Here is a 72,089-nt window from a genome sequence, read left to right as displayed (position 1 = left end):
TACAAGTCAGTCCCTATAAAAACATCAACCCTCAAATAATCTTTAAGGAATCCCTCTACCATAGCCCTAGGGATACTAGTGAAGACAACCCTCCCCCCTATTGATTCCAACACCTCATAGATCTGAAGGGTGAGATTCTCAAGAAAAAACTTGGGCAAAACTGTTCTTCCAACACTTTCCATGTCCTTCAACTTAAGCCCAAAAAAGGTGATGAATACCACAATCATCAAATTTTATGGTCTAAACTTCAAAATATGAGACAAGATAAAAACAACAAAAAGGCTCTGAAAATGCTACCATCTTCAAAAGCAACCAACATGAAATAAGAAAACAAATATTGTACCCTTAATAAGGTACCATTAATGTCACATACAAAAATATTAAACCCTTGCACTTCAAACTACATTTACTAACATTAGGAAAGAAAGAAGCTTGTGATATCTATTGAGGAGAATCCCAACCATTCTTTGATTGATGATACCTTTTCTCTTCAATATTTCGTTGAACAGTTGGATTTGTTTGAAATGCTTCATCATGCCAAGAATGTCAAATATTTTAATGCAAGCTCCGGATTTAGGAGAATAACTACCAATTTCTCATTTTCTTGAAACCTAATTAAAGAATAAGAAAGTGGGTTCCAGCTAGAATGATGTGGAGAACCTTTAGAACTAAATCATTTGTTAGAGACAACCCACACCCATATATGGCCCGTTTAAGTTCCTAGTAGAGCTATTCCCATGAAACTTGAGATTTTTTACCTTGCAAACATCTTTGTCCACAATTGATCTGCCAAGATTCGTTACTACTACTAACTAGGGGTGCAATTTGGTCCGATTCAAACCGAGAATTGAATCAAACTGATAGTTTTAGGGTGGTTTGATTCGGTTTGATTCCAGATTATAAAAATGGAGAATCGATCAATTTGATTCGTTTCTCGGATCAAGCTTGTATAGAATTGAACCCCTATGCAATAAATAAATAAATATATATGTATATAATAATTATTATAAATTATTTTAGGAGTTAGGTCATAGATTAGTCATCTTTTATGAATAAACTAATGAATTTTTATGGATAGATTTGGGATGTATTGTATGATATTTTATGTTTGCTTTTTCATTGAAAAATATTACTTCCAATTTATAGAATATTGGCAATCCATAGAACCGAACCAAACCAAACCGACTTTAATTTGGTTTGGTTCCAATCAAATTTAGTTCGGTTCTAGTTCTTATTTAGTGGAATCGACCTATGTCGGTTCAGCTCCAATTTGACCTCAAACAGAAGCAAACCGAACCAAGTTGCACCCTTACTACCAGCAAAGATGCCCATTTATGAAAAAAAATCCATACCCAAACCTACAACTCTCTAAACCACTAAGGAAGGATAATTAATTTGGAAAAAACTAGGTTTTCAAAATCCCAAATTTCACCTTTCTCATCAATCCCACCAACATTAACCCTTTTCTTCTTTCTTCTCCAGAAACTTCTCAAACCTCCACAAAACCTCCAAACCGAATTCTCTTAACATCAACAGAGTTGCTATTGCACATTTGGAGAATATTGGAATCTGATTTGTATTCATAGTGTGGTTGTATTAGAATTTTTTTATTTCTTCTTTATCGTTCTTGATGTAGAATATCATATTCAAAACTCTTGAAATTGAATAAAATCAATTCAATTTAATTATAGAAAAAGTTCCACAAAATCCTTGCAAGGATAACATTTAAGAATAGGGCCTTAAATGGTAAATATTTTTACAAGTGGGGACCTATTAGTTTGTGTTTTACAAAGTGGTTTTAAGCACAACTTTAAAAATCATCAAGTTGACTCGAAACTCAATTGATTCGACTCAAATCAATTTGATTTCAAGGTGTATTGGTTTTAAAACTCGAAATAATCAACTTATCGAGTTAAATTGAAAATTCAAGAGAGTCGAGTTCAATGCACCAAGTTAAAAGCTGAAAATGCATTTCAAAAAATCCTTATTTTCCCCCACAAAAATCCATCTAAAGCCTTATTTGTCTCCCAAGAATCAATCATCTCGAAGCTTTTTAGTGTATTCAACTTCATCTTCAATTTGTCAATTTCAAACTCTTGAAGAAAACCCTTGATTATACAAGTTCTTTAACTCATTCAACTTGGCTTTCAATCCATAAACTTCATCCTATACAATAAAACCCTTGAATATTCTAATAGAAAAGTCATTGTCATCAAGTTCTTTAATCCAATTAACTTTGTCTTTAATATCTTGAAGAAAACCCTTTTAAACTCAAAATATCCATTGTTTCCTACTTCCTTAATAATCCTATCTTGTTTCTAAGTTAGAAAGGATGAATGAAATATATCTAAAGCTTAAAGAGGAAAGATATAGCTCAAGTTTGAAGAGGAGAAAGAGACACTAAAATGACAACAGGTTTTAAGAGAAAAGATCAAAGGGATTTTTCTTGAAATAGAAGATAAGGGTATTTTTAAGTCATTAAATATTTTAATTTGACTCGGTCCAGTTGAGTCCTGAGTTTTTGACTTGATTTCACTTTATCATGCTTCAATTTTTCATTGAATATAAAATTTAAATTATGATATAGCACGGCATGTGATGCCCCAAGGAGAATCAATATGCATACATCCATTCCACAAATTCTACTAACATGTACAAATGTAAGATATCTCTTTTATCCGGGAATCATTTTTTGAATGGATGTTGGAGTCAAGTGTAGTTTTCAAATTTTAATATTATGGTTTTAAGAGTCATTTTCTCTATTAGAAGTCATGATGAATGCACATGGTAAACCATACGCAATCTGTGCGCAGTTGACGTGACAAGGGCACATAATCATAGATATTTTTCTTTAGGATACACAAAGAAAAAAAATTTGCAGTTCAATGCTCTTGCCACATTAGTTGCGTATGTTTTTACCGTGTGCATTCCTCATGTTGTGTGGAAGCATAACAAGATTAAAGAAAATAATAAAACAAACACACAAGATTTACGTGGTTCGACAAATTGCCTACGTCCACGAAGGAAAAGGAGAAGATCCATTATTAATGATAAACATTACAGACCCTCTGTCCACAGTTGCAAAGAAACTCACATAGCAAAAACACATTAGAAACCCTACTTGAAAATATAATATATACAAAAAAAAAACAAAAAAACAAAACAAAACATTGAGATATTATTTTGCCTCTTGAAGTCCAAGTCCAATAAGAATATTAGACATCTCACAACACATTGTTATTCAAAACTAGAATGACCTTGATTATATTAAATTTAATTGTAAAGGTTGGGGGTATTTGTGGGATCCAAAATTCGATGGTTGACCACTCCAATTCCGCCTTCTCTCATTATAATAGTAAAGATTTAGTGGATTAACGACTTAATATTTTTCAAGAAAACCTCATTTATTAAACAAAAACACTTTCCCTACAATCTTAATAAGGAAACAACATCATACTAATATGGTTTTAAAACTCAGTTTCGTGTCTTGTCTCATCCATGCTTAATACCATTTTATCTCGAACAAGTTTTTTTGTCAAAAATGAAAAAAATGAACGTAAGGCTTTAAATCTCGTCTGATACATGAACTTGTCCATCCATCTCGTCCATGCATGATACCGAGAGAACTCGGGCGAATTTTGAAACCATGCTTACTAAGGCTTGTAGGTACCAAAATTTCGAAGAGGCCTTTACAAATTTACAAATAAAAAAATCCCTAATTTTATAATGGGCTTCAAATCCAAAGTGAGTCCATTAAATGGGAACGTACCCCCCTACAAGTTTGGATTTTGGGCTTTCGCAGATAAAGCTCATGATCCTATAAATTCAAGTGATCCACATTAAATATTGGGCCTTATACCCAAATAAATAAATTTGGCCCAATAATAATCCATAGAATCCTTAAATGGGATTTGGACAAATTTAGCCTTTTAAATAAATCAATTAAACCTTTTCAAGTTGGGGGTATAATTGGAAAGCTAAATTACCTTTAAGTCTATAAATACAAGAGCCTCTCTCATGGAGAGGGGATCTAGATCACTTTCTCTCAGAAGACAGAAGCTCTCCCTCTAGAGAAGAAGAAACTCTCAAGCCCTTCTCCAGAGACAAAAGCAAGGTTCTTCAGAGATCCGGACTCCGACTAAAGAGAAGATCAAGCATAAAGCCCTTCTCCGAAATCCAAGCAACCTTCTCAGCCTATAAAGCGCGAAGCCCGGAGAGAAGAAGATCTACAGAAGCCTCTACAGAAGATCAAGCACAAAGCAAAGCCACCGTTCAAGCAACCTTCTCAGCCGATAAAGCGCGAAGCACCGAGAGAAGAAAAGCTACATACGTCATCACTATTTTTGTATTTGACTGTTAATCAGAGGAAACACTGAGATCTGTATCCACTTTTCATCAAAAAATCAATAAAATCATTTGCGATCTTATTTCACGAATCTCGAGGTAGATCCGTAGAAATTTATTGTCGACAAATTTCTGGCACGCCCGGTGGGACCATCTCAACCTCTCATCTTTCAGTCAACTGCAAGAACATCACCTAAAGCATCAATGGCATCTCGCAACGTCAACGCTATCGCATCTGCCACTACTGAGAAAGGTAAGAAAACCCTTTCTTCCAATCTTGAATCTGATCAAGTTACTAGTCGCGATCATCATGTGACACGAACAAAGACAAAGACTGGTGGAATCAAGCTAATGGAGCCTCTCCAGCATCACTCCAAGAAACGTGCCACAAAAACGGCACTTACCACGAAAGAATCGTGGGCGGACGTGGTAGAAGACGACTCGTCAGATTCTGGATCTGATTCGAAGTCAAGCGAGGGATCATCTAGATCTTTATCGATCACTTCTCCGTCACAAACTCACACATCCATCAGAGCAGTAATGACAGCTGGCGCACTAACGATGGAGGAACAAGTTGCTCAGATGGCAGACACCATCAACAAGTTAACAAAAGCAATGGAAGAAAAAAATATTCAAATTGCAACTCTCGCCAGCCGTTTGGAGCAGAAAGACAAAGACAATGAGTCGAGTGCTGGACCATCACATCCTCCAGGATTCACCCCTGAAGCATACATGGCTCCGCACGAAGAGGAACAACGAGCAGACTATTCTGGTTCACGAAAAGCTACTCGAGATCCACCACAGGGGTCTGTTGCTTCGCTTTCTGTTCAACAACTGCAAGCAATGATTACTGACACCATTCGTGCTCAGTATGGGGGCATGCCACAGTCCTCATTGGTTTACTCCAAACCTTACACTCAACGTATCGAACAAATGCGTCTTCCAGCGGGATATCAACCACCAAAATTCCAACAGTTCGAAGGAAAAGGCAATCCAAAGCAACATATTGCCCACTTCATCGAAACTTGCAACAATGCCGGTACATTCGGAGACTTCATGGTGAAACAATTTGTTCGTTCCCTCCGCGACAATGCGTTTGATTGGTACACTGACTTGGAACCCAACTCAATAGACAGTTGGGATCAACTTGAGAGGGTGTTCCTCGGCCGCTTCTACAGCACTAGAAGAACAGTAAGTATGGTGGAGCTCGCCGCTATCAAACAAAGAAAGGATGAACCAGTCATCGAGTACATAGAGCGATGGAGAAATCTTTCCCTCAACTGTATGGATCGACTCTCGCAATCTTCTGCTATCGAGATGTGTGTTCAAGGGATGCACTGGCAACTCCTTTACATCTTGAAAGGAATCAAGTCACACACTTTCGAAGAGCTTGCTACTCGAGCCCACGACATGGAGCAGAGTATAGCTGTGCATCAGACTCCACGACCAAGTGAGCCTCGAAGGCAAGAAAAGAAGGATGGCAAGTCCTTCAAAACTAAAGAAGTCTTATCCACCACTATCAGCAGACCTGTCAAAATCACAGGTAAAAGAAGAGAAGATCAGCCACAAGCTGATTCAACACAAGAAAAAGAAAAAGCTTGGAAGACTCTGAAAGAGCTTGAAGTAAAAGAGTACCCTTTTCCTGATGCTGATGTCTTGGGCATGTTTGAAGAGTTGCTGAAATTAAAGCTCATTGAACTTCCAGTGCCCAAACGACCCGAGGAAGCAGGTCGCGACAATGATCCGAAATATTGTCGCTATCACAGGGTGATCAGTCATCCGATTGAAAAATGCTTCGTCTTTAAGGAGAAGATTATGGATTTGGCACGTCAAGGGAAAATTGAACTTGACTGTGTCGAAAATGTTGCTACTTCCAACATGACCTCTGTCACTTTTGGATCTTTTGATCCAATACTCTTGACAAGTCAGTATGCTACGCAGATTCCATCTCCTCAGATCACCAAAATTTTACCTAAACCATCACAACTCATGTCCGTACATTTTGATGTTGAAAAGGCCTATCCCACGCTGGGGGCAAGGCCACATCAAAGAAAAATCATCACCTTTCCCACTTCACTTCAAGAAGGACCACAATCTCATTCGGCTTCAAAATCAAAGTCAGACATCTCAGAGTCTGCTTCAGTTGATGATGAAGGGTGGACAGTTGTCACTCGTCGAAAAAGACGTCCTACATATGTGTCGACTCCTTCTATTTCGAAGCCAAAGAGAAAGAGAAGAAAGTCAAAACCAAGTACAGGGTCAAAGAAACGAAAGAGAGCAACAAAGAAGAAGGCTTTCCGAGTTCCGCCCGCAGACCCTGAAGACATCTTTCAACAACCTCCCCGTGTGCCGGTTACTCTTTTAGAATTCTTACCAAGGAAGCTCTTGAAGGAAGCCTGCACGGTTTCATGTCACCAAGTGGAAGCGGAGGTGCTTGAAGATAATATCGATAGTAGATCAGAAGAACATCCTGGATCTTCCTTTGATGGAGACCAGAAACTGGAGAAAGACAATAACACCTCGAAAACAGAAGATTCGCAGGTCGACTTGGATTTGTCCAGAGAATTTCAAAAAGTTCAGCTTACTTCAACGCAAAGCTCAACTGAATCAAAGCAAGAAATTCAACCCAACATAGATCTACCAGAAGATGGTCTGTGCATGGCCACAATCACCTTTACTGACGAGGATCTCCAATTGGGGTCTCGACCTCACAATAGGCCGCTTTATGTTACAGGTTATGTGAGGGAAACTAAAATTCAAAGAATCCTCCTGGATTGTGGTTCTGCGGTCAATATCATGCCAATTCGTACTATGAAACAAGTTGGCATCTCATCGGATCAACTTGCTCGCAGTAAGTTGATGATTCAGGGCTTCAACCTGGGTGGTCAAAGAGCTATCGGCATGATAAGAGTCAAGCTTTCAATTGCAGATTTGGAGTCAACAGCACTCTTCCACGTGATTGATTGTAAAACTTCATATCACTTGCTTCTCGGTCGACCGTGGTTGCATGAAACTGGAGTAGTACCATCCACATTACATCAATGCTTCAAGTATTACCAAGATGGTGTGCAAAAGCGTGTAATAGCCGAAGATCAACCGTTTGACAAGGCAGAAACGTATTTTGCAGATGCGAAATTCTATTTTGAAGGGGATGTCATTCAAGAAGCACTTCCAGTTTCGGTACCTCCTTCGAGTAAACAAAAACCTGACAAAGGAAAGCATGCTATGAATGACGCCGATAAGATTTCTCCTAGTCCTCCGCTTCAAAAAGAACGAAGTAAGAAGCAAGAACCAGAAACTCGACAGATGAAAGTGGGCCAATCAATGGTGGACGCATCATCCACAGTTGTATCGCCAACCCCAATGCTTCGTTACGTGCCACAATCGAGACGAAAGCCGGGACAATCACCTTTCGAAGAGATTTCTTCAAAGACTAAACTTCCTGTCTCTAAAATCGAATTGGAGACGTTGAAAGAAGAGTTGACATTCCCGGTTACACCTCTCCAAAAATCTTACATAGTAAGGACACCCGTGGAAAACATTATCTCAACTACGTCAATTGTGAAGAACCATAAAGACAACCTCGCAAAAGTAGAGTCCAAAAGTTGGTTCGGTCCTAAAACTTCAAAGTTATTCGCAATTGCTGGTTACGAAAAAGGTGAACCCGTACGATTGGGCGAACTACTACCAACTGATCAAATTCATGGTTTAACTTCAACACAAGTCAAACTCGTTCGAGCTGGAGAAAAGGTTTCATTCACACGAGCGGGGCTAGGGTATACGTCAGATGCTCCAATCAAAATTTCTAAGATGAAGACGGCTGCTTCGCAACATACTACAGTAGAAATCATTGATGAGTCTGAAGAAACACCAGTTCCACGAACATCGGTCTTTGATCGAATTGGTGGCCATATCTCGACCACGTCGGTATTTGACCGATTAGGTGCTTTAGATGATCATCATGATGTACAGATTCATAAACCTCGTGCGTCTGCTATATCTAGACTTGGTCAGAATGTTGGGGTAAAAATACGAAAAGAATCGCGACGTCGACCTAAGCCAATGAATAAACATGTGGAGCATAAAGATAGTAGTGGCTTGCATAGCACTATTCCATCTCGCATGAAACGACAAACGACTTTAGAAGTCTCGATATCAGATGCATTGGTTGTGAAACGACGCACCATCATCCTCACAAACCAAACGAGCAACAACAGAACTTCAACTGTTGAAATTGACAATTCCGAAGATGTCGTTTCGGTAAATCATATTACCATTGAAGAATTCCCTGAAGAAGATTCTACGTCGTCAGATGAAGAACTCGAAGATGCTCCACCAGTTTTTGAAGAAGGCGGACAAGCCACGGTAGACGACTTGAAAGAAATAAATCTTGGGACAATTGAAGAGCCGCGACCTACGTTCGTTAGCACTCTTCTAAACCAGCATGAAGAAGCCGAGTACCTCAAGTTGCTACAAGAGTACCGAGATGTATTTGCTTGGACTTACAAAGAAATGCCAGGACTTGACCCGAAGATCGCTGTTCATCAGCTCTCAGTTAAACACGGAGTTCGCCCAATAAAACAGGCACAACGTCGTTTTCGGCCAGAGTTGATACCACAGATTGAGACAGAGGTCAACAAGTTGATAGAAGCTAGCTTCATCCGAGAAGTAAAGTATCCAACCTGGATTTCCAACATAGTTCCAGTAAGAAAGAAGAATGGACAAATTCGAGTATGTGTCGATTTTCGCGACTTGAATAATGCATGTCCAAAAGACGATTTTCCGCTCCCAATCATAGAACTTATGGTTGATGCAACCACAGGACATGAAGCTTTGTCTTTCATGGATGGATCTTCTGGTTACAATCAAATTCGAATGTCGCCAAAAGACGAGGAGCTTACAGCCTTTCGTACCCCAAAAGGTATATATTGTTACAAAGTTATGCCTTTTGGACTTAAAAATGCTGGTGCCACTTACCAGCGAGCTATGCAAAAGATCTTTGATGACATGCTACATGATAGAGTCGAATGTTATGTTGACGACCTAGTAGTAAAGTCCAAAAAAAGGGAAGATCACTTACAACATCTACGTGATACCTTCGACCGATTACGGCGGTATCAGCTCAAGATGAATCCATTAAAATGTGCTTTTGGAGTTACCTCGGGCAAATTTTTGGGATTCGTGGTTCGGCATCGCGGTATTGAAATCGACCGAAATAAAATTGAAGCCATTCAAAAAATGCCGGCACCAAAGAACATTCATGAACTCAAAAGTTTACAAGGTCGACTTGCATACATTCGTAGGTTCATCTCAAACTTAGCTGGGCGTTGTCATCCCTTCAGTCGATTGATGAAGAAAGATACATCATTTGAATGGGATGAAGCTTGTGAGAATGCTCTGAAAAGCATCAAGGAGTATCTTCTCAAGCCTCCTGTTCTTTCTGCACCAATTCCTGAAAGGCCACTGATTCTCTATATTAGTGCACAAGAAATGTCACTAGGAGCATTGCTAGCTCAAGAAAATGATGAAGGAAAAGAAGGTGCACTCTACTACTTGAGTCGAACTCTTGTTGGAGCAGAAGTAAATTATTCACCCATTGAGAAGACATGTTTAGCGCTCATCTTTGCCACAAAGAAACTCCGGCACTACATGTTGTCGCACACAATCCGACTCACTGCGCGAGCTGATCCACTCAAGTACATCATGACAAGGCCAGTCTTGTCGGGAAGACTAGCTAAATGGGCCCTTCTCTTATCAGAATTTGAAATTATTTACATCCCTCAAAAGGCTGTAAAAGGGCAGGCGTTAGCCGATTTTCTTGCTGATCATCCTATTCCGGCTGAATGGGAATTGTCTCACGACTTGCCCGACGAAGAAGTATTCTCTATTGATGTGCTTCCAGCTTGGAGAATGTTCTTTGATGGCGCAGCTAGAAGAGATGGAGCGGGGGCAGGTGTAATTTTTATCACCCCACAAAATGAAGTATTGCCATTCTCGTTTGTCTTGACGAAGTTATGTTCAAACAATGTTGCAGAATACCAATCTCTGATCATTGGTTTAGAACTCGGGCTAGAGATGAAGTTACACCAACTCTACGTGTATGGGGACTCACAACTCGTCATTAACCAACTCTCGACAGAGTATGACGTTCGAAAGCATGAGTTAGTGCCTTATCACTGCTATGCTGTACAACTGGTAAGACAATTCGAAGACGTCATCATTAGGCATATACCAAGAGCTGAAAACAAGCAGGCTGACGCTTTAGCTAGTCTTGCTGCAAGTTTGGCTATGCCAGAAGGAGAGACAATGAGTATCCCTATCTGCCATCGGTGGGTATTACCTCCTTTGATAGATGAAAATTGTGAGTCTCACGAAGCAAACGTTGTTGAAATAGCCGAAGTCAAAGATTGGAGACAGCCACTTATCGACTATCTACAGCATGGGAAGCTGCCAGATGACCTAAAGCATAAAATCGAAATACGTCGTAGGGCGCCTCGATTTTTATATTTCAATGATAAGTTATATCGTCGCTCTTTCGACGATATCTTAATGAGATGTCTTGGAGATGATGAAATCCGAGATGCTTTAGAAGAAGCACACTCTGGAGTGTGCGGTTCACATCAGTCAGGACCAAAACTCCATCACAGTCTGAAGAGGATGGGATTTTACTGGCCTACTATGGTGAAAGATTCTCTAAACCATGCAAAGAGGTGTAAAGCTTGCCAATTTCATGGAGATTACATTCGTCAACCACCAGAGCCATTGCATCCTACAATCGCATCTTGGCCCTTTGACGGGTGGGGACTTGATGTCGTTGGACCACTCCCAAAATCTTCAAGGCAACATCTCTATATCCTCGCCGCAACAGATTACTTTTCTAAGTGGGCGGAAGCAGTTCCCCTTCGAGAGGTCAAGAAAGAAACGGTAGTCGACTTCATCAAAAGTAATATCGTCTTCCGTTACGGCATTCCACGATATATCATGACAGATAATGGTAAATCTTTTAGCAATACGCTGATGGATCAATTCTGCATGAAATTTAACATTAAACAGAGATGTTCTACAATGTACAACGCTGCAGCAAATGGACTCGCCGAAGCCTTCAACAAAACTCTCTGCAAGCTTCTTGAGAAGGTTGTTTCAAAATCGAAAAAAGATTGGCATGAACGAATTGGAGAAGCATTATGGGCATACAGAACCTCATACCGCACCTCCACACAAGCCACACCTTACTCATTGGTTTATGGAGTTGAAGCTGTTCTCCCATTGGAACGGCAAATACCTTCCTTAAGGATTGCGATTCAAGAAGGTTTGACCTGCGATGAGAATGCTAAGTTACGTCTAGCTGAACTTGAAGCATTGGACGAAAAAAGATTGGAAGCACAACAACAGTTAGAATGTTACCAAGCCCGTCTGTCACGTGCATTCAATAAGAAAGTTCGACCACGTTCTTTTCAAGTTGGCGATTTAGTTCTCGCTGTACAACGACCAATCATCCTCTCACACCATTCCGGAAAGAAGTTTGATCCAAAATGGGATGGGCCTCATGTAGTGAAAGAAGTATACACTAATGGTGCATATCTCCTTGTAACACCAGAAAGATTACGTCTTGGTCCAATCAACGGGAAATTTCTCAAACGATACTATGCTTGAAAGAATCTTGCTCCCCAGCACGAGCCTAAACTGTTTGACAATGCTCCCCAGCACGAGCCTAAACTGTTTGATAACGCTCCCCAGCACGAGCCTAAACTGTTTGACAACGCTCCCCAGCACGAGCCTAAACTCTTTGACAACGCTCCCCAGCACGAGCCTAAACTGTTTGACAACGCTCCCCAGCACGAGCCTAAACTGTTTGATAACGCTCCCCAGCACGAGCCTAAACTGTTTGACAACGCTCCCCAGCACGAGCCTAAACTGTTTGACAACGCTCCCCAGCACGAGCCTAAACTGTTTGACAATGCTCCTCGGCACGAGCCTAAACTGTTTAGCAATGCTCATTATTGTACGAGTTTAAACTACATGATACTCCTTACCCGCATGAGTTAAAACTGTGAACGGTTCAAAAAAAAAAATTGAGCTCGCTAGATTGAAAGCCCGAGAGGGCAGTCTAGGCAAAACTTAGAGCATCCATCTGAACTACGTTATGGTTTGATCCCGTTTTTGGGTACATAGGCAGCCTGTAAAGTTACTTCAGGTTCAACCACATAAAAAAAAAATAATATACTCGTATAAGGAAAAGGGGGAATTTTATTAATATCAAATGAAGTGAACAATGTTATAATTTCCTAAGTCCTATACAGTAAAAATAATAATAATAATAATAATAATAATAAAAATAAAACTTAATATAAAGAAGTAAGATTCCAAAACTTCTTCTTCAAAGACTCTCTCTCGGCTTCGCAAGCAGCTATTTCATCATCATCAATGATTAGAGCATTAGATAAGCGAGTACACTCCGCTTCAACAGTAAGTAGAGCCTCCTCCTCTTCTTGAACTTGAGTATTAAGAGATTCTTTAGAAGCAGTGACTTGTGGTAGCATTTCTCTATCTGAGTCAACTCGTTTTCTACCTCAACTTCTCGTTTAGTCAGTACAGCTTCTTTATCTTTAACTTCAGTCAGTTGCATACGTAAACTATCCACTGATTGACGTTTTAGTTGAGCTTCATGATCTAAGACAGATAGCTGAAGATCCCTATCATCTGCTGACAAAGATGATAAAGCCTTCTCTCGTCTTGAAAGATACGATTCTACTCCAGTTATAAGCGATTCGAAGAAGTTAGCAAAAGGCATAGGATCAGTTCTGAAAGCATTCTTGAGAGAAGAGATGATGGCAGGCATATGAAGTGATTGCCATTCTCTTAGGTTGGAAAAGCCAATATTGAGCATCAACTCAACTCTAGATCGAAGAAATTCATCACGAGCTCTATGTAATGCTTGTTGAACGCATAAGTCAATGTCACTATCATGTAAAGAAGCTTGTCGAGTTTGGGTAGAAACCGTAAGCATTCCACGTGACTTCGGAACAATCACAGATGAATCAATCAACTTATTAGAAGTAGGTAAAGCCAATGCGGTAGGAGCCGTATGTGTAGTTGAAGTTGATGGAATGCCATGGGAATTTTGACGAGGACATGAAGAAACCTCGTCCCCATCACTCTTTGAGGGGTCTTCAGTATCAATCAATTTAGAAAGCCCTCTACTAAGATGACTGACATTCAAAACATCTCCCATACCCGAGAAGGCAGGGAGGATTGGAAAATTTTCTGAGGCGAACAAATCGGCAATGGAATGTATATTGGTTGATGATTCTGCGAGATCAATTAAATCACAAAAGATTATACATTTAAAAAAAAACATGAAATTTCTAAGAAAGAAAAAAAAAGTGTGTAAAATTACCTTTCCTAGGAGACACATCATTCTCAGTTTCAGCTTCTTGCCTATCCGGAGTCACACTCGTATCTTTAGGCTCAGTCTGAACAACAGGCTTCAAAGAACCAACGGGACTTGACTTATGAACAAATTGTTCTACATCTACCCCAAGAATGTTGGTCTGTTCTGTTCGAGTAGTCGTTGGAGTCGGCAGTATTTTTTTGAAACGCAATTTCAATCTAGGTTCTGCAATGACATTTTGCGTATCATCAATGCAAGGGTGTTCTATTCTTCTTTTTCGAGAAGGTTTTTGCGTGACAAGCAAAGCACGACGTGCCTCACGATCTTCAAATCCTTTTCTTTCATCAAAATTAAAGTTCGAAACGGAGACGCTATCTTCAAGAAGACGAAAATCAAGGGCATCCAAATGAGGTAGTACATCTTGAACCCACCAATCCCTATAACTCTTATCAAATTGCCGGTTCATGTCTTGCACTTTTGGAGGAATAAAAAAATTTACTCGACTTTTGGTCTGAGTCAAAGACAACCATAAACTGTATAACTCTATCCCATCCACATATCTTGTGAAAGGAATCGGAGTTCCAGGGATACGTTGACGAAAGCCTTGTTGACGAGCAAACCTGTGAGGGCTATACATTTCCACATCGCAAACATCACCATATCGAAACATGACAAATCCAGGACGACAACTTATCATGAAAGCTTGAACTTCAGAAGGATCATTACCATCATCAGTTCGCATCCTTCTATGACCTTTTGGTGGCCAAATCTCCTCAGGATGCCATTTAAAATCATTAGAATCCATGGTGCTGATCAGATTCCTCGCATCTTTAGCATTATCTTCCCAATAAAAGTATGAGTTGGAAACACCAGCTGTGCGAACCAGATACGGAGGTCCAAAGTCAGCATCAATGCTACCAAATACTCCTCGAGGAAAATGAAGTCCAACCCACCCAAACAAGTAATGAAGGGGACAATAACTCGCGGAGGCACCTACAACTTTCTGTGTTTTCATACCCCAATAGGTCTGAGTTAGACCTTTGTATAAACAACACAGAAGTGGAGGTACCAAGCTGAACGTAGTACCTCGGGCCATCAATGCTGCTACCTTGAAAGTGCCTGGACGAATAAGATCACCATTCTCACAGAGGAGAACGAAACGACACAACCACAAGGAGAGGTATGCAGCTGTCATGGCTTCATCTTAAACATTCTGATTTGCGGGAAAACCGAGCCTGATAAATGGATTTTCTCCCTCTTTACGACCTCCTTTAGCCAAAGTAACTCGAGAAGAAAAAGGTCTTCGTAATTTTTTTTTGGGATGCTGACGGCCACTAAGATCAAAGTAAAATGATTTTGCTCTCTCCTTATACTCTACTGTCAGACGAGGATTAGAAATCCGTTCAGCTTTAGTGTACCAGAAATCAAGCCATTCACTGTGGCTAACACAGTCACTCCCCTTTTCAAAAATCAGTAAAGCGTACGCTTTAAATAGATACTGGCAAGAAAGAGGAAGACCTGGAACACCGTTGCAACCCATGAGTTCATCAAAACTAGGCACCACCTCTTCATAATACTCACCCGTGATAGAAAGCCCAGAAATCTTCTGCATTTCCCATAAAGAAATGCCAACTTCCCCACGACCCGTAACAAAAGTGTTAGTTTCGGGACACCAAAACTCACATAAAGCTCGATACATGCCATTAGGACGACTGTACTCCTTACTAGCTGCAAATATAGCTTCACTAAGGAAAGTTGTCGACTTTCGACTTTGTAGTTTATGGCTCACATCCAAGCTCCAGTCCCAAAAACCACTAAGATATCGAATGTCGCCTCGAGGTTCAATATCTGAACCCCATCGAGTGAAACGTTGCATGATTTTATGTGCCAAAACAGCTTGTGGACAATTACGAGTTTGGCCATGATGTGGAGGATGACATAAAGATGGCTGACGCTCTGTATCAATCTCATCTCCAGGGAGTAAGTCAGCTGTTGGAGGATACTCACTTAAAACTGTCATATCAAGTGATGTGTCCCGTTTTGTATCTTGTGCTTTCAAAGGACCAGTCATCGGTGTGTGCACAACAAGCTTTAGCTCCACAGATGAAATGTCCCCTCTTCTTGAACGATCGGTTATCATAACATGGGAAAAACAAAGCCATTTTCCCTTTTGAGAAGGATCTGCAGGATCATCTACCCAACCTTCACGCGGTAAGTTCCGTTTGAAATGGTTCTTATTCTTTAAACCTTTGGAAATAATGTCTCTAGCCATTTCTGAAAAAAAAAAAGGGAGGGGAGACCAAATACATTTATTAAAAAAAAAAAAGTGATATGTCTCATTAAGTATTAGGGTCACATTGGTTAGAGATATATAAGAGTATGAGTAAAAAAAATCATCATGCTCAATAATGCTCTGATTTTCAAGATTAGCCAACCGACTGGACAAATGAATCGTCGCATGGTTTTTCTAACCAGTTAACGTTTGTCAGCCAATTGACGTTGTGATGCTGCTAACCAGTTGACGTTTGTCAGCTAATTGACGTCATCCACTCTTAAGCGTTACTGATAAACAGTTGCTTTAGAGGTTAGTCAACCGGCTGGACAAATAATTCGTCGCATGGATCTTCTACGTGCATAAAACTTGCGTACCGCGATTCTTTTAGCCAGTTGACGTCATCCACTCCTAAGCATTACTGATAAACAATTGCTTTAGAGGTCAGCCAACTAGCTGGACAAATGGGTCGTCGCATGGATCTTCTACATTCATAAAGCTTGCGTACCGCGTTTCTCTTAGCCAGTTGACGTTTGTCAGCCAGTTGACGTCATCCACTCCTAAGCGTTACTGATAAACAATTGCTTTAGAGGTTAGTCAACTAGCTGGACAAATGGTTCGTCGCATGGATCTTCTACGTGCATAAATCTTGTGTCCCATAATTCTGCAAGCCAGTTGACGTTTGTCAGCCAGTTGACGTCATCCCCTCCTAAGCATTATTGATAAACAGTTGCTTTAGAGGTCAGCCAACTAGCTGGACAAATGGGTCGTCGCATGGATCTTCTACATTCATAAAACTTGCGTACCGCGTTTCTCTTAACCAGTTGACGTTTGTCAGCCAGTTGACGTCATCCACTCTTAAGCGTTACTGATAAACAGTTACTTTAGAGGTTAGTCAGCTAGCTGGACAAATGGTTCGTCGCATGGATCTTCTACGTGCATAAATCTTGTGTCCCATAATTCTGCAAGCCAGTTGACGTTTGTCAGCCGGTTGACGTCATTCCCTCCTAAGCATTACTGATAAACAGTTGCTTTAGAGGTCAGCCAACTAGCTGGACAAATGGGTCGTCGCATGGATCTTCTACATTCATAAAACTTGCGTACCGCGTTTCTCTTAACCAGTTGACGTTTGTCAGCTAGTTGACGTCATCCACTCCTAAGCGTTACTGATAAACAGTTGCTTTAGAGGTTAGTCAGCTAGCTGGACAAATGGTTCGTCGCATGGATCTTCTACGTGCATAAATCTTGTGTCCCATAATTCTGCAAGCCAGTTGACGTTTGTCAGCCAGTTGACGTCATTCCCTCCTAAGCATTACTGGTAAACAGTTGCTTTAGAGGTCAGCCAACTAGCTGGACAAATGGGTCGTCGCATGGTATTCCATCTAGTGTACACCAATCAATAATTCATCTCCGGGACGAATCAGATTCGAGATTGGATCTAAAACTCCTTGGTTCGGCTGGAAGAGAATGAAATCAAAATAAACTTGTTTTTGATTCACCTTGTATGGCAAGTACGGATAGGTATTAAGCTACACAATCATGGAGGTTCAAATATATATAAACAATACACATGGTTCTTCAAATCAATATATATATATAATACTTATCTGTAGACTACAAGTCCTGTGTTTAGGAATAAACCAGCAAAAGGATTAATAAAAAAAATAAAAAATAAATAAATAAATAAATAAAAGGAAAAGGAGAAGAGGAAACGAAGCATACCTGTGGTAATTCTCTTCAAAACAGAAACGATGTGTTACAATATCTAGTTGCAAACCCGCGACAGCCGATGCTTTATTTTTTAAAAGAAGTGGTAGAAGCCATTATTGAACACGTTGTTGTAGAATCAAATCTGTTATTCGTATTTGTTGTTGGAGTAAACAGAGTAAGAGAGATGGACTGTACGATGATTCTTTTGTGGGTGGAAGTCGCAGCCCCTGTTTTGCTTAAAAAAAAGGAAGAGAGAGTTCTTTCACGGCGTGGTGGCGGACTACTATGTTGCTGATTTTTTTTTTTTTTATAAAAGAAAGAAGATGAACTTACCTGCTTGTAAAAGAAATAAGAACTAAAGCTGGCTGCTTCGGTACCTCTTTGTTCCCACAAAGAAAAAAAGAAAAACAGTATTGCTGAGCATAGTGGAGACGTGAAAAAATGTATTAGTAAGGCTAAGCTTACTAACTTAGTAAGAGGCCAATCTTACTAAGGGACGTTGACTCACTTAGAAGCATTCATGACCTGGAGCCATATGCTGGTAAAGGACAAATTTCAGATTGTTTTAAAAAAAAAACAATGTGTTTGGGTTTGATCCCATGCACCTAGTGTGTATCAAGTTATGGGTCTAAGTATTTGGGTCCAATGGACCTTTATAATTCTTATCCAAACCCAACAACTAGCATGGTTCAGCCCGTAATGACTTCACAACCAACACAAGGCCATCTGTTTGTGCGGAAAAAGGAAAATTTAAGAAAGCGTTTGTAAGAAAAATCCAATTTTCTTATACCATTTTGGGGTTATATGTAAACTCCCATCGATCTCAAATTGGATGATTTGCACTAGGCTTTAGTAGATTGACAGACAAAGACATTAAATGGTAAAAGAAGACTCTAAAGTTCATCTCAACATCAAGATGGAAGCAACAAAAATGCTCATTTTAGTCAAATGTTTGTGCTCTTGTCAACATGATCAAGAATGCATCGCCTTTAGCCACACAACCGGCAATGTATCCTTGAGGGGGCATTTGTAGGTACCAAAATTTCGAAGAGGCCTTTACAAATTTACAAATAAAAAAATCCCTAATTTTATAATGGGCTTCAAATCCAAAGTGAGTCCATTAAATGGGAACGTACCCCCCTACAAGTTTGGATTTTGGGCTTTCGCAGATAAAGCTCATGATCCTATAAATTCAAGTGATCCACATTAAATATTGGGCCTTATACCCAAATAAATAAATTTGGCCCAATAATAATCCATAGAATCCTTAAATGGGATTTGGACAAATTTAGCCTTTTAAATAAATCAATTAAACCTTTTCAAGTTGGGGGTATAATTGGAAAGCTAAATTACCTTTAAGTCTATAAATACAAGAGCCTCTCTCATGGAGAGGGGATCTGGATCACTTTCTCTCAGAAGACAGAAGCTCTCCCTCTAGAGAAGAAGAAACTCTCAAGCCCTTCTCCAGAGACAAAAGCAAGGTTCTTCAGAGATCCGGACTCCAACTAAAGAGAAGATCAAGCATAAAGCCCTTCTCCGGAATCCAAACAACCTTCTCAGCTGATAAAGCGCGAAGCCCGGAGAGAAGAAGATCTACAGAAGCCTCTACAGAAGATCAAGCACAAAGCAAAGTCACCGTTCAAGCAACCTTCTCAGCCGATAAAGCGCGAAGCACGGAAAGAAGAAAAGCTACATACGTCATCACTATTTTTGTATTTGACTGTTAATCAGAGGAAACACTGAGATCTGTATCCACTTTTCATCAAAAAATCAATAAAATCATTTGCGATCTTATTTCACGAATCTCGAGGTCGATCCGTAGAAATTTATTGTCGACAAGGCTCATCTACCGTCAAAATAAAACCACTGAGATTTGTTATGAATCTAGACGATGGTGGATGAGCTTTGTTGGGCCTTTTCCTTCCTTACTAAAAAGTAAGGCTAGTCGACCTAGATGAAATCAGTGAGGCACTACTAAAAAGTAGTTTTTCTAATTTCAAACGAAGTTTGACGTAGTAAGTCAAACGTACGGGTGACATAGATATCCAGGGTCAAAATCGTATTTTGCAGAATAACTGTAAAAGAATCTCGAAAATATCTTCCATCCTTGGTATTTTCCCAATCGACTTTCAACCTTTCAATTGTAATCATCTAACAAAAATATCCCACAAAACATAACAATTGAGGAGAAAAAAAATATATTTCGAAAGATCGGGAGTAAAATCAAGGAAGAAAATAAAAGAACAGAAGAACGAGAGTGGAGAGAGATGGCTAGAGCAATCCCAACGCAATCGCATCTCCTCTTCTCCACATCTCCTTCTTCAATTTCAATCTCTCGTCTCTATAATTTGGTCTCCTCCCACAATACTAAGATTCCCCAAAGAAACGGACGACACAGAGGTTGCGATTCTGGAATCTACTGTAAAGCTACTTCTGAAGTCAAGATCAACACTAGAAAGGTCAGTACTACTATTGGAGGAGGATTCGCGATAGAAAACCTAACGAATTGGCTGTTGAATCAAGAGAGAGAAGGGAACATTGATGCAGAGTTGACAATCGTTCTGTCCAGCATTTCCTTGGCTTGTAAGCAGATCGGTTCTCTCTTACAGAGAGCCAACATTTCTAAGCTTACTGGATCTCAAGGCACCATTAATGTCCAAGGTGAAGACCAACAGAAGCTTGACGTTATCTCCAACCAGGTCGCTTCTTCTTACTCCTTCGTTCTAACGTGCGCTGTCGGTGTTGTTTTAGGACTTTACTTAAACAATCAAGAAAGAAGGGTCCCGTTCAGCACCAAATATTTTGGCCAACATTTTAGCCAACCATTTTTGTCCTACATGGGTTAGAAGTTTTGGAATGGGCTGAAAGTTGGTGAGGATGGTCTCTACGGTGAGGAGATCATCATCATCAAAAATCAGCCCATTCCAAAACTTCTAGTCCATCCAATCCAAAACTTCTAGCCCGTCAAAATGGACGGACAAGAAATTTTGAAATGGGCTGATTTTTTCTGAGGATGATCTCTACACTGTAGAGATCATCCTCACCAAAAATTAGCCAATTCCAAAACTTCTAACCCATGTTTTTGCAGAGATCATCCTCACAAAAAATCAGCCAATTCCAAAACTTCTAACCCATGTTTTGAAAAATGTTTTGCCAAAATGTTTGGTGCTGAACATTTCCCAATAAAGAAACCCGTCCGATGGTCTAATTTTCAAGAAGAATTAATGATTTTCTGACATACTCCCCCAATACTCTCCTTACGTGTCATGTCCTAGAACCATAGATTTTGTCCTCTAGATACACAACACTATATTTACCGGACTGGATTGAAATCGGTTTACCGGATTTCAGTCCGGTTTGGGTGTGAACCGCAACCTAGATCTAACTGAACAGTTCCAGATTCAACCCGGACCGGTGGCCTGAAGATGAATCTGAACCCCACCCGAAACCCATGAGATTGGATTTAAACCTGTCCGATTCTGGTTCCCATCTGAGTTTTACTTGAAATCCATAAATAAATATAAAAAAATTAAAAGTAGTCTCTTTTTTTATTTTTTCATTGTAAAAATTCAAATAAATACCGTTTGTATTGTACTTCCACAATCAAGCCTTGCAGTGCCTCTTCCATCCTCTTTGTCTTTGTCCTAGTCATTGGACTGTCAATTCCTTGCAATGGTTCTTGAGAAAACTTGGAAACATCAACTTGAGTTATTGGGTCAACAACTTGATCTCCATTATCTCATGGCACATGCAACGCTGCACATTACACGCATTAGGTAAGTGAGGGTGCACTCTCGCGAGTGGCTCCAGAGGAATTAATGTTCATATTGGGCATTGAACTCATGACCTACAGGCATTGACCGCTTATTGGTCTGAAATTGCTATTGAGCCAACCCCCTTGGGGTTATAACAAATTTATAATTATTTGATCAAAATGGTGTTGTAGAATGAAACTTAATATAATTGATCATCGAGCTTACTCAAAATGGTTAAATCACAATGTACAGGTGTTCTGTAATTGCCTGAGATCCAGTGGACGGACTGGAATTATAGCATCCGAAGAAGAGGACGTACCAATTGCAGTGGAGGAAACTTTATCTGGAAATTACATTGTCGTCTTCGACCCTGTCGATGGATCTGCCAACATTGACACCTCCTTAACCACCGGTTCCATCTTTGGAATATACAACTCCCACGACCAGTGCCTTGTCGACATTGATGATGACTCCACAGTAATTTACTCTACTCTACTTTTTTAAATCCCCCCACCAAAACGAAATTTACAGAATGACCCAACATTTTTCATAAAAAGAAAAATTAGATTGCTACTACCAATTGAATTGAAGTTCCTAATACCAAATGATCCTGTTGCATTGAGTTTCAACATGAATTTGGTGAAGATATTTTTTGTTACAAACACCTTGAGATCCATTGCAATGTCAACCTTCTTGAAATTATTTTCCTTGAGTAAGGATTTGGTGTCTATCAAAGAAATTCGGATGCTTAAGTCAGATTCACAATCTAGTGTTGCTGAAACTCAACTAAAGAAACTCTTGGAAGATCCCTTTTCTCTATATATAAGTATACCATTTTCTTAGAACATAACCTCTTTTTTTTTTTTTTTTTTTTTAACTTCGTAAGCAAGCTGGTTGGTGATTTTTAAAACTTAAGTGAAGGCAGGTTTTGAATCCAGGTTGTGGCATCAACACTCGCTGATTTTACCAATTTAACAAGCTTTGTGATTGTGTTCACTATTTCTATGATTCTAAACGTTAGTTACGGACACGATTTTAACATTTGTTTCTTTTAATACCATTCCGTTCCGTCATACATGCTAGGAAAATTGTAGTTATGTTTCCTCCTTTCACACATAGAGATTTTCCTTTAGAGTCACGATCCAAAACGGTGTCCCATTCCTATAGCAGCATACAGTGTCTACGTGGCACATTTTGGTTGGATTGCACGGCTTGTCAAAACTTGCCATGTAGACACCGTTCCTATTCTATAGGAACGGGACACCGTTATGGATCCTGATTCTTTCCTTTATCAATGTCCATAACTGAAATAAATCCCATAGTGAATGTCGGGAGAGTGGATACTCCCTTACAATCCCTATGCGTTTCATTTGATGGTTTGGGTGCACTCTCGTTTCATGCTCACGCATTATACCCCTCTTACAATTACATAAGCTAGCTCCCTGTTATGGGGATTAAGAAATGCGTTAGTTCAGCTCTAAAACACCCTGATTATTCGAATACATGGCTGAATTTGAATTTGTTCATTGTGTATGAAAAACTGTGCTAAGCTGATGAATCAATGACATGATGCGACATGTACACATAACCCTAAACTTATTATTCAACGCAGATCAGCGAAGCAGAACAGAAGTGTATCATCAGCGTGTGTCAACCTGGCAGAAATTTATTGGCCGCTGGCTACTGCTTGTACTCAAGCTCGACAGTCTTTGTGCTCTCAATAGGGAACGGCGTGTTCTCATTCACCTTGGATCCCTCATATGGGGAGTTCGTATTGACACAAAAAAACATCCAGATACCAAAGTCAGGTAAAATCTACTCATTTAACGAAGCCAATTACCAGTTGTGGGACGATAAGCTAAAGAAGTATATCGATGAACTCAAGGACGAAAGTGCCAATGGAGGGAAGCGCTACTCTGCACGTTACATTGGTTGCCTAGTTGGTGAAATCCATCGAACACTGCTGTACGGTGGAATTTACGGGAACCCAAGCAACACTAAAAGCAAGAAGGGGAATCTGAGGCTCTTGTACGAGTGCGCACCCATGAGCTATTTAGTTGAACAAGCTGGCGGGAAAGGTTCAGATGGACATCAAAGAATACTTGATGTGCAGCCAGATGAGGTAAGAACAAAAATGATCTTGCATATACATGTTAAAAATCATCCAAGGCGAGTCATCTTGGTATCATTCATGAACAAGATGAGATGCTTAAATCACGATTTGCTTCTTCATCTTATTTTTTCTGGCTTATAAATCTGAAAAAATAAAAATAAAAATAAAAATAAAAACCCCTTAAAAACCATCTGAAACTAAGATGACTTGCCCAAGACATCTCAATGTCATTAATGAACAAGATGAGATGTGAAACCGGGATTTAAAACCATGATATACGATCTTAGTTCTAATAGGATAGCTTATGTTGACATGGAAGTTCATAATTAATTGATCTAATTGACAACATTTAATTGCCAAAGTACCATCTTTCAAATCTCATAACATAAAGCATCATCAAAGCCTAATCCCGAAAATTTTGTGCCGACTGAAAAAATCTTGTTCATCCATTTATGAACTTCCATGTCTATAAAAAATTCACTCTTACCAGATCAATCTATATTTTTTCTATCTTCTTCTAATTCCTTCAAAACCTGAGACAGATCAATCTTTATTACATGACAGCCATCTCAATCACTTTTCGTTAATTTATCAGTTATGTGCAAATATAATTAACATTATTTTGATGCAAAAAAGGCATATACCTAATTTTGATATGCCCTAACTTGCACCAACTAATCATATGGGGAATATAAGACCTATTAATGATTTTTTTTTTTTTTTTTTGTTGAGAATTATGGAATTTTCTACTGGTACAAACTCTTAACTTTAAAGGAATGCTTTTCAAGAACTTCAATCTTAGATGGGTACTTGTTTTTAAGAATGGCTCTAAGTTTGTTTCGTTCTTCTTTCTTCGTATTTGTATTCAGTAGCTCTTTTCTGGTGCTTATCTCTCTTAACATTAGTTTTTTTATCCATAAAAAAAAAGTTTTTGATTGGGTTAGGCAGACTCTTACCTTACTTTTGTAGCATAAATTATATAACGCAATAAGCTAATGATCATGTTTCTTTCACAGATTCATCAACGCGTTCCTCTATTCATTGGAAGCCCAGACGATGTTGAGAAATTGGAGAAGTACTTGGCTTGAAAACTCCTAAACCCAAGAGATCTTGACTTTTGTCTGTAGAGTGTCCATGGATTTCCTCAAGAAATATTCAGAATTCAATTTCACACGACACTTGGAAGAGACCCAAATGGAGCCATCCATGTCTAATTACTCTCTTCCCTTTTGTTAGTGTTGTTGTGCACCAGCTGAGTACACTAAACAATTGATGTAAGCATGGAATGCTTAAGTTGTTCTTATCTCAAGATCATGATTCATTGTGTTTAACACTCTTACCTAGTATATGGGATTCTCCCAGACCTTCAAATTAAGCATGTTAACATGCTTAAGTTGTAATTAGAAAAATTAAAGGTACAAAGATGAATATGAAAAGGGGAGGAGAAAAACATGGTCAAAATTATTCTTGACACTACACCAAGACCAACATTGCATGGTCTAGAAAACTCGTAGATTTTGCCTTCACCTCTATTGACCACTAAAACTTGCTTGCTTAGTCGTCAAAAAAAAAAAAAAAGATAAGATAAGAAGTCTTGTTGTTTAGGTGCAGTAGATGATATCATTAGAAGAATAATAGTTAAGTCTTAATCTGGGAGCTTGGTAAGAATTTATAATAATAATAGAGTTAAAGATAAAATTGTCCTTACAAAGAAGAAATAAATAAAAGTTATTATTAAAATAATAACTAAGACTAAAATAACAATTAGACAACTAGATTATTTTCAATACTCCCCTTCAAGCTGGGGTAAATATATCAAGTAAACCCAACTTGACAGGGTAAAATTAATGATAGAAGGACCAACAGACTTTATAAGCATATTGGCAAGTTTATCTAAAGAAGGTACTAAGCTGTCTGAAGATCATTAGATAGAACTTTCTCTCTGAGAAAGTGAATATCAATCTCAATATGCTTAGTTATTTCGAGAAGAATTGAATCAGAAGCAAGCATGATAGCAGACTTATTATCACAGAACAAAGTAGAAGAACCAAAAACAGGAAATCCCAACTCTGTCAACAAAAATCAAAGTCAAATTAGCTCACATGTGTCAAGGGTCATAGTACGATACTCAACTTCAGTAGAAAAACGAGAAATCACATCCTATTTCTTAATTTTTCATGAGATAAGGTTATCAGCATAAAAAGTATTGATCGCAAAGGATAAGTCTAGTCTAGTGTTAGTCAGATAAATCAAACAACTTACAAGTCTCTGATAAGAATAAGGATTCAATAAAAGATCACCAGAGTCAGCATGAAAACGATGATTCTGATCCATAGGGAATGAAGTAGGACGACAACCAAGCATCCCACTGTCCTGAAGAAGATCCAAAATGTATTTATGCTGAGATAACAAAATACCATAGCCAGAGCGAATCACTTCTATCTCCAAGAAGTATTTAAGTGGACCCAAGTCCTTAACCTCAAAAATACGACATAGTAACACCTTAACTCTATCAATCCATTGTCCATCATCTCCAATCACAATAATATCATTAACATAAACTAAGACAATGATGCAATGACCATCCAGTCCTCGACAAAAAAAGTAAGTATGATCTAAGTGGCATCTAAAAAATTTCATAGACAAAATAACATTAGAAAAAACACTGAAACCAAGCTCGTGGGGACTATTTCAAGTCATACGGGGATTTAAAAAGGCGACATACCTTCCTAGAATACCCCCCTTGAAGACAAAACCTAAGAAGAAGAGAGTTTATATAAATAACCTTAGTCAAATCACTATTTAGAAAGATGTTCTTCAAATCAAGTTGGTGAAGTGGCCAGGAATTACACACAGCTAACGAGATAAGAATTTGAATAGTGGAGAATTTGACAACAGGAGTAAACGTGATACCAAAATCTTTTCTTAGAGTTTGTGTAAACCCTTTAGCAACTAGGCGGGCCTTATACTGATCAATAGTGCCATTGGCAAGATATTTCACAATGAAAACCCATTTACAATCAACAATCCGCTCCCTAGATGGGAGAGTAACTAGCTCTCAAGTATTATTTTTTGTAAAGCATTTATCTCAATAGTCATAGCTTTAGTCCACTGAGGGTCTCGTGAAGCCTTTGATATAGACCGAAGAACTCTAATAGAATTAGTAATTGCAAGGTAAGCCTGATAAAAGGAAGAAAGATCCTGATAGAAAACAAACTGGACAATAATATAATCAGTAACATACCCCCACTTACCTTTGCAAGGGGTAATAGGTAAGTGAGAGTCATAAAAAGAAAGGATAAGAGCATTTATATGTATAGAGGTAGGAAATGATATACCTGAATCAAAAGAGGAGGCTGACAAGGGTGTAGAGGAGTGAGGGCAACGAGTATAGACCTTAAGTGTCAGCGAAGATGAAATAAAATTTGGAGATTATAGCACTATAAGAAATGGTTCCTACAAAGTGGGAGAATCCTGCAAAGTAGATATGGGATAAAAGCATGGAACTTTTTCAAAGAAAGTAACATCAAGAAAGTGTATGACACGGTGAGAAATGGTATCATAACACCGATACCCCTTTGACATAGAGGAGTAACCTAAGAAAACGCATCAAATAGCTTTGACATCTAGTTTTATGTGATGAGGAATCCTATCCTAAACAAAGCACGTACACCAAAGACTTGAGGTGTAATAGAGAAGAGAAGGCTATCAGGTTGAAGGACATGAAGAGGCACATGTCCCTCTAATGTGCGACTCGGAATACAATTAAGAATAAAAACCATAATGAGAACTGTCATATTCCAATATATCTTAAGAACATGCACTCCGCAAAGAAGGCAACAGACAATATTCATGAGATGACGATTCTTGCATTCTGCCACCCCGCTTTGCTTATAAGTATAAGGACATATCAACTGGTCATGAAGATAGGAACGAATCTAATCAGATATATATTCCCATCTATTTTCAGACCTAAGGGATTTAATAATGATATTATACTTAGTTTGAATCATTTTAAGAAAGTTAATAAAAATATGGAGCACCTCAGAACAAAAACGAATCAGATAAATCCAAGTTCAACAAGAATAGTCATTTATAAATGTAACATAATATCTATAACCATTAAAAGCAGTAATAGGAGAAGGCCCCCACAAATCAGAATGAACTAAATCAAATATTGCAGTAATGCGATTCATACGAGGAATATAAAAAGTGTATGTATGTTTAGAAAGTTCACACACAGAGCATTAAAATTTGTGTCAACTACAAGTAGTTTTTAAAGTAAAAAAAATAAAGAACATAAGTGTTGAAAATTGACATGTCTTAAGCGAGCATGTCATAAATTAAGAGTCTGAGATGAAAACGTATGGCTTCTAGAGGATGGAAGTATAAAAGTCGAAACAACAGTAGGTTGAGATCCAAATAAGTACAACCCATCCCTCTCATACCCCTTGCAAAAAATCATCTTCAAAATCTTCAAAGTCAAGTCTTGAAAAATACAATGAGTAAGAAAAAAAGTAACTAAGCAATTTTGAGACTTAGTAATACTACTCACGGACAAAATATTAAGAGATAGCTGAGAGACATGAAACACAAAATCTAAGAAAATCTCAAAGGATAAGGGGGTGATACCCTTGCTGTGGATAGGGATAAGAAATCTATTAGCAAGGCGAACCACTCGATGGGTTGTAAAAAAAAATAGAAGAAGTGAAATGACTAGACTCACCGATCATGTGATCAGAGACACCAGAATCAATAACCCATGTCAAAGGAGTAAAATCAGACTGAGTAGCATGAAAATCAAAAGATGTACCTGGAAGTGTAGTAACTGAGGCCACAATCGGAGATGAATGAGTGTTAATATGAATCTGATCGTGAATAATAGTGACAATCTGAGTCTATAGATATTGCAAATCAATAGTGTCTAGTGAAGACGGAGGATCAATGAAAGGAGCAAATTGTCCGAAAGATGAAGTGGTAGGAGATTGCAATAGATGTGGATAAAGTTGAAAGTAGCGGGCCTTTTCATGGCCATCATTCCCACAATGACTGTAAGTAAGGCCACTCCCTTTGCCACGACCACAGTTATCATGGTCACTATTCACAGTTCCCGGGGGTACAAGTGTTGGGAAAATTCGAGTTAGCTGCTAGAGCCATCAGATTTGTAGTGGAAACAGAAAAAATGTAAGAGACCTGAGCTTGAGAAGGAACAATACAACGATAATGTTTATCATTGTCAATAGTCGCAAATATTTCAAATAGAGGAGGTAAAGAGTAGTATTAAGGATTTAGGTCTGAAGTACCTCAAACTCAGGTCATAAACCCATGAGAAACTGGTATGTCTATTGTCAACCAATCCTCTTAACCACAAACCTACTTCTATAGATAACTCAACCATAGACTCATAATAAGAAAGCTCCTCCTAATAAAATTGAAGAAATCCAAAATAATCAACTACACTATGTGTTCCTTGGGTAATGTCTCGGTAAAGTTCATAAACCCACGAGTTTTCCTAGTGTGAGCATATGTCTGAGTTTGGGCTGACCACAAAGATGAAACAGTTTCGTGATACATAAACATGGTATAGATCCACTATTCCATTGAGTTAAATAGTCATCCAAGAATAGTGCAGTTATCGATCTCTCATTGATCAAATTTAATATCAGTGAGTAGTGGTTTAGTGACGTTATCCAAAAGCCATCCTGATTTACCTCTACTACCCAAATAAAGTCGCAAAGACCGAGACTAGGATTGAAAATTCCGACCATCTAGTCAGGCATTGGTATACACGAAATTGAGGAATTTTCCCCAAGGGTTGTGGTAGAATCCTTAGTCTCTTGAGTTGTCGTCATTGTGCATTATGAACAATAAGAAACTTTGGGTCAAAGGGAGATCTCTCGTAATAGTACTGTCGAAGGACAGTAACAAAAACCTCTGTTACTATCGTATACAACCACTACTATTATGACAAGGTAGGAAAATTACTCTTGATTGCTATCGACAACACTGAATTGTTAATAATCATTGTCAACAGCACCAAAACAGACACTGTTGATGTCGTAAGGCACCAAACACTGACTTAGTTGCTATCGTATACACCTAAGCAGCCATTGCTGTTGTCGTAGGGTAGAAAAATGGCTAATAGTTGATGTCGTATCACCCAGAACAACCATTGTTGTTGTTGTAGGCAAAAATGATGCTATTAGAGGTTGTCGCAGCACCCAAAACGACAACTATTATTGTCTTAGGACACCAAGCACTAGCATAGTTGCTGTCGTATACACCTAAGCAGTCATTGTTACTATTGTAAGGCCGAAACAATGCTAATAATTGTTGTCGCACACCCTAAAAATAGATGTTCAAGCTGTAGTTATGAATCAATAAGAATAATAGAACAAAAATATAAAAACATTGGCAAGCAAGGGTCGTTCCACAAAGACAACGCTATCAAATTATCTTTCTAACTTAAAACTAATTAAAGACTACGAGTAACCAATTAAAAATTAATTTAAGAATATTTAATTAAACTAATGAAATATAGAAACTATAATAATAAAAAATATTAAATCAATCAAATCCATCCTAACAAATATAATAAATAAAATAAGTTCGAATCATTTTTATCTCAATCTACTCAGACAAAGTTAATGCCTATAGATCAAAAAGTGAATCTGATTTAGCACACACAATAATTAAAAACGATGATTCCTTTTTAAATGAATAAATATAAACATCTAAAATCAATTACCAGAACTAAGCATAATTTAACTTGACCTTATCTAAGTAACCATTAATATTTTCGATAATTTAAAATAGACATTCAATACTTATAAACAAAAAGTAAATCAATTAAGAACATTAAAACATGATAGATTTAGAACAAGTTCATTTATTATATTTTGCTTTAGCTTCATTGACCTCTTTAATTGAGGTTTAGCCAAGAAACATTATAAAATCAATCAAAAAATAAAATAAAAAGGGAGAAATGAGAAAAGAAGAATTTATCTTTATTGATTTTGAAACTGAATTTAGCAAAGTTTCCTTACAAAATCAAACTTAAGAAAAGAACAAAAAAATAAAAACCCAATTCTAAACTATTCACAGATTTTTCTATCTTTCTCTACATCTTCCTATCCTCTCTATTGAGATCTAGTTTGGTCCCTTATTTATAGACACTAAATTAGGATTTTTTGAGGTTTTGAATAACTTTTTAAATTCACACGATTCTATAACATGATTTTAATCAAAATATTTTTTCGTCGCTAATATACTGTACGAATCTTGAGGAGAGTCATGCATTATTCATCACATCGCCCTACCCAACCTAGGCACCATGGTCCATGAGGTCACATTGGGTCTGGGTCTTGGTTTGTTGACTTTATTCGGATCCGTGATCGTAATGAATCCTTCGACTTTTATCTGATTCGTCTCCAGAAATTTGTGATTTTTTCCTGTTACACGAAAATAATTGTAATTAGTTTCAAAATACATTATTTAATTAAAATTAATAATTATTATAGGCTAACAATGAATTATATCTAATTAGAGGATTTACTGTAGATTTTATCCATAAAGTTTATGAAATTAGGAAATATTGTCCTCAATATGCAAATAATAAGGAAATAGAGATAAATGTTATATCACACCTGAAATGGATTGAGCATTAATGTACAAAATATTGTTACGGCTGATTTGAAAAGATTTAGACATAAAATGATAATGTTCGAAATAGTTTTGCATTAAATAAATCCTACCTAAAATAGAAAAACAACCTAACTATTCCTAATATAAGAAATAAAGTTTCCTCAATTGGTTAGTTCAGATTGAGAGAAAGAAGGAAAACTAAGGTTCTACATAGAAGTATAAACAAAGAAATCCTAACTATACTACTCATCCTAAAAAAAATAAAAACATAGGGTTGGCTCCCAAAAACATTAAGTTTAACGTCTTCATTCAGGCCTATCAAAAGGTTTAATTCCTAGATATTTTCCTAACATTTAATTTGATAGATATCTTGATCGACTTCCTACCTCTAATGATAATCAAACAAATTTGTATCGTCTTAAAAACATGCAGAGTATTTTGCAAAATGATCAACATCTTATGTATGTCCTCAGTCATCACCTTGTTGTAACAGTTCTCAACCATCGTGTTCCCTAAAAAAATAAAGATTGTAAGACAAACTAGGTCTTTGCAATCTTGTAGAACTATAGACTAGATGGGATACGAAGTTTGATTTTCCGTACTGACCTTTAAAGAAGTTTCGCACTTGGTAATGGTCAGATTTTCATAATTTTTCCCTGATTCCTCTTGGACAACATTCTCCTCTGATGGTGGATCAGTTTCCTTAGCCATACTTGTACAATCATTGGGAATTTGAAACACAAGTTGGCTCTCGAGGGTTATCTCATTTGAAAATTGATCATTCTCTCTTTGTTTTAAGATTAGCTGGCTTAGTTGGAATTCAACAATTACTATGGTTGGATCTGAAATCTCATTGATTTGTGTTTGGACTTCAATTGATAAGGGTTTATCAATCATTGATAGACAATCATCAAATTCCTCAGAATGGAACTGGTTGCTAATGGTATTTTGAAATAATGGTGGATTTTTTGAGATTGAGGTATCCTCAATTTCGAATTAATCAATTTTTCCTTCTTCTAAAAATAGTGCTAGATGACTCAACTGAGTTCCCAAGCTGACTAAGGCTAGACCAATGTCCTGTTGTTGTTGATTTAACAATTCAGTCATAAAGGACTCTAAGGACAAATAAGAGTGATTGACTTTGACTCTGGTTCTATAACTTTATATTCGAAGAATTGTTAAAAATTATAGGATTGTTGGAGAATTATGGTTGGATTCAACATCGAGGTGTCATGTATATATAAATCCTCATGGTTACCAAAGTGACTACCTTGGGTGAACTCGTTCTGTCCAGATATGGTATTCAAGGAAAATCAATTATCTATGTGGTATGGTTGGTTAAACGAAGTAGGTATCGGCATCCAATAAGAATTTTGAGAATTACGCATATTAGCCTACATAGACTCCATGACGATGATTCTCTCTTAAACTCGATGACGATGTAAATCTACTTGAGGTTCTATAACTATTTTAACATACAATACGGACCCGCACAGAAAACAAGAATAAATTCACACAATGCTTTATGGGTTCTATAGACTAGACAACCCCTAAGTGTTTCAAAGGAATACTCTGAGCTTCCAACCTAGTTCTATGAAATCAGAGTTAGGCAATTTAACCCCCAGATGAGTGGCGGTGCACAATACGAAGTAAGGGCACTCTTAAATCACATCTTCGTCTAGAATAGAGGTAGTCTATCCCCCTAATACAGTAGGGTACAACGGGGAAATATCTTGCTTAGGCACTGACCTTGATCAAGAAATGCAATTGGGGCAACTCAAACTAGCTTTATCTATTGAGCTCGATGAGACCTAAAGTCAAGTCTAACCAAATTTTAATTAATTTTTTGTTGTGAATTCAATTCTCCCTAAAAAGACAAGAAATCGATGATGAAATCTAATTCTTATCTTATAATGTCATCCTCGTAAGGGTGCCCTTTTTACTAGGTGTAAATCCAAGTATGCAAGAATAATCAAATAAAAGCAGTACAGAAACCCATTAACTGAAATTTCGTGGGAGGAACAAGTCTTACCTCTTGTTCTAGACGGGGGATGTACTAGTTGAGTTGACTCGGGCCACCGACATCAATTTCAGTGTACGAACCCGAAAGGCCGAGACAGTTACATCCCACTATCATCCTTCCCTAAATTTATTACACTCCGAGCCTTCTCGGATTAATAAAATAAAATTTAAACTTTTAACTTTGAACTTTGTAAAAGTAAAACCTACTACAAGTTTAATCTAAAAGGAAAAAAGAAAAGTTGTTTTTTTGTCAAAGAAACAGATCCGGATGGTAATAAATTCTCCAACCACGTCATTTCTCGTCAAATCCTTCGACTAAAAACAGAAGACAAATCATAGTCAAAAATCCATAAAACCTACTATTTCATTCAATTCTTGGAATCTACAAAATTTCACTGTAAAAAATCCGAGATGTGAAACTCGAGGTTTGATCGCACCGCTCAGGTTGACCAAGGCACCGCAGTGAAATTCTGACAAAAAAAAGAAAAAATTTAGGATTTTGCTCGCGTGTGATTCAAAAATCCAACAAATTTTTTTTCTAATTTTTCTACAAAATAAAACTTCGATTTGTAGAAATCTTAATCGGAATTTTATTTAAAATGTATTAGATCAAACCGTTGTCCCCGACAGTGGTCACCAATTTGTTCAAGTTATAGTTATGAATCAATAAGAATAATATAATAAAAATATAAAAACCTTAACAAGCAAGGGTCGATCCCTAGAAACAACCCTATCCAATTATCCTTCTAACTTAAAATCAATTAAAGACTACGAGTAACCAATAAAAACTAGTTTTTGAATAAATAATTAAACTAATGAAATATAAGAACTAAAAAAAAAAGGTTAGATCAGTCAAATCCACCCTAAAAAAATATAATAAATAAAACAAGTTCGAATCGTTTTTATCTCAATCTACTCAGACAAAGCTAATGCCCATAGATTGGAAATTGAATCTGGTTTAACACACACAATAATTTAAAAGTATGATTCCTTTTTAAATAAATAAATATAGACGTCTAAAATCAATTACAGTAACTAAGCATGATTTAACTTGACCTTATCTAAGATTAAACCATCAGAATTCTCGATAATTTAAAATAGACGTTCAATACTTATAAATAAAAAATAAATCAATTAAGAACATTAAAGCATGATAGATTCAGAACAAGTTCATTCATTATATTTTGCTTTGGCTTCATTGAACTCTCTAACGGAGGTTTAGCTAAGAAACATTATAAAATCAATTAAAGAAAAAAAAAAAAAGGGAAAGATGAGAAAAGAAGAATTTATCTTGATCAATTTTGGAATCGAATTTGGCAAAGTCTCTTTACAAAATTGAACTTAAGAAAGGAATAGAAAAATAAAAATCTAATTTTAAATTATTCAGAGATTTTTCTATCTTTCTCTCCACCTCCTTAAGTTTTGGTCTGAATTCGTACGATGCTGTAACTTGATTTCAATCAAAACTCTTTTCCGCCACCAACATATTGTACGAATCTCGATGAGAGTTACACTATTCACTGTACCGCCCTACTCAACATGAGCACTGCAGTCCATGAAGGCCCATTGGGTCTGGGTTTTGGTCTGTTGACTTTGTTCGGATCCATGATTGCGATGAATGCTTCGGCTTTTTCTGATTCATCTCCAGAAATTTACGATTTTTCCTTATTACACGAAAATAACTGTAATTAGTTCCAAAATACATTATTTTATTAAAATCAATAATTATTATGGACTAAAAATGAATAATATCTAATTAGATGATTTACTATAAATTTTATCCATAATGTCTATGAAATCAGGGTTTTAAAAATCTTTTTCTAGATCCTGATTGACAGTTACTACTATTATCGTAGGGATTTTTTGTTTTTAATTTGGATAAACAAACCCTAACGTAGGGTAGAAACACAACGTAGAAAGATTATCGCAGAATGTGAATAAATCTTTATCACAACCTACGATAAAAGGGAAAAAAAGAAAATTAAAAAACCCCCAAAAGGAAAAAATCGAATGAGATTGCTTTAGGTTAAGATTTAGTTAATAAAGAGGAGAGGAACCAAGGGGGAGGGCAAAATTCCTTGTCTTTGATACTAAATTTTTTTTGAGAAGAATGATAGTCAGGTCTCAATCTAAGAGCTTGACAAGAATTTATAATAATAATAGAGTCAAAAGACAAAACTACCCTTCTAAATAAGAAATAAATAAAAAAAATTACTAAAATAATAACTAAGACTAAAACAACAACTAGACAACTAGATTATTTCCAATACCCTTAACCAACAAAGTGTTAGGCGTAATGGCAAGAGGATCTTGAATTCAGTCCCCCATTGGCTGCCCACACGTGGATTTACCCTGACTTAAATGGTATGTGTGGTTTGTGGGAGTATTGGATGTACCCAAGGGATTTGAGCAAGTTATGGTGCTCTAAGAGGCCAGTTGCCTCGCCCCTACTAAAGGGGCCCACAGATCACAATACTTACCGCGTCAAGAAATAAATAAATAAAAAGATACCATGTGCACCCAAAGAATCAGATTTGTTAAACTAGTCAATATCTCGATGATAGATTTCTCATTACACAACAAATCAATTGCATTTGAAATGTTTTCGAACGCAGATTGGTGACCCAAGGAAATCTTCTATAAAAGCATTTTTTGTTTTGTACTAGACTGATTTCTTGCATTACAAATGATACCCGGAGACCAAGTTAGTGGAAGAATCGAAGGCCAGCTAACAAGGAAATACAACTCCTTCAGCCTAAGTTTATATCAACTGAACGTAAAGAGGGACTGTCAAAGAGATACTTGGTGTGAGAAAACATCTTGTTTCATAGGGCAGTGAGAGCATCTTCAAAAGACTACTTTTCACAATCATGTGAGAATCAAGCAACCAATAAGAATGTGCTCATTTTCATATAATAATCAATCAATAAGAACAATCTCCTTCACAATTACATATAAGATATGATATTAATTAATTTCAGTCCACAATCAAATATATTACATAAAACACAAACTACCCATTACTCCGTGAAGGTTCAAATCAGTGATCCAACTTTCAGACCTAACTTACACACCTTAATCTGAATAACTTGCAAATCGTTCTCTAGAGAGGTTTTCAACACCCTCGACCTGAAACAGTTAATATAAGCTCAATTCTTAAAATGGAATTAAAAACTATAAGTAAATAAAAACGTAGTAAAGGTTAATAGGAAAAAATGTACCGTCTTTTTTTTTTTCATAAGTATAGGCCAAAATAAACCATCAAATGACAGCATTAGAAAGGGACATTGTTGAGGGAATCAACCCCTGAGAAACTGATGAGGGTATCTCTTACTTTGTTAGATCTATTGTTCAAGAAGACCCATCTATTCTTGCAGGCTTGAAGCACGAACCATATTCACCTCATCTCTGCAACAATTCAGTAGGCACAAGGGGCACCAACCAACCAGCTTTGATCAATATCTCCACTACTTTCCAGGAAGAAACTTGCAAACTGATGTCTAGAATGTTGAAATACACTACTGTTTTTTATGGGTAAGGCTGGACATGAATCTGCTACTTCAGTTTTTATTGATCATTTATGTAGCATTTCAAGACCATTTGCATTTCTATGGAAGATCTGTTATGAGTTTTCATCATTGTCAATGCTAGATTGATATTTGGAATCAAGTAAAATCCTAAAATCCTATGACCATTCTCAGATCTCGGACTACATTAAAATGATTTCAGATCAAGTTCCATTGTTGCTATTTGATCCTAGAATAAATATTGTATTCTTGGTCAGACCTGAACAGATCGAGAGCAGATAGATGAGTTTGCAAGAGATTGCCCATCCTGACAACAGTGCAAGTTGATAAGGTCATTGGATGCTAATTGTGGAGTGGGATGTTCAGAGTAGGAGAGATGACCCTAGTGGTCTGCCTAAACCAAATCAATGGTGATCATTTAAGAGAGTAAAGGGAAGCAATATGAATATCACTAATGACCACCACTCTATTTAACATCAGCAAAAGGAATCTAAAAGCAAAATGACAACCAACAGAAGAAAAAAAAATGTAAAAGAATTCAATCAAATCATTAAAATAATGTCACTGGATCTCAGTAGGAAATAGTCATCTTGAATCCATTCTATGGAATTTCAGATAGATAACGCAGTTTAGGAATAACATCACTGATCCAGTAAATTTTAGCATGTCTATAGTAAAAACAATGAAAACGAAGCATCTCAGACTGAAATTTCCCCATAGTTTTCTTCATTAGCAATCAAAGTGCAAGGATAACGAAAGGAAGCAGTACATCATTGATGCTGTCATTAAAGCCCCACCTTTACACCTAAACCAATAAATAAAATAAAAAATATCAAGAATGCAAGCATGTTGATGATATAGGCCAGACCATAATGTCATTAATTGAGAGTCACCATATATGGTAGTTGTATACCACTACCATTATTCAATTCTTTGTAGAGCTAAATCTTATTTCAAGGCATGGGTCTTCAAATTGTACTTGAAGAACAACAAAACGATATCACTAACGTCCACCACTTCAAGTCAGTAAAAGGAAGCTGGAAATAAAAACACTAGTAAAGAATTCAATCAAAATATGAAAATAATATATCTAGGTCACAGTAGGTAGTAGAAATCTTGAATCCTTACTATGGAGTTCCAGATAGATAACATAGTTTAGGAATAGCATCACTGAACTAGAAACAGTACATATGAGAACGAGGTAAAAGAACTATCAAAGCCCCACCTTTACGCTTAAACCAATAATTATAATAAATAAATAAATAAATAAAACAAAACTATCAAGAACGCAGACATGTTGATAATATAGGCCAGATTATAATGTAATTGATTGGAAGGTGTCAGCTGGCTTAGTTGGTAAAGTTTAAGGGCGATAATACCATAGACCTGATTTCAATTCCCGCCATCACCGATTACTGAGCTCATTAAAAACAGGCTTATGGATCAAAAAAATAAATGAATAAATAAATAATGTTATTGATTAACAATAACCACAAATTGTATCGTTATATACTTAACTATTTCAATTCTTTGTAGAGCTATATCTTCTTTGAAGCCACAGGGAGTCTTCAAATCTTCCTTGAAGAACAACAAAATGAATATAACTAACACCCACTCTACTTTAAGCTCAGTAAAAGGAAGCTAAAAGCAAAATGAAAAAAAATAAATAAATAAAAGAATGAAATCAGAACAAGAAAATACTGTCACTGGATCTCAGTAGGTAAGAGTCATCTTGAATCCGATGGAGTTTCAGATAGATAACGCAGTTTAGCAATAGCTTCACTGATTAAAAAAGAGTTGCACTGCATTTGGATAGAGCTTCTTGATGACTTCTGCTCCTTGACATTTTTGCTCTCACGGAGAGAGGTTTTTGCTCTTGCACGGAGAGGTTTTTACTCTTTGTTGATAAGCTCCAAAAACCTGATCTTGCGCAGAGAGGTGTATCCACATAGGGCCTAAGCTAGTGCATGGTAAAATAGAAGAAAACAAGCATCTTAAACTTAAATTTCCCCATTGATGTCTTCACTAGCAATCAAAGTGCAAAGATAACGAAAGGAAGCAACACATCATTGATGCTGTCATAATTGATTTATTAAATCAAATTAAGAACAAAAAGAGGTAGAAGTCAAAACACCACCTTTACACATAAACCAATAATATATAAAAGAACTATCAAGAAAGCAAGCACATTGATAATATAGGCTAGATCATAATGTAATCAATTGAATGGTGCCAACTAGCTTAGTTGGTAAAGTTTATGGGTGATGATAGCATAGATCTAGGTTCAATTCCCGCCTTCACTGAGTTACTGATCTCATTAAAAACAGGCTTACCCATCCAAACCATAATAATAATAACATCTAAAATTAACAATGACCACATACATGGTCATATATCACAAACGTTATTCAATTCTTTGTAAAGTTATATAAGGCATGGATCTTCAGATCTTACTTGAAGAAATCATAACATCCACCACTCCACTTTAAGTGCAGTAAAGGTGAGCTAAAAGGAAAATCCTTGTGTGGATTGGAAATGGACTATCTCAAAAGAAACTTGTGGCTTCCATGACATAATTTTTTATCTCCCGATATGACATTCAAAACTTGAACAAAAGAATATGAATCATAAATGTGATTTCCAATTGAAATATAAAGTTGATGGTCAATCATGGTGTTCACTGTTCCTGTATCATAACAGGAACATTGTTCTACCACATAGCTGACAACCTCATTCATGATGAGATGCATCCAGCCCCAATGCTCTAATAAAAGTAGATAAGTATACAAAGCAACAACAGAATGATGTAAAAACCGAAGGAAACCCGTATGGATGACACAAACCAAGAATTCAAGCACATCAAATGAAGCAAATGACCCACTTTACTCTTTATGAAACACATTAAGGAACAAATGTTTATAATCGGTTTGAGAGTCACTTGGAACCTAACAGAAGAGACCCATTGTGACCCAAGATAAACCAAGACAGCTTCAATCCTCAGTATGATAACTTGGTAGTAGGTGGTGACCGTTAAGAGAGTAAAGGGAAGCAATACGACAGTGGAGTAATGGTTCAATGGAGAATGTGTTGGGGTTTAGCAAGGTGAAATGGCCAACATATCTTATTGTCAATCAATTAAAAAAAATACAAATCTTGTTGTCAAGTCCAACCATGTCACTGGTGGCATCCCACTGAGCGCCCATACCATCACCGCCAACGTGGGGCTACGCTAGTGGTTGAACCTGCAGTAATACAGCATGACATCGATGGACAATAGCAGTATTACTATATCAGTAACATTATTTAATTCTTTGTAGAGCTATATCTTCTTTCAAGGCATGGGTCTTCAGATCTTACCTGGAGAACGACAAACAAATATCACCACTCTGCTCAACATCAACAAAGTGAATAAAGCAAAATGACAACCAACAAAAAAAAAAAAAAAAACGTAAAAGAGTTCAATCAAAATATGAATATACGGTCACTGGATCTCAGTAGGAAATAGTCATCTTGAATCCATTCTATGGAGTTTCAGATAGATAACGCAGTTTAAGAATAACATCACTGATCCAGCAACATTAAGTATGTGCATAGTAAAAAAAAAAAAAAAAACATGCATCTCAGACTGAAATTTCCCCATAGTTTTCTTCACTAGCAATCAAAGTGCAAGGATAACAAAAGGAAGCAGTACATCATTGATACTGTCATAAATAACTTATTAAATCACAATTAGAACAGAGCCCATACCATCTTTTGAGCTTGAATCAAGTTATTCATACTGGAATAACATCCAAACCGGCATTGAGTCCATTGTGTTTGGATTAGCTAAAGATCCACATAACTCAGATCTGCGGGACAAGTCATCTATTGGATATAATAGATGCTAGTCACGAAATCTCATTTTATATGGTGTGACTTTATTGTATAAACATATATGGTGTATATTCTTATTTTTTTTAAGACGAAAAAAGATCTGAAAGAATGAAACCCTAAAGAACTCTCATCTCATCTCATCTCAGTATTAAAGTGAGTTTGCCTTGTTTGAAGTTTGAACTCAATCATGACAAGTTTAGGAACTTGGGATTCATTGTTATTGTTGCAGAGAGAGAGAGAGAACTCATCCAAGAAGATCTCTACCTGATTTTAAATCTAACTTGCACCCCCATTCTCGCTTGGATGAAGGAGTACAGCTAGAATGAAGATTCTGTTGGGGATTTTTCATATCTGATTGATAGAAATTATCAAGACAATGTAAAACGATTGTTGGAATGAGATTTAAGTTTGGAAGTTTCTTTTCTCTTCTTTTGTATTGTTTATGTGGAAGAGAGATTCGTCAGATTACAAGTAGAAGAAACTTACCAGCTAGATGGGTTGCGTGCGCGCAACTTCACACCGGTTGAAGCCTGCGGTAATTGGACACTTGTTGTCTGGAACCTCTAACATATAGACGTTAGAGCTATAGCTCTCGGCAAGCCGTGGAGTGGCACTCTGCCAATAGTGATCTGCCGCACCAACAGAGCGAGAGGCACAAGGTGTTCAGTCGATCCTTTTATTAGGTTGAGAAGAAATTAGGGTTATCAACGGGTCGGTTATCAGTTGGTTCCACGAATACCCATTACCGGAAGCTAAAGGATTATGTTAAAAGACACCATAATTATTCAATTAGGCAACCCGTGTACGAAAAGCACGCCAATAAGGATTAGGGCACCCCCAATAAATGAAAGCACCCAATTCGAACAGTCTTCACTGTCGGAGTTCCTCCAAAAATCCGACGTTCTTCTTCATTTTTGGCCCACTACACATTAATATATACTAGTGGAACACCTTATCGAGTAAGTTTTATTCTTTTTTATTTTCATTTTCTTTCTCACGAGTGGCACCACCACCATGTTGAGCATCATGAATACCACTTGTTCGATACTCTGCTTGAATTTCTACCTTGAGTTCGATGCTTTGTGTTATAGACCACGTGTTCAATGAAATGCATCATCAAACGCTTATGTTGTAGTATGTTTTGATAGATGATTGGTTATTTACATCAAGTGGACGATTGGTGTTATGTGCACTGAGTGATTAATAAAATACATCATCGAACACTCATGTTTTGATAAAGTGGCAATGTTATGGACTAGCATATATGTTACTTTGTCAATTGTGTTTAGGCTATGGTAAGAGAAAAAAAATAAAAAGGAATGCTTTCTATTTCTTCAAATGTAGAACCTCGTTGAGTTCCTTCAACGACTTCTAAAAAAAGGTGTCATGTGTTTGTAGAAGAGGAAGAACATGAAACACATGAAGAACACGAACATGAAGAAAAAAACAAAGATGAATAAGAGGATGAAAAGAAAACGTTGATGAATAAAAGGGAGAAAAAAAATGAAGATGAAGAAAATGGAGCACATGAAAATAAATAATTTCCTGGAAGTCTAGAAGATTCGTCATTGCTCAAAAGTTACAAGAATCATGTACTTTTCTCTATTTAAAATAACAAGGTATTGGATATTTTTTATTAAGTTTATTATACCTAAAAATGAGTGTTTATGTTTATTATAATTTTGATTATGTCGGAACACTCGATTCTATGTTGCTTCAATCATTCACATAAGCTTAAGACGTGGAGTCTGCATAAGAAAGGTGGTAGAGTTAGAACTCGGGTGAAGAATTTGGGCATACACAACTTGGTTCTTTACGGGTATAAATTGATAAGCAAGATGCTCATGTATATCATAGTTGAGATGTGGCATCCTGAGACAAATACCTTCCATCTTCTATTTAATGAGATGAGTATTACTTTGGATGATGTGGAACACCTTATCAACCATCCTGTAGAGGGTAAAACTATTAATGGTTCTAATGTAGGATTGGCAGTGTAGCGCCACATCAAACATTAACACAAAGCCCCATGTCAGATCTCGAGGCACAAGGTGGCACCTCGAAATTTCAGCAGGGTCTCCTTTGTTTATGTTACATCCCAAAGTGTTCAACCTGCACCTGATAAACGACATACATAATATCCTATATATACATACAAAATATAATAACTAGCGGAAGCCTATATACATCTAATAACGTACGATAGATCAGAGTGTAGAAGGATAAACGAAATACAGGATTATACAAAATTCATCACCTAACAAAAGTCCTTACACTCAATACAAAATCCATAATACTACCTGGACGAACTAATACCACTAGGGGGATATAGCCTCAATATTCACCAGGTGACGAACTCTAGTTGTCTATCTGACCTACCAGATGATCCTCATTCGTGATGTATACCTACCTCACCAAGTTCTGAATCTAAAACTTAAAAAAACAGAGAAGGAAATGATGAGTAACAGTCGTTACCCAGTAGGAAAGTAAATAATTTCTGTCAATAACCTTTCCTAATATGAACGAATAAACATATTGAATCATTTTTAAATATGCAAAGTTTTACAGAAGAAACTACGATTAACTGGTACATATAGCCAGAGATGAGCAACTAAATATTTTAAAACTCACATTACATCAATCAACAATACCCACTATAGCATTTTCTTTTTATACAAATCTAATTGATCAAATGAAAACATTAAACATGCATTTCATTTTATATATCAAAATAAGACAACAGATACATAATACACAATGGTTGAGTAGTAAAATTAAAGAGTTGAGATTTACGACTAGATCGCTCCCTGTCAAGATATGATGTTTCATAATAAAGTATTAGTTTAGGATTTTGTGGCTGGTCGTTGTTTACCATATTTGTGGGACCATTTATCCGGCTCAAGCTGGTCGTTTGACGTGATCATAAGTAATGAGTCTATTTTTGATATGTCAGAACGTTCGACTACTATAGATTGTTAGTGATCACTGACTAATCATCTTCATCTATGCTTATCAGGCGTGTATGTGATTCCTAAATATATAATCCATTCGTATACGACCACCTTTACATTACAAGTTCACTGGTAAAGATAGAAAGGATTAAACCTGGATTCCAATTGTGACTTCACTCTTATACGCGTCTCATACCACATATGAGCTTGGTGGTTCTTACCGTATATCCTAGGATAGTATACCACTTCGGATAATATGGTGCATTATCCCTTCAGGCGTTTATAGACTCTTTAACAGTTCACAAAATAGCTACATATATATTATTTTCATTTGAAAATAAAAGAAAAATTAACAATACAAGGTTGAGAATAGATATCCAGTTTCCTACCATACAACTATGGCTACCCGACTTAAAATAAATAACAAAACTTGGAGCCTTTGCGCCAATAGAATTTAAATAAACATGCAACCAATCATTATCCATGGATATCCCTTCACCAACTTACATACATCATTACAATATAAAATGTAGACATCACCCCTCGGGTGTGATTCTGACATTTTACCGTTTCATCCATTTTTTTTCTTTTTTTTTAATTTTCACAGGTTTCAATATGTCGAACAAGATATTCACTTTTAAATATTCATCAACTCAATATGAGTTTATTGAATATTAAATCTTTTTTTGGTAAACTTAGCATTTCTTAGGAGATAACTCATGTTTGAGAGTAGAGGAACCTCGACTCCAATAAGTCTAGCTGAAGACGTTAAAATTAGTACTTCTAAGGAGGCAACCCTTGAGTTTCATTTAGTTTTTTATCTAGAGCCTATCCAAGTCAAGTTAACTTTTTTAAGGTTAAAAGTTGAGGTGTTAAATCTAGATTTTTTTAAGAAGAAATTTTTTCTTGGAAAATTAATTTTTCAATCACAATTTTCTAAGAATATTAATTTTCTTAAATTCTCCTCTTCGAAAAATTATTTTTCTAGGAAAATTTTCCAATTCTTTAAAAAATTCAAAATCAATTTCCCCTCACTTTTTTTCCCAAACCCTTTTCAAAAGCCTCTCGTCAATAAAACCCTATCAGATCTCCTTTTCAAGTCCTCTACTTTTAACAAGATTACTAAGAATCTAGGTTGTGTAGATATGAGATGTCCATCATAGAACTTTAATGCTACGTTATTTGGAGTTGCTACCATTCTTTTTTAGAAATAGGTGTGAATGGACACCCAACATAATTTTAAAATCGATTTTATCATTGTAGTGACTCTTATATATGAAAAAGATATGATCTACCTAAGATCTAAGTAAGGAGGTTCGGTTAGAGGATAAGGAAGGTGTTAGGCACCCCATCCTCTCCACCAAAAGTAGTTACCTTTAAACTTGGCCAACCTTTTGAAAATTAAGAAAAAATATGCATGAAAATACATGTTTAGAGGAGTTGGGTGTAATATGTGAAAATGATCCCTTAAAAAAGGATTTTGATATCAATGTGAGACATTGGGAACGTCTTATAGAAAATGATAACTCATCTAGCCTATATTATTTTCATGAGTGTGAATGTTAGTTTAGAATTTTTAGAGAGATTCCATGATAGAATTCCCTTAGTGTCATAATCTTAATGATATGTGTGTAAGGCTAGAAACTTAATATTTCAACCCCAACAAGAGTGTGGCATATTTCTTTATCATTTTTAAGCATATATGAGTGAGTGCATGGTGTACAATATGATACATAAGATACATTATAGGAAAAAGAGGGCTTTAACCCCCATCCTTTAGTAGAACCAAAATCCAATCGATTGGAGGTGGGAGAAGATGTGCATTACATCCTAAAAGCTTTTTAGAATATAAAAAATAAAGGATTAGGAATAGAAAATATAGGTGCTTAAATAAAATTTTTAATATACACCCACGTTATCCCTTGATGTTCTTGAGTGATATTGAATATTGAAAGAGAAAACTTGAAAATTGAGAGTTTTAGTTGAGGGTTGGAGATTGAAGAAGGTGGTTATTGCTTGAAAGTTAAGAGATGGATGAAAGCTCTTAAGTTGATGGTTGAGTTAAGAGAGGGTTAGAAAGGGTGAGTAGGGATTTTGGTAAAGCTTTAGATTGAGAGATGGGGCTTAAGAGCATGAATTACTCATATGAAATGGAGTTATTTATATAATTTTTGAAAAACTTTTGGGGGTAAAGTTGTCCAACCCTAAAAATAAAAGAAATAACATAGGGTATATGTTATTTGTTTTTTATTTTTTAATTTTTATAAAGGTAAAAGTAAAATTTGTGAGTAAAAATCTTAAAGTATTTTTGGTCTTTGATTTTTTGATAAATAAAGGTGAGAGAATAAAAATATTTTTGGGAGGGTAAGTAGGGGAGTGACATGCGTAAATGTGAAGTGGTAGGTAAAAAATAAACTTAGATTCTCTTATAAATATCCTAAATAGAAGAGTAGCTATATATTTTTGCAATGGACTAATAGAAAAGCTCCATGCATGTACTTGAAGATTCCTACTTTTTGAGAATATGATTCGAAGTTCTCTCAACTTTAAGGATTTTTACGAAAGACAAAAATACCTTTTTGGTTTGACCACACTTTTTGAGGAGGGCATTCTTGGGTTTTCTCAAGAGAGTTACCTTTCCAATTAGGTTGAAGAATTGATCCACTAATGAGGAGCCTTCTCGTATGTTGAAGGTTATGAAAGACCAATATGTGTCTTTTGGGGGGGAAGATGTAAGACCATGGGTTTAGAATGGGCCTGGTATTGCTTTTGACTTATGTTATGATAGTTTAGGTTTTGGTATAGGCTTATGTTGGTTTAGATTTGGGTATTTGGACTAGGTTTGAATGTGGGCTTGGTATTGGATTAGGGTATGAATAATGTATTGATTAATGAATAACATGTTTGGATTAGGAAGCGAGTATGAAATTGGGTCGGTCCATGGATTCAAAGACATGGATTAGGGAAGTGGGTATGGAATTTGATTGGATTAAAGACAAGGTTGGGCATACAAATCAATATGAGATGATACATGTATGTATGAAAATATGTGCCAAGTGACAATTAATATGCAATATGAGCCCATTAAAGGGCTTTCAGCTCTTAATTGAAATCAACTTAAGATTTTGAAAATTTTGATTTTTTCTAACGGGTTGTGCAAATTGGAGTGTTTATAGGTTGAATTGAGTGAGTTCTATCTTCTTTTTGCCAAGAGTATTAGGCAAGAACGAGCTTGATGAACTTTGATGCCTTTGTTCTTTTGATTAGTTCGTTAGAAGAAAAACAAAAGTGGGTTAATTAAATCATGGATATCAACTATTGAATTAGATTGAGTACCTTAGAAAGTGCTACTTGTTTTACTTTTGAAAAATGAAAAAATTGTTAGAAAAGAAATAAAGTAAGAGAAAAAAGAAAATCCCAAAAAAATAATAAAGAAAATGGGAAATATAGAGTTTTTAAGTACGGTGAAAATCATCAAGAGTAAAAACGTGAGTGAATTGGAACATCAGAGATAAAACTCCCTGAGAGGTAAAGTTAATATCCACACTTCTCACTAGCCCTAACATGATTCTTTGTTTGGAGTTAAACCTTAGGTTAACGCAACCATTCTTAGTTAAATTGAAGGTTAGTTATCACTATAGGAAACCAAATCTCAAGAGTTTTAAAGTCAAAATTACATTTACGAACGAGATTTAATTAAAATCTAAGATTTGCTGAGAAGAAAAATAATGACTGGGATTCTATACCAAATATTACACTCAAATGATTGATAAATCTATATTGACCTATGTTTTTAATATAAATTTTTGACTTTGACTATTTTTACTTTAGAATTGCCCAAATTTTTTGGGTACATTCACTAGAAACCTTTGCGAGTATATCTCATCTACTAAGGGTAACCTAATGGTTTAAGGGTTTGTAACATTCGCTAAGTGCAGTCGAAAAGCTTACGAAAGTGGTACTTTACTTTACCTTTCCCTTTCTCTTACTTTTTATTTTTTCTTGTAGGGACTAGCAAAATTTAGGTTTGAGGGTGTGATCAGTTCCTAAAACCTTGATTTTAATATATATTTTCGGTGCACTAATTATAGTCTTGACCTTAATTTTATCATAATTAGCAAATAAACTAACAATTACCTTTTGTCATCACTTTACATGATCTTTCATATTAATTTGACATAATTGTATGAATAATTATTGAATTGGAAAAATCTAATCATCATGTTTTCAATTGTGTATGCCTAAAATTAGAAGATTACAAATGAACATAATTGAACAATTCAAACACATTAGAGCAATTGAGATGAGATCAGATAAAAGTAGACAAAAAATAATCATTTCCTAGTTACTTCTACTGCATCATGGTCGAATGGAGACCAATTAAGGTGATTTTGCATGGCCATACTTGACAGACAAGGACAATCTGATTGTTGATGTCTACACGTACTAGATGATTATAGAAGCCAAGAATTATCTATAAATAAGACCTCTAGCCTAATGTAATGGGATCTTTTTGTCCCTTTTTTTAATTTCTTATTCTCTAGCCCCCTTCATGTGTTCTTTAGTCCATATTACATCATAGCATGGAGTCCATTTTTCAGTAATGAAGGTTGTTTTCTTTTCATCTTTTGGATTCATCTAAATATAATTGAATAATCATCCACAAAAGAAAGCAACTCGTGTGACAATGTGTCATCCACCAATTGACCGATCCTCGGTAAGGGGAAGCTATCTTTAGGACAAGCTTTGATTAGACTCTTGAAGTCTATTCGATGTTCATCTTTCCATTATTAATTGGTACAACCACCACGTTTGTAACTAGCTTGGGTAGAATACTTATCTGATAAATCCTACTTTTAGAAGTTGGTCAATTTCCTCGTTCACCACTTTTTTCCTGGGCCATGGACCTTATTTTTTGCTAGGGGATATGTGGAATTGACGTGTAGACTATGGCTCGGATCAATCCTAGGCATATCTTTAGTGACCAAGTGAATACTTTTTGGTTTCCCTTAAGAAAAACGTGTGATTGGTCTTGTACATGGGATCAACTATGCTCTAATGAAGACATATATTGGTTCCACCTCGGTTTCTAGGTTGGTTGCCTCCAAATCTTCTACGGTTAGTGGGGCTTTTATTTCCATCTTTTGTAACTTTCGATTCGACTAAAGTGTTTTGTAAATGCTATAACACTGAGGTGTTACCCTGGAGGTTCATTTACATTCTTCAAAAACATTTTTTTGCTTCTTGGTTGGTAGTGGGACCAGTGCTATATTGTAGCATCTCCAGGTAGCAAATTGATTGACCTTGACTTCCTACCCCTTCTAATGTTCGAAATCTCAATAGTTGGTGGTAGGAAAATGCTACTACCTTCATGATGGATCCATGGTCGCCCCAAAATGATGTCATGTAGTGAAGGACTATTTGCCACAATGAACCTAGTGAGCACTGTGGTTAGTCCTGCCGTGAGGGGTAAAATTATTTTCCCTTTCAATATCGACCAAGTTACTACTAAAATTCTCTATTATCTTTATTTTAGTCCCATTTTTCCAAAAGCCTTCGAAAGAGGATATCTGTCGAATTACCATTATCAACCAACACTCTTTGCACAATATGATTTCCCACTCTGAGAGTTAGAACAAGAGCTTCGTTGTGGGGCATTGCATCTCACCAAGTCTGAGTCCGAGAATTTGACTTGATTTGATGACTTGAAGTAGTTGCTTTAAGGGTTGGTTTGGCCTTGTGATTGACTTGAAACACCATTCTTAGCAGTTTGGCTTTTTTCAATGGACTCCTTGCACCCAGTTTTATCAACTTTTTTATTAATTCAATGGGTCTTCTATGAATCATTGTGATAATGTTTTCGACTATCTCATCAGCCTCTTCATTCTATTTCTATTGTAAATATTGTCCCTGACCTTGAAGTTTTTTCTCCTGCTTCTTGGTAGTTATTCTAGAAAATTTTGCCCTTCTCCCTGGTAGATGAACTTCCTCAAAATACTTGTTTCCTATCAGATATTTAATCGCGAATTTCAAACTTTTGCAAAGGGTTACAATATGCATGTAGTCTTTGTAGTACTTACTCCAATCTCAATTTTTTGGATCACCTATCATGGGCCTCGACCACCTTAGATAAGTCGCGTGCTTGATGATTCCCAACATCTTTTCGACTAGTGTATTGGAATCAAGTTTAAGAAGGCCTTGGGGTCTCTTATTCGTTTGGGGTATTGATTGTCTTTAGCTAGACGCTTCTTTTCAGTAAGAAGCTTGTTGTGTAACTCTCTCGGCTAAACTGTTGTACTTTTTGTTAGAGAACTAGAGTTGTTTTACTAGTTGTCTAAACTAGGAATAGTACCGAGGCATGAATCTAGACGATGGGAGTTCTTGAGTTACTCCTGTGCACATCGTCTAGTTAGTAATACTTTTCTGCTTGTAATAGAAGTTCATCTATGTCCTCAAACTTTCTCTTGACAAGAGAATCAAACAACTTTGAGTTATGTGGGAGTCCCCTTATGAAGGCCACCATGGAATTTTTCTCATCATAGTTATTGATGCACCATTTCTAATTGGAACTTATTCACATGCTCCCTTAGAGATTTGTTCACCTTCTTTTTGACATTGAATTGAATGTCTGAGTCTCGATCTTAATTTTTACTTCCCATGAACTGGACGAGGAAACCTTTGTAGAGTTGGTGAAATGAAGATACTAGTCTGGTCTGAAGGTGCTTGAACCAAGTTAGGGCGGTCCCTTGTAGACTGGTTGAGAATGCTCGGCACAAGAAGGCTTCGTTTTCTTCTTGAAAGATCATCATCTACTGGTGGTAGTACAAATGATACGTATGATCGATGGTGCCATCGTAAAGGTTGAATTTGGGCATGTTGGAGTTGGTTGGCATAATTACTTGTGTTTTCTCTTCAATAAAGGGTGTGCCTTAGGAGTTCTATAAGACTGATTCGACTGTTAGATATGTTATTCTACCTCTTTTTGAGGCTAACAACAAGTCGAAGTCCTCATTTTACCACCTAAGAAGTTTTGCAACATCTTATCTTCCAATACTATCTCCTCCCATTCGACTGAGCTGGTGACTTTGGTCCAAGTTCTGCATTGGTGTTCCATCTCCCAAGATCTCTTTTACAATGATTCATACCGTGGTATTTGAGGATTAAGATAATACATCTACCCTCTATGATGCCCCGAGCTTGGTAAAATTTTTCTTTATTAATATCTTCTATGGTGTACTTCATTGTGAGAATGGTTTCCCTTCATGTTGTTTTCGTATAGCTAGAAGAGAGGAAAAGTTCCATTGGATTTAAAATAGTGGCTTGTACCCTTGGTCTTGTTGCTATCGTTGGTGCTCTTGGTTGGGATGTATTGCTTGTTGTCTTAGCTACGTCATTGCAATTTGGGGTCCTTGTGGTTGTGCGACTATCTATGCCTCTAAGTGTGCCCCTAGCAAGGCATTCTCGTGTTGTAAATTGAACATCTAACCTCCTTGCTCCGTCAGATTGTGTTGTAACTTTCTAAGTTAAGTATGAAGACTGTGAAATGGAGGGGTTTTACTGGAAACTGATTACTTGACCAAATCCATTGGGATGTAGTAAAGGACTCCTAAGATATGATGTGTGTGATCCACGAATTATTGGTGAAGGTTTCTTTATTTGTGAATGTTTTTTTAGTGAAGTGAGATAGTTTTTGCAAAGAAAAAAGGGCAGTGGAAAGGCAAAAAAGAAAGTAAGCTTCCCACAAATGGTGCCAAAGGTGTGGAGGCTTCTAGATGGGCAATGTCTTTGGATTTGCTGATGGATGTAAGATCTTGAGTCTTCTTTTATTGGTAGAGGTTGAGCTAACTTTGATTTCTTGGATGGTTGAAGTCCGGTGTGATGCCTTCTAAGGATCCTTTGAAGATTTAATTAATAAACAATACAGGTGAAGGGAAATAAGGATTGAATCGTGAAAAAGATAATAAATAACTAAATTACATAAGTAATCTTTCTCAGGGTGTGAGAGAATAATTTTGCCAACCCTTTCTCAATCATTGAAAATGTTTTTATATTCCAAACTTTGAGATAGGTGTCACCACACGGTTGGTCCAAGTGTAATGCCAAGTAGGGAGTGAGTTGGATGGAAGTTGTTGATTCTCCCTTGGGTTTTGTGGCTATGCCTAATTAATATTGATACTTGAATTTAATTAGTAATGTCTCAATATGATTAATGTTGAGTTGGTAATATTCATTGTTTGGAGGTGGGTGAGTTAGAGAATGTCACTGTAAACACCTCATTTTTGCACTCGCCTGATTAATCAACTCGTCAACCCGATCGCAACGGTTCCCAATGATAGATGTCTATTCCAATGCTTATTTTGTTACCAGATATGTTTCAGAAATCCGGATAAGGTATCTCGAACTGACAAAACTTAGAGACCACGCTACGCTAGAAAAATACGATCCCAGAAACATAGAAATCATCATCTTTTAGACAAAAAGAAATTTCACGATAAAAATCATGAAAAATGATCAAATTACCAAAATAACCCTCACATCAAAATAACCCTAGAGCCTACGTTACGATTAGGAAAACTCATTCAAATACATAAAATAACAAATCGAAACAAAATAAATCATTTCGCCATTTTTCACAAAATTTGACAAAATTATGAAAATGCCCCTCATAAAGTTCACGACCATTTCATACAAAAAACTTCATAAATGACAAAAACCAACATTCCCATCGAATTCCTTATGAAAAACTGATTCCAAAACATCTTGAAACGTTGAAAAACGACTTAAAATGTAAAAAATCCTCTTCGAGGGCAAAACGGTAATTTCACAAATTTAATAATTAAAATTTTCAAAATTAATAAATAAAAAATTAAATAATGTAAAGTGAAACATTAATAAAATTAATTTAAAAATCTTAACCAAAAAATCGACCAATCAGGCTTTCAGGCAAAATTGTTGATGGTTGCCAGGATATTTATTAAGGACCCCTCCATCTGGGGGCCCAAAGAATTAAAGATATAATAAAAAGGGATCCTCCAAAATCTAGTCAATCAAGTAAGACTAAAGTCAACCTTAAAGTCAATCAAGTAAGACTAAAGTCAAGATATTAAAAACCAACCAAGAAAAACTAAACTCAAAATATTAAAGTCAATCTCACAAGACTAAAGTCAAAACCCTAAATCAAAACACTAATCTAAACTAATTAAGTCAATCTCATAAGACTAAAACAAAACCCTAAATTAAAATCCTAATCTAAACTAATCAAGTCAAACTCATAAAACTAAAGTCAAAACCCTAAATTAAAACCCTAAAGACTAAGTCAATCTCATGAGACCAAAGTCTAAATCCTAATTGAAACCCTAAAAGAAACCCTAATCAAACCCTAATTCTCCTAAAAAACTTTATAAATAGGAGCCTCTACACCCTATTTTCGTATCAAAGAAAAAACCCTAGGAAAAGTAGGTGAAGGAGCCTCCACAACCTCTCCAAAATCATAATTTTGGAGTCCCAACTCCTTACCTAACACCCCTACTTTCGATTTTAGCCTAAAAAATACCTAGGAACCTCTCAAAAACACCCCAAAAATCTACAACAAATTCGAAGCGCCCAGATCCAAGAAGGGGATACCTTACCTCGGAGATTAGAAATCAGATCTGGAGACAAAACGAAGTAAGGATTACGGTACAAGAAACAGTTTCACCAGATCTAAGGGAATAACACCTTTGCAGATCGAAGGTAAGATTTTCGTTATTTTTTTATCTAGGTTTTGTCATTAGCGATGTAGTTTTATTTGGGATAAGTAGCGACCGGCATTGGCCGGACGGGATTGGTGCCTAACACCTTCCAACCTCGTAACATGATCCCCGGATTCAGATTTTCTGTAGTAGATTAGTTTTTTATCCGTTTTAGAGTCAGTTTGGTTCCTAGACCATAATAACTAGGTGGCGACTCCCAAACCTCAAGGGTCAAAAGCGGATCCACGCACCTCGCGGATCAAGGGTGCTTTCAGTGACGACTCCACTGGGGACCTTCGAGGATCAAACTTGAAAAGCCCCAAGTATGGGATACGTCGCTAATAGGACCTTTTTATTTGATTTTTAGTTAGTTGATTATTTGTTTATTGTATTTTATTTATTTATGTTTTTTTTTTATTCTTTTGGCTTAATCATAGATCATGTGATTCAATCTTGAATATCCTAATTCGGTATAACATTTTTTTTATGGTTCAATCGAAAGTCATTTGGAATGACCCTAAATAATGCGAGATTTCAAAGGAATAGTCTTATTGAGGATGAGATAATGGTTTTTTGACCATGATTTTTTTTACACATATAATTATATTTCGATTAAAAATTTAGGTGTGTGCTTGATTTGGTATTTGACCATTTTCCTTTAAAAAAAAAATCATAAAAATAATTGTTGTTAGGAACGTCAACGTTTTTTTATTTTTTTATTTGATGGCCGATGTGCGATGTATTCCTCAACAACATTTATTTATTTATTTATTTATTTTTAATTTTTAGTTTTTATTTTTAATTTTTCAAGAAAAAAAAAGCAAAAAAAGTGGTTTTTTTCATGGTTAGGCGTGCTGCCCTATGAACAACAAGGAAGAAAACAAAAAGAAAATAAAAAAAATAAAAATTTAGGTTATGTCAACAGCACAAGGTGCTGGAGTGGGTGGGGTGCCCCAAGTAATTTTTTTATTTATTTTTTGCACACCCATTAACAGCAACGAAGTGCTTTGGTGGGTGGTGTGTGATAAGTAAAATCTATTTTTTGCTCCCCCCACATCATCTTCTCAAACAGTTCAGCGTCTTCAACAGGAGACCGAACTGGTCTCTCCGTTTGATCGGCTGAAATTTCAGTCCGATCAGTTCCTAGTTCGTTTGGAATCGTGATTTTCGCTTGATTCAAAGTTTAAAACCATTAGTTCATTTCGAAATCATTTGAATCTTCGACCGAAAATTTCTGTTTTGGTTTCGTTTGAAACCCAATTTTTTTAATGAAAATAAGTCGATTTCTTTGTGTTGGAACGGTGGAGAGGAAGAAGGATTAAAGGATCGAACAAAAGGGGTTTTATATTCAGTTGTATTCGTCCCTTAGAGATGATTGAACGCTAATAATCTCTGTTTTATGGACTGATTTGTGTGGTTTATTCGATTAGATCATGAAAGTTGTAGGATCGTTCCATTTGAAATCAGTGATTAAGGTATCGATTTGTTTTTTTTTTAGAATCTGTCTTCCCCGAATTGATTAGATATTCTTGGAATGGTTATTGATGTTCCTAGGATTTCTACGATTCTACGATTGAAATTTCATTGGTTGAGCGGGTTTTGAACTTCATAAAGAAAGAATGTGTTCGACACTTGAATGATCCGATCAGAATACATTTGTAGATAACAGAATTAAAATTTTGGGATGCTTCTACAATCTCCCATTAATGGTAATTTTCTGTTTTATCTACTCGAATTCGATTCCAATGAGATTATCAGAAACATTTTTCGTGGAATTATTGATATGCACTCCAAATCCTATTGAACACGTGGAATCTTTATTCCATCATGGGCACTAATTAGAACACGTGTTCGATCAAATATCAAAATAAAAAATGGGGATTTTTGCAATCAAAATTTTAAAATTGGATTCTCTACACCATTCCTTGATTTTAATTAAGGAATTTCCACGTGAAAATCGATTTGAGGTGTGTTCATTTTTTTTCTCTCTCTTTAATAAAAACATCGATTTATAGGCTGGATTTTTGGCCATTTTAAATGGGGTTTTTTTTATTTTCTTTTGTTTTAATTTTTTTTCTTTTAAAAAAAATAGTCAAATCAATTGATCGATTCTTGTAAAACCACTATGTGTTCCAACAATTACCACTCTATCCTTAATTCGATATTCTCTTAAATCTCAATTTATTTAAGACCACTCAAGTAATCCTTGATTGAAACACATATAGAAATATATCGGATTAAATGTTTGCTTCTAACATGGATATATGCTTGACATGCTTATCTTTAATCATGTGATTTGAATGGTTTTGATCTTGATTAAGTACTCATGTGATTGGGATAGTGTTTATTTCGATTAAATATTCATGCAACTCATGTTATAATGATTGGATTGATTGGGTCCATCGGCCCATTTGTTTAAAAAAGGCCCCGAGCACACCCCACCCTGTTTTGCACACACCACATGCACGTTTACTGTTTTACTCACTTACATGTCCCATATAGCCAACATGGCACTAGTGCGTGGCCCGGTCTCTTCGGAGATGCCATGTCATTCATGAAAATCACAACTCCAGTCACGTACTTTAGGGTATATCAAACTGGGGCATCAATACCGTCTGATCAGGTGATTCTGAGATATATATTGATGCACCCAGGCTGGAGCGACATGAGCTTTTGACCTATTGTAAGCCACAGAGTCATATGTCCCGATTGCCAACGTAGTACTAGTACGTGTCGATCCCCTCGTGGGATGCCAACTCGTACCCATAGGTATAAAAGATAATCTAAGTATATCAATTGCACTACTTGGTCAAAACCGGTGCCTAAGTAAGATCTTGCCCCGCTGTATCTTACTGTACGAGGGGGATATACTACGTCTATTCTAGACGATAGGTATTTAAGAGGGCCCTTGCTCAGCATTGTGCGCCACCTCTCAACTGGAGATCTAACTGGCTGTTTTTGGCTTCAGAGAAGTGAATTGAGATTTTAGATTATCACCTGTACGGTATATCAAATCAAGTCACCACATATCGATAGGTACATAGGTGTGTTTGGGCAAGGGTGGCCAGATAAAAATGCATTGCACGTAGTAAGCTTAGAGTCTAGAAACCTTCCCAGTAAATCACGACTCGAACTTATCGTAGGTGTTCCCGAGTTGTTTATTAAATGGAACCTTTGGATTGATGAATGTATGTGAATGATGTGAATGATGAGATCAGAATGTATGATTATCCCCAAGGATCAAAAATGTTGTTTTTGGAAATTAAAATGGGTGCACCGACTAAATAAAGAATCCATCCTTTTACAATAATGACCCAGTCCATCTCGACCCAACAATCATGATGGACCGGGCCATTTAAATCAAAATGAAAATCGAATTTTCAAAAAAGAAAAGGAAAATATTTTCCAGAAGAGAATATTTTCCAAAAGAAGTATTCTCTAGAAAAATGTTTTCCAAGAAAAAATATTTTCCAAAAAAAATGTTTTTAAAAGGAAAATATTGATATTTTACATGGACCTTGGAAGAGTACTAAAACACCCTTTTGTGTCAAACCAGGATGTTAGCTGCTGGCAATAACCCGATCGATCAATTAGTCAAAACAACCGTCCTAGGGATGCACCCTGTAGAGAAGATCAATTTTGGGAGATTCATGTTGAGGAGTGCTCTCTACTTCCACGAGTTTGTGATAGATTGGAACCTCTTACATGCTATGGCTAAGCGATGGAACCCCCACCTTCATATATTCCATATGGGGTATATGCATTTGTACCCCACTCACGAAGATTATTGTGGCATCATGGGAATATCCACTTCAAGACCTCTAGTCAGGCCCTCATTGAAGATCGGATATTCTGGTGACCTCGCCACAGGACTGAATATTTCCAAGGAAGAAGCTAAGACCTAAGTCTATAACGGGAGATTGGACTTAGTACCTTTACTAGGCCCGTATCGTTCCCGCAGTCACCCTATCAATGTAAAACCCGAAGCTTGACGAGCTACTAGAGATTATCGATTATGCCTAGGAATCCTAGCCCAATACATACTGACTTCTAATAGTGATGGCCAAATTATCCCTAAGTCCTTCATAAATATAGCCTCTCAACTCTCAAGGAAAGTCAACCTGGTACCTCTCATCCTAGTTGAAACTTTCTCAGGTTTAGATGCCATAAAAAATGGTGAGCGGGAAAGCTTCAAAGGAAACCCCTACTTACTCTATATGTGGCTTTGTGACCGTCTCAAAATCGTAGATGTTCCCTCAAAACTCAAATATGGGCCATAATATTTTTCCAAGAGAAACTTGTTAGTGCGTCACAACTCAGTCAAAGCTTAGAGCAAATGGTTAGACTCTCGCCTTGCCTGTCATATTGGTTTTAGGTACCCTTGGTGGATGACTGATCCCCCTATTCTAGGAACCAAAGGATCCTACTATGTCCGTCTGATCGGTTTAGAAGAAACATCTTTTTACCATCCTAATCTGATCCCAGAACAATACGACATACCTACAGAGTTATCTTTACCTCAGCACAAAGCTTTCTTTCCCCCCGAGCCTTTGACTAAAAAGTTAGTACACCTCATTGAGAAAGCTTGGAACAAGCGCACCTTAAGGTATCCAGACGGACCAGCAGAATTCAAAGAGCCAGTTGTTAGAGCCAAGAGGGTCAAGCCTGACAACAATCCTGATGACCATCAAGACAAAGCCAAGCGTCCATGTAAAAATAGTTCAAGTCAAATTTGTTGAAAAATATTTTTAATAAAAATATTTATTTGTCAATCATTTTCAATAAAGCTATTTTTCTTTCAAATAAATATTGATTTCTTCTTTGACAGTTCATTATGTGAATGGATTAATTAATGGATTGGTGCACAAACCTCAATGAAATGATTCCTTAAAATGTTATCAAGAGGGTAATACTGAAATTGACTAAATTTACCTTTGATGGGGTCATATAGGATTATCATTGCGCCCAAACTCAAGCGTCTACCTCCTAGTTGGAGTCGTAGGTCTAATCGGTTAGAACGAGCTACAGTACCAACTCAGCAAGCAGAGATGGCTTCAGAATCTGAACTTACAGAGATCCGTAAGACCTTGGCAGCCTTTGCCAACGATATCAACAGTATAAAAGGCAAAGTGGAAGTGTTAGAACATACCTCAGAATCAACGGGCAATCCTCTAAATGATCCAAAAGGAAAGAAGGTAGAAGAGAGACGTCCACGTGAAGTCTTCGAACTCGACGGAGACGAAGAATATGTTGATGAAAACCCAATGTTAGCTAACAGAATGGCTCAGTTAGAATCAGCTATGAAGAGTATAAAGGGTATCGATGAAATTATAGCAGGCATTAAAGCTTTGAACCGCATCCCTAGAATCCATTTGCTAGAGAAGTTTGTAATGCCAGAAATGGATAAGTTTAGTGGTATAGGGTGTTGAAAAACACATCTTAAGGTGTATGTTACTAACATGCGCACTATGGGGCTTAGCGACGAACATATGACGTTGTTGTTTCAGAGGACTTTATCAGGATCAGCACTACGTTGGTTGATGTCTCAAGATCCAGTTACTGTGGGCACATGGGAGAATATGTCAAAGGCTTTCTGACATCAATATAAGTACAGTACCGAGATTGAGACTTCAAGAGAGATTTGGAAGCAACTAAGCAGAAGAATGGGAAGACATTCACTGATTTCATTGGTCGCTGGAGGGCCAAGGCTACCCAAATGTGGGATAGACCTTCAGAGAAGGAACAAGTAGCAATTATCCTAAAGAACCTCTCACAAGGATATGATCAACACTTAGTGGCCCAATATCTCCCTACTTTCGAGTCTTTGTTACAAGCTGGAAGTCAACTCGAGGACGCTTTTGCCTCTGGGGTTCTTTCTAACCCCTCGGATAATAAGCTTAAGAAACCTTATGTTTCTAAACCTAGCACCAACCATGTCTACATAGCCAACACATCAGCTACCCCAGCTCAACCCCCAGTCCGAACTAATAACCAGGCTCACTCAAGTCAACCTCGAACTCCGCGTCAATTTACCAATCTAGGGATGAGTCTCACTGTAGATTTTCACAAATTAGTGAATAAAAGACTTCTTACCCCTATCCAACCTCGACCTCTACCTAATCCCTTGCCAGTTGGACACAATTCTAACTTGTTCTGCGAGTTCCATCAAAACCCTGGCCATCACACGGATCAATGTATTACCTTACGCCATGCCATTCAAAACCTGATCGACAACAAAAATGTCACAATCCCTAGCCCACCGAATGTCACCACTAATCCACTACCTACCTATCAACCTCCACCAACCCTGAACATGATTTCTCATATACCATTGCCAATCGATCCTATCTCTCTTATCCATCCCATCTAAGTCAAACCGCCTAATTACCCCATTGTCGGGATAGCCTTCACTGATGAGATTTTCACCACAAACTATAAACCATTTGATTTAACCTCAGATGATACGTATTATTTATCCCCGCCTTGATACAATAGTCCCGCATTCACCAGTTACTTGTTGGCTCAGATGAACTTGAAAATTTCTGTTTCTTTGACAGATAAAGATCCATACTTGCTGACTGAAGAAGATGAGCCCCACTCTTTCTCCTGTGATGAAGTTAGACATATGACTTGAGGGGGAAGAGTTTTTAAGCCACAAGAACTTTGTGTTGATAATCCGGCAGCCCTGACAAGATAAGAAAGAGAAGATCCTATCACAGAAAATATTGAAAAAGATAACTCTGTGATCAAGCAATTGAAAAAATCAGGGGCCAACATCTTGGTTTGGGGTTTACTTATGGCTTCCATTGCCCATAGGGAGGCTGTTCTCAAAGCATTGAGTACAGCCCAAGTCTCCCTTGATACTTCTCCAGATCAGCTGGCCAACATAGTAGGGACGACTTATGTTGAGAATATCTTATCCTTCTCAGACTCCGATCTCCCAAAGGAAGAAGCAAGTCATACTAAGCCATTGCACATTACAGTTGACTATAACGGGATGAGGGTACCTCTGGTATTGATTGATAATGGGAATGCATTAAATGTTTGCCCTTTGAAGACCGCCACCTGCCTTGATTTTAAAACTGAAGATCTCAAGCCCACTAATCAAGGAGTGAGGGCCTATGATAACACCAAAAGGGATGTACTGGGGATTTTGCACCTTCGACTGTCCACAGCCATAGCTGAATTTTTGATAGAATTTCAGGTCATAGACATCCAGTCCTTCTTTAATCTGTTATTAGGAAGACCGTGGCTACACCAAATCAAAGCCATACCTTCCACGCTGCACCAGAAGGTCAAATTTATCAAGGATGGGCTAGTGATTACTCTCTATGGAGATGCTGAAATTGTAGGGATTATAACCAGTACTTAAGCTAAGGATGAGCCGTTGCTTGAGATTCAGCCAGAACAACAGGGAGTAGAGCTCAGTAGGTTCGAGTTTGAAAAGATATGCTCGATCCAATGGGATCCAGCCATAAAAAAATATTTTCCAATGGAAAATACTTCTAACTGTAACATGGCCAATATATTCAAGAAAATGAGATTTTTCCCTGGTATGGGCTTAGGTCGCAAGCAGCAAGGTATTAAAGAGGCACCAGTGATTAAAGAGGTTATCGGCACATTCGGGCTAGGATATAAGCCTACTAATGAAGATTGAGCCCAATACTGGAAGACAAAGGGGGACAAGGCAATTGCGAAAAAACAAAGATGCACTACGGATCTCATCAAAATGAAGCCTTATCGTAAGACCCTTAATGGTTATTTCGTGAAGGAAAGAGAAGATTTTCGTTACTGTGGGTTCCCCGAGCCATTCATTGATCGCATCACAAGTACTCGTCTGCCAGGGTTTGAGATCTTCTTCGGTATGGATTGGCCTGAAAAAGAAGCAAGCACAGAAGTTGAAGAGAAGAAAATTGAATATTGGCAGCTCAATCTAGACTCCCTCAACATCGACCAGTTATTCATTGAAGATCACAGTGTCTTGGTGTTGTCAATTGAGAAAGGGATCCTAAATCCTCAGTCTGTAATCAAACCCGCTGTTGGGTATCTCTCTAGCTATCATGTAGTTAGTCCTATATTGCATGTCAAGACTGGGTCTGTCAGTCCCCTTAGTCCTATTCAGTCTGACATGTTAGATAAGTCATTTGTTTCTGCTGAGTCAAGTAAGTCATTTATTTTTACTAAGTTAAGTGAGTCTGTCAAGTCGACAATGAGTCCTGTTACCCCATCTCCTTTTAATAAAATGAAAGAAATTTTTTATTACCCCGAGCGCAATAATAATTTAACTAATAATCTGACTTCGGAGGGAGAATCTTTTGATGAAGAACCTCCCCCTGAAATAATCAAATTACTTGAACAAGAAAATGAACGTCGGGCTCAACCTCCAATGGAGGAAGTAGAGGTTATCAATCTCGGAACAAAAGAAAGTCCTCAAGAGATTCGGATTGGGATCACATTATCGCCCGATGAACGCAAAGGGATAGTAGACTTGCTCAGAAAGTTCAAAGACGTGTTCACGTGGTCTTATGAGGATATGCCGGGAATAAGCACAGACATTGTTCAGCATCGGATTCCGTTATATCTAGATGCTCGACCCATTAAACAGAAACTTCGACGTATAAAGCCGGAATGGAATTTAAAAATTAAAGAAGAAGTTACGAAGCAGATTAACGCTAGATTTTTGGAAGTAGTAGAATACCCTGAGTGGATTACCAATGTCGTCCCGGTGCCGAAAAAGGATGGAAAAGTCAGAATGTGTGTAGACTACAGAGACCTAAACAAAGCAAGTCCAAAAGACAGTTTTCCTTTACCACACATAGATGTTCTAGTAGATATTACAGCGGGGCATGCTTTATTATCCTTTATGGACGACTTTTCGGGGTACAATCAGATAAAAATGGATCATCGGGATATGCAAAAGACGTCGTTCATTACACAATGGGGAACCTTTTGCTACAAGGTTATGCCTTTTGGTTTGAAGAATGCCGGAGTTACTTATTAAAGAGCAGCCACGACTCTACTACATGACATGATACATAAAGAAGTTGAAGTCTATGTAGACGATATGATAGTTAAATCCAAAGAACGACTGAGGCACGTTGCGGCATTAGAAAAATTTCTCACAAGGATTCAAAAGTACAAACTCCGCCTCAACCTGTAGAAATGTGTGTTTGGAGTAACTTCTGAAAAATTATTGGGATTTGTAGTCAGTCAAAAAAGGGATAGAAGTAAACTCTATGAAGATTAAAGCTATCCAAGATATGCCACCGTCAGAAATTGAAAAGCAAATTCGAGGTTTTTTAGGCAGAATCCAGTATGTCAGCAGATTCATCGTTCAACTCACCAACGTCTACGAACCTATTTTCAAGCTTCTTAAGAAGAATGAACCAACAGTTTGAAATGAGCAATGTCAAAAGGCTTTCGACCAAGTCAAGGAATATCTCTTGAACCCACCTATTTTGGTTCCACCCACACCGGGTGAACCACTTCTTCTTTATCTGTCAGTCACAGAAGAAGCTATGGGATGCATGCTTGCACAGTATGACAAAGATACTAGCAAAGAAAGGGTTATCTACTACATAGTAAGAAGATGTTAGAGTATGAACGAAAGTATTCAGTCCTGAAAAAAACTTGCTTGGCACTAGTATGGGCTACTCAGAGACTTCGACACTATATGTTATCTCATTCAATTATCTTGTTATCTCGGATGGATCCTCTCAAGTATCTTTTCGAGAAACCGGCACTGACAGGGAGAACCGCACGATGGTTATTGTTGTTATCAGAGTTTGACATCACGCACGTTACACAGAAATCCATCAAGGGGAGAGCTGTAGCAGAATACTTGGCAGATCACCCAATAGTAGACGGAATAAGGCCTGTTGATCAGTTCCCAGATGAGAACATCTTGCATGTTGAAGAAGAGCATCAGAACCAAACATGGCAGTTGTATTTCGATGGAGCCGCCAATCAGAATGGGTATGGAATAGGGGCAGTCATGTTTTCTCCGGAAGGATGCCACATTCTGATCCCTATTAAGTTAGCTTTCTCTAACACAAATAATACAGTCGAATATGAGGCATGCATCGCTGGACTTGAAGCTGCTTTGAATCTGGGCATTACAGAAATCAAAGTTTTTGAGGATTCAGCTTTGGTCATACACTAGTCATTGAAATAATGGAAGACTAGGGACGAAAAGTTGAAACCTTATCATGAGCATTTGTTAAACCTAGTGAGTAAATTTAAAGCTATTCTGTTCCAACATATGTCAAGGGAAGATAATAGATTTGCTGACTCGTTAACCACTCTATCTTCAATGATCCATTTGCCCCCTGGCATGGAATTGAGGCCGATTACTGTCGAAGTCAAAGATAAACCTACATATTGCTGTCAGATCAATATTGCTACTTGACTACCTGATGGAAAGCCATGGTACACAGACATTAAAAAGGTGTTGGAAAAATAAGAATTCCCAAAAGAAGTATCGAGGAAAGAACGACAAGCCTTACTAAGATTAGCATGTCAATTTATCCTGTGCGCAGGAAGTTTATACAAAAGGTCTTATGATGGGATTTATTTGTCATGCATCGATGAAGATCAAGCTGAACAGATAATGGTTGAACTGCATTCAAGAGAATACAGTCTTCACATGAGTGGAAAAATGTTAGTTAAGAAAATTATGAGACAAGGGTATTACTGGCCTACGATGGAAACAGATTGTCATCACATAGTCAAGACCTGCCACAAATGCCAAATACATGCAAATCTCATACATGTGCCACCTTCTCGATTAGTTGGTCTGACTTCACCATGGCCATTCTCAGTTTAGGGAATTGACATTATTGGTAAAATATCGCTTAAAGCATCAAACGGGCATGAATACATTTTAGTTGCTATCGATTATTTTACTAAGTGAGTTGAAGCTGCCTCTTATGATGTTCTCACTGCGTCTCGAGTTACAAAGTTTATCCAAACGAACATCATTAGTCAGTACGGGGTACCTTCGGAACTGATTTCTGACAATGGGTCACATTTCAAAGCTGAGGTTATTACTTTGTGTTCAAAGTTCAAAATCTCAGACCACAAATCATCTCTTTACTGCCCTCAGACTAATGGATCAGTCGAAGTAGCTAATAAGAATCTTAAGACTATCATAAGGAAAATGTGTCAATCACATCGAGATTAGTCTGAAAAATTGCCATTTGTACTATGGGCATATCGAACTTCAATTCGATCCTCCACTGGAGCTACTCCCTACTCCTTAGTGTATGGCATGGAAGCGGTCTTGCCAGTTGAAATGGAAATTCCATCTCTCAGGATTTTGTTGGAGAGTCAGTTGTCAGAAACAGATTGGGTTCTCCAGCGGTATAAACAATTGAATTTGATCGAAGAAAAATGACTGAGAACTCTGTATCACATGCAAGCTTATCAAAAAAGGGTCGCCTGTGCATTTGACAAAAAATCAAAGCCCGTCACTTACAAGTCGGGAATTTAGTACTCAAAGAGAATCGGGCACCTATCTTTGACCCTAAAGGAAAGTTCAAACCAAATTGAGGAGGTCCGTATATCATCAAGGAGATATTACCAGGAAAAGCTGTCAGGCTTCAAGATCATGATGGAATCGAGTTATCAGAACCAACCAACCTTGACCAAATCAAACGGTACTACATTTAAGGAGGCAATTTTTTATCGAATCAATTTTCCTACTACCCAGTTCATTATCTCCCTTCTCAACCCCATTGTAGCTTGTTCAAAAAGAAAAAAAATATGCCTTTTACTTCTTAACCTGATTACCTAACCCAGGGGAGGGAAAATTTGAACTACGTCCTGGTCTGATCCCAAAATTTTGGGGTATGTAGGCAACCGGAGAAGTTACTTCAGGTCCGACCACATCAAAAAAAAAAAATAGATTATCCGATAAAGAAAAAAATCTAAAAGGAAAAGAAAAAGAAATATTTTCAAAATGGGGAAGAAAATTCAAAGCAAAATAAAAAATGCCACACAAGGGGCATTCGGGTTTTTGAGCTTCAAAATCCCTTTCTTTTTATACCCAGTCCTAAGCTTACCCATGAAAGTCCTCCTAAATACCATGCGAAAAGTCAAGGAAGATAGCAAAGCATGATCAGACAATAACTTTAGAAGATCAGAAGAGAAGAAAAAGATAAAAAAATGATAAAGTTTGCTAAGTTGAAAATCCAAAAAGGTCGACTTAAACAAAAATTAAGGCAAGCTCGCAAGGTTGAAAATCTGAAAGGACAACTTTAGCAACAATCAGAGCCGAGAGGAAAAGAAGAAAAAGCTCGCTAGATCAAAAACTTAAAAAGGTGATCTAGGCAAAAGCTAGAGCAAGCTCGATAGATTGAAAACCTGAAAAGGCGATCTAGGCAAAAGTTAGAGCAACAAAGAAAAACAGAAGAAAATTCTAAACTGAGAGCGGTCCGAGTTGAAACATCAGAAGTCCGAATAATCAAGGTCAATACTTAGCTTAAACCAGGCATAGACTCGGAAGTCACAAGTATCTTGTCTACGATTGATCTGAAAATTCTACGATTGATCTGAAAATTCTTATTTCCGCAAGTAAACCAAGGGAGAGAAGAATGAATTCTATGATGAATCTCAAAAGGAAATAATTTTGTTCTCTTGAGCCTAACTCAAAACCTTCAATAAAATTAATTAAAATTAAAAGTTGGATATTTATTGCGCTTGTGATAATCAAATATTTTGAACCTTCATACAAGGGGCATTTTTCTTTTTTCTTTAATATGTAGTTTCTCCTTATACTAGGGGTATTTTTTTGCATGATGTATTCAATGCTATATTTATTGTCAAACCAGGGGCATTTTGTTTTTGAGCAATGTTAATCCTAAAAGATAATGGGAACCCCAAACTTAAGGTTACCCTCTTGATAACAGTTTTTCGAAAAACCCTTGAAGTTCAAAAGAAATACTCAGGTTTTGAATTCATAAAACTTTTGAATAAAACCTTGAGGTTCAAACAAAAGCATTTTGGATCTCACATTTGGAATAGGACATAGGGCATTACTTTATTCTCAGTTTTATTCAGCCAGTTACCGTCGAAGGTTCTCTCAAAATTTTTCTCAGATGCCGCCAAGGGTTTTCTTGAAATTTTGCTCAGATGCCGCCAAGGGTTTTCTTGGAATTATGCTCAGATGCCAAGAAATTATGCTCAGATGCCACCGAGGGTTTTCTCGAAACTATGCTCAAATGCCGCCAAGGGTTTTCTTGGAATTATGCTCAGATACCGCCAAGAGTTTTCTTGGAATTATGCTCAGATGCCGCCGAGGGTTTTCTCGAAACTATGCTCAGATGCCACCAAGGGTTTTCTTGGAATTATGCTCAGATACCGTCGAGGGTTTTCTCGAAACTATGCTCAATTACCGTTGAGGGTTTTCTCGGAATTATGCTCAGATGCCATCAAGGGTTTTCTTGGAATTATGCTCAGATGCCGCCGAGGGTTTTCTCGGAACTATGCTCAGATGCCGCCAAGGGTTTTCTTGGAATTATGCTTAGATGCTGCCGAAGGTTTTCTCAGAATTATGCTCAGATGCCGTCGAGGGTTTTCTCAGAATTATGCTCAGTTACCGTCGAGGGTTTTCTCGGAATTATGCTCAGATACCGCCAAGGGTTTTCTTGGAATTATGCTCAGTTACCGTTGAGGGTTTTCTCGGAACTATGCTCAGATACCGTCAAGGGTTTTCTTGGAATTATGCTCAGTTTATATTCATTTTATGCTCAGATTTGACTCATTTCCAACTCAAACTCTTTGAAATATATCTCAGATTTTGAGTCGACGCACTTGCACAGTTGTTACATCAGTCAAGGAGAATTTTCTAAAATTCAAGGATCTGACACAGCCAGTGAGAGCTCGCGCTCAAGGACCTGACATTTTTCTAGTTCCAGGAGAGGTTTATCCTCAAGGATCCGAACACCCTGACGAATTGCTAAATTAGACTGCAAAATGAACTGTCACTAGCTTTGGCATTTAGATATCACATTATCTACCAAAATAGATTTGCCATCTAGTTTGCTTCAACCCTCTGCCAAAGAGGAGCATCTGTAGACACCCCATTTTTGCACTCGCCTGATTAATCAACTCGTCAACCCGATCGTAACGGTTCCCAATGATGGATGTCTATTCCAATGCTTTATTTTGTTACCAGATATATTTCAGAAATCCGAATGAGGTATCTCGAACTGACAAAACTTAGAGACCACGCTACGCTAGGAAAATACAATCCCAGAAACATAGAAATCATCATCTTTCAGACAAAAAGAAATTTCACGATAAAAATCACTAAAAATGATCAAATTATCAAAATACCCCTCACATCAAAACAACCCTAGAGCCTACGTTACGATTAGGAAAACTCATTCAAACACATAAAATAACAAATCGAAACCAAATAAATCATTTCGCCAATTTTTCACAAAATTTGATAAAATTACGAAAATGCCCTCATACAAAAAACTTCATAAATGATAAAAACCAAGATTCCCATCGAATTCCTTATGAAAAACTGATTTCAAAACATCCTGAAACGTTGAAAAACGACTTAAAACGTAAAAAACCTCTCCGAGGGCAAAACGGTATTTGCATAAATTTAATAATTAAAATTTCGAAATTAATAAATAAAATATTAAATAATGTAAAGTGAAACATTAATAAAATTAATTTAAAAATCTTAACCAAAAAATCGACCAATCAGGTTTTCAGGCAAAATTGTTGATGGTTGCCAGGATATTTATTCAAGGACCCCTCCATCTGGGGGCCCAAAGAATTAAAGATATAATAAAAAGGGATCCTCCAAAATCTAGTCAATCAAGTAAGACTAAAGTCAACCTTAAAGTCAATCAAGTAAGACTAAAGTCAAGATATTAAAAGCCAACCAAGAAAGACTAAACTCAAAATATTAAAGTCAATCTCATAAAACTAAAGTCAAAACCCTAAATCAAAACACTAATCTAAACTAATTAAGTCAATCTCATAAGACTAAAATCAAAACCCTAAATTAAAACCTAATCTAAACTAATCAAGTCAAACTCATAAGACTAAAGTCAAAACCCTAAATTAAAACCCTAAAGACTAAGTCAATCTCATGAGACCAAAGTCTAAATCCTAATTGAAACCCTAAAAGAAACCCTAATTCTCCTAAAAAACTTTATAAATAGGAGCCTCCACACCCTATTTTCGTATCAAAGAAAAAACCCTAGGAAAAGTAGGTGAATGAGCCTCCACAATCTTTCCAAAACCCTAATTTTGGAGTCCCAACTCCTTACCTAACACCCCTACTTCGATTTTAGCCTAAAAAAAATTTAGGAACCTCTCAAAAACACCCCAAAAATCCACAATAAATTCGAAACGTCTAGATCTAAGAAGGAAATACCTTACCTCGGAGATCAGAAATCAGATCCGGAGACAGAACGAAGTAAGGAGTACGGTACAAGGAGTAGTTTCACCAGATCTAAGGGAATACACCTTTGCAGATCGAAGGTAAGATTTTCGTTATTTTTTTATCTAGGTTTTGTCATTAGCGATGTAGTTTTATTTGGGATAAGTAGAGACCGGTATTGGCCGGGCGGGGTTGGTGCCTAACACCTTCCAACCCAGTAACATGATCCCCGGATTCAGATTTTTGGTAGTAGATTAGTTTTTTATCCGTTTTAGAGTCAATTTGGTTCCTAGACCATAATAACTAGGTGGCGACTCCCAAACCTCAAGGGTCAAAAACGGATCCACGCACCCCGCTAATCGAGGGCGTTTTCAGTCACAACCATCTCATATTTGACCAGTACTCCTATATATAACATTAAATGAAAGATTTGACGAATGGGATAGCTTAACTCTTATTTACTTTTTTGTCTTGTTAGAATTCTGGTCTTAGTTTGAGTTGAGTATTTTACCTAACTGAAGGAGTATTCTTAGTCTATTGGAGCCCATTCACTTCTTATGTGGAATTATTCTGGTCAATGAACCTTTGTACTCATTCATGAGTTTATCACCCAGGTCAGCTAATATCGTCCTAATAGATAGTAAGGTAGGTTAGAATGGAGTTTAGCATCACCTATCGACTGCTTTTAATTTTAGCTAGGTGTTAAGTCAAACCTCGGTTGTTTCTTGTTTTGGTTTGCGATGAACTTGTGATATTTGCAGTTTAAGTAGAGTATTTGATTTTATTTGGTTTTGAGCCCATTCAATACTTAGGGACATGAGGATCTTAAGGTGTGGCAAAAATGGTCTCAACAGAAAGCAAATGCGGGTTGACACAAAAATTTGATCTACAATAAGGGCCCCACATTTACATTCAACTTCGTTTTTGGTTTATATTATAAATCATTTAAATAAAAAAAAATACATTTAAATGTTAAAAGTTAGAAGTATATCATTTTCATTTGTCATTCACGATAAAAGGTCATGGAAAATAATCCACAGGGGTGTGGCGAGATGGTAAGACACTAGCAGGGCTTGCCCCTAATCATGTGTTCGAACCTCCAAAGCTTCCTAACTAACTTGGCAAAAGGGCTGTGTAGGTTGGATCAATGCCTAGTATACTAGTCTGTAAGATAAGGCCCAATGGTTTATGGATTAGGCACAAGCCAAATACGGTACTAGGGCCCGTTGTCTATGGGAATACCATTGCATATTAGGGGTGCAACTTGGTCCGGTTCAAATTGAGAACCTAACCAAATCGAGAGTTTTGGATTGGTTTGGTTTGGTTTGGTTTATAATGAACTTCGATTCAGTTATTGGTTCATGCCTTGAATAGAACCGAATCAAACCGAGAACCGAATCCTTATATTAATAAAATTATAAATAAATATTATTAATTTATAAAAAACTATACCCATTTTATGGATAAATTGATTATTTTTTTATGGATAGATTATTGACACTTTTTAGGACGGACAGATTAATGACTTTCTTCAATTAATGGACAAACTATTGACTTTATTTTTTTTAATAGATACACTAATGATTTTGTATTTATTTATGGATAGATTAATGACTCATGATATAAGATTTCATATTTATTTATTTTTATTTAAAAATATGTTGATTTAATTAGGTTTTTAAGATATTGGCAACCCATATAACAGAACCGAACCAAATTGACCTTAGTTCAGCTTGGTTCTATAACAATTTCGTTCGGTTCCGATTCTCATTTAATGGAATCGACCTAGGTCAGTTCAATTCGGATTTGACATCAAATCGAACCAAGTTGCACTGGTACTGTATATTTATAAAGGTCATAAAAAATTATTGCAATTGGAAAATCAAAAATCTAAGTATGTGAAGAAGATGCCGTGAGATAAGGTTGAGTGAGGGTGTCAATGGGTACACATTTAACGAAAATCAAATCGAAATCAGAACCGAAATAAGATATTTTTTATAAATGATTTAAGATATTTTTTATTTAAAAAATAAATGCATGTTATATAATTTTTTTCAAATTTTCATATGAATTATCGATTGAAACTTAAAATGAATTACTCTTTTAAAAAGTTATTATTTTTAACAAAGATAAATTTTTATTTAAAAAAAAGAATTAATTTATATCTTAATTGTAATAAATTGTAATTAAATTAATAATTTTATTGATAATATGTTAATTTTTTGAAAGGATATTTTTTTTTTAATAATGATTTGAAATACATTTTTAATAGTGGTTCGATTTTTGGAATCGAACCAATGGGCACCCATGATTAGTTCTAATTCTATTTATTTTGAAATCGGATCGTAATCGACAAGAAGCGGATAATAACTAATATAATGGTTATGGTCCTAGAGCTCCTTAGGAATCGAAGCAGATCCCACCCATTCACAACCCTAAACGTTGAGATACTAATAAGAAATAAAAAGTAAACATCAAATTACTGGCAAAACTTAGCGCCTATTTAGAATGAAATCCCTCCGCCAGCACCCATTTAAGTAATTTTTTCTTAAACAAAGTAAGGGCGAATAATTCGTCGGATCTACGTATCTAGGGCAAAAAATTCTCAGTTTTCTATTCTTGAGGAAATCAAGTTTCATGGGCACAAATCTCTGCAGATTTCAGTTTAATCGGTTATTTGATTTCACAAATTAGGTTTACGAACATTTCTTCTATTTCCTGATTCAAGCTAGTTAGACTAAGCGTTTCTTCAAAATTTTCTTGTTCTTTCGAAGATCTAGGGTCGAGTTCATCCGATTTACCATTGGAAAAGAAGCAAAGCTGATTTTTTTTTTTTAATTATATATTTTATTCCAGTTCAAAGTTCAGGACTACAAATTTCCCCAGATTTGTGAAAAACGAAAGTAGAAATGTCTGTGCAAGAATATCTGGAAAAGCATTTGCTTTCTCGTAAAATCGAAGACGCCGTCAATGCGGCCGTTAGGGCTAAGGCTCCTGATCCCGTATTGTTCATAGTGAGTTTTTTCCTGATCTTTTACAATTCTTAATTTTTTGTTTCTTTGGGCGAATTTTATTTGGACTTGTGTGTATTTTTGGAAAATTTCAGTCGAACCATATGAAGAAATCGGTCCGTTGTGTGATCACAAAGATTAAAGCAAGGCAGATTCTAGACAGCAGAGGGTTGCCTACTGTGGAGGTCGACCTTTTTACGAATAAAGGGATGTTTCGAGCTGCGGTTCCCAGTGGGGTATCTACCGGAATGTAGGATAATCTTCCTTAACGTTGTTGTTTTCTTGTTATTTGTTGCAGAATGTAAGAGCTACTGAGTCGGAAAACTTTTATTCTGAATC

At 36.9% G+C, this 72,089-nt stretch overlaps 3 protein-coding genes, 1 long non-coding RNA gene and 7 other non-coding genes across 17 annotated transcripts in view; 2 read left to right on the top strand and 9 right to left on the bottom strand.

Moving 5' to 3' along the window:
• Nucleotides 1-12,714: 12,714 nt before the first annotated feature.
• Nucleotides 12,715-14,975, bottom strand: LOC147384489 (uncharacterized). The gene is made up of 2 exons (XM_086425702.1): nt 13,742-14,975; nt 12,715-13,653 (listed from the first exon to the last, which is right to left on the bottom strand). The coding sequence occupies exons 1-2, from the start codon at nt 14,928-14,930 to the stop codon at nt 12,773-12,775; spliced, it is 2,070 nt and encodes a 689-aa protein (XP_086281828.1). The 5' UTR covers nt 14,931-14,975; the 3' UTR covers nt 12,715-12,772.
• Nucleotides 14,976-19,850: 4,875 nt separating this feature from the next.
• LOC147384488 (fructose-1,6-bisphosphatase 1, chloroplastic-like) lies at nt 19,851-24,916 on the top strand. Its single transcript, XM_086425703.1, has 4 exons — nt 19,851-20,416; nt 21,725-21,949; nt 23,085-23,594; nt 24,602-24,916. The coding sequence occupies exons 1-4, from the start codon at nt 19,985-19,987 to the stop codon at nt 24,671-24,673; spliced, it is 1,239 nt and encodes a 412-aa protein (XP_086281829.1). The 5' UTR covers nt 19,851-19,984; the 3' UTR covers nt 24,674-24,916.
• Nucleotides 24,917-36,124: 11,208 nt separating this feature from the next.
• Nucleotides 36,125-41,563, bottom strand: LOC147384480 (uncharacterized). Of its 7 annotated transcripts, none has more exons than XR_015172780.1 (3): nt 41,138-41,557; nt 40,916-41,002; nt 36,125-40,135 (listed from the first exon to the last, which is right to left on the bottom strand). It is a non-coding gene; the product is annotated as an uncharacterized LOC147384480 (long non-coding RNA). The 7 variants fall into 7 exon arrangements; XR_015172783.1 differs by having other exon boundaries at nt 36,125-40,020; XR_015172784.1 differs by lacking the exon at nt 40,916-41,002 and having other exon boundaries at nt 36,125-38,352; nt 38,480-40,135; nt 41,138-41,439.
• On the bottom strand, nt 37,342-37,432 carry LOC147384487 (small nucleolar RNA snoR27). Its single transcript, XR_015173168.1, has one exon. It is a non-coding gene; the product is annotated as a small nucleolar RNA snoR27 (small nucleolar RNA).
• On the bottom strand, nt 37,470-37,561 carry LOC147384486 (small nucleolar RNA snoR26). Its single transcript, XR_015173172.1, has one exon. It is a non-coding gene; the product is annotated as a small nucleolar RNA snoR26 (small nucleolar RNA).
• LOC147384485 (small nucleolar RNA snoR27) lies at nt 37,868-37,958 on the bottom strand. The gene has a single exon (XR_015173171.1). It is a non-coding gene; the product is annotated as a small nucleolar RNA snoR27 (small nucleolar RNA).
• On the bottom strand, nt 38,484-38,570 carry LOC147384484 (small nucleolar RNA snoR27). The gene has a single exon (XR_015173170.1). It is a non-coding gene; the product is annotated as a small nucleolar RNA snoR27 (small nucleolar RNA).
• Nucleotides 38,766-38,857, bottom strand: LOC147384483 (small nucleolar RNA snoR26). The gene has a single exon (XR_015173175.1). It is a non-coding gene; the product is annotated as a small nucleolar RNA snoR26 (small nucleolar RNA).
• LOC147384482 (small nucleolar RNA snoR27) lies at nt 40,262-40,352 on the bottom strand. The gene has a single exon (XR_015173169.1). It is a non-coding gene; the product is annotated as a small nucleolar RNA snoR27 (small nucleolar RNA).
• Nucleotides 40,391-40,483, bottom strand: LOC147384481 (small nucleolar RNA snoR26). The gene has a single exon (XR_015173174.1). It is a non-coding gene; the product is annotated as a small nucleolar RNA snoR26 (small nucleolar RNA).
• Nucleotides 41,564-71,257: 29,694 nt separating the features above from the next.
• Nucleotides 71,258-72,089, top strand: part of LOC147384479 (cytosolic enolase 3-like) — an 18,293-nt gene continuing 17,461 nt past the window's right edge. Inside the window, exons 1-3 of the mRNA XM_086425260.1 lie at nt 71,258-71,433; nt 71,596-71,753; nt 71,846-72,000. Coding sequence (XP_086281386.1) covers nt 71,649-71,753; nt 71,846-72,000 — 260 coding nt within the window. The 5' untranslated portion in view covers nt 71,258-71,433; nt 71,596-71,648. The remainder of the gene's footprint in view (nt 71,434-71,595; nt 71,754-71,845; nt 72,001-72,089) is intronic.

The sequence above is a fragment of the Akebia trifoliata genome, chromosome 15 (assembly GCF_017979445.1).
Source record: "Akebia trifoliata isolate Shusen 1 chromosome 15, ASM1797944v1, whole genome shotgun sequence".
NCBI lineage: Eukaryota > Viridiplantae > Streptophyta > Magnoliopsida > Ranunculales > Lardizabalaceae > Akebia > Akebia trifoliata.
The sequence above is the reverse complement of the archived record's forward strand: the minus strand, read 5'-3'. Positions and strand labels throughout refer to the sequence as shown.

Coding starts and splice junctions, on each gene's coding strand:
- LOC147384489 (XM_086425702.1), bottom strand. CDS start 14,930: ATGACAGCTGCATACCTCTCCTTGTGGTTGTGTCGTTTCGTTCTCCTC. Junction 13,654..13,741: donor TGATGTGTCTCCTAGGAAAG/GTAATTTTACAC, acceptor TTGATCTCGCAG/AATCATCAACCAATATACAT.
- LOC147384488 (XM_086425703.1), top strand. CDS start 19,985: ATGGCTAGAGCAATCCCAACGCAATCGCATCTCCTCTTCTCCACATCT. Junction 20,417..21,724: donor TTGACGTTATCTCCAACCAG/GTCGCTTCTTCT, acceptor CACAATGTACAG/GTGTTCTGTAATTGCCTGAG. Junction 23,595..24,601: donor TTGATGTGCAGCCAGATGAG/GTAAGAACAAAA, acceptor TTTCTTTCACAG/ATTCATCAACGCGTTCCTCT.